General features: G+C 44.2%; 1 protein-coding gene across 1 annotated transcript; it reads right to left on the bottom strand.

Annotated features, from left to right (window-relative positions):
* Positions 1 to 37,560: 37,560 nt before the first annotated feature.
* LOC143261981 (uncharacterized) lies at positions 37,561 to 55,420 on the bottom strand. Its single transcript, XM_076528007.1, has 6 exons — positions 55,307 to 55,420; positions 49,706 to 49,749; positions 48,079 to 48,161; positions 44,118 to 44,180; positions 43,798 to 43,850; positions 37,561 to 43,696 (listed from the first exon to the last, which is right to left on the bottom strand). Exons 1-5 carry the CDS (start codon positions 55,418 to 55,420, stop codon positions 43,828 to 43,830), a joined length of 327 nt encoding a protein of 108 aa, XP_076384122.1. The 3' UTR covers positions 37,561 to 43,696; positions 43,798 to 43,827.
* Positions 55,421 to 72,089: the final 16,669 nt, after the last annotated feature.

Genomic DNA, 72,089 nt, shown 5'->3' with positions numbered 1-72,089 from the left:
GGTCGGCCTTTTTGATTGGGCGCGCGACCTTCACGCCGGTCCCTGCCAGCGCGTCAGCCATCTTAGAGGCCAGGGCAGTGGCCTTGGCTGCTCCATCAGCTCCGGGGACCTCTAAAATTATTGCCCCCGTCACCGCTCTCCTGGGCTTCAGCGAGGCGATGCCAAGTTCTGCCAGGTCTATTTTGGACCTGGCAGTGGCCATCGCCTCGGCGTAACTCATCGCCCCGCCGGCCGGTACCGTTAGAGTAACGGCAGCCGTGCGGGGCGGACGTGGCGGCAGGGGAGCCCTTTTGGGAGCAGCCGGTGCCACCCGCTTCGCCGCCCTCTCGGTCAAAGCAGCCTTGGCAGCTGCCGCAGGTTTATCTGCGGCAGCCGCCCTTTTGGCCTTCCGGCCAACTACCTTTGACCACACCTCAGTTGGAGGTGTGGTGGAGGGCGGCGCAACAGTGGGGGCGGGCTGCATTTGTGTCGCCTTAGCGACCACAGTCTCTCCCCCACTGCCACCCTTTTTCTTTCCCCCCCTCCTGTCCATCGGCAGGGGTGGGGCGGGCGGCACGGGTGCCGCCGACCGCGGGCCTCGCACCCGCGGGACCAGCTCCCTTCTGAACGATGCCAATTTGGCGTCGATAAGGGAGCCGATCTGTGCCAGCAAGTCGGCTGGCACAGCCGCGGGTGGGGGCGAGGACCCTCCTCGCCCAGGGGACTGGGGCCCCCGAGCGCTGATAACCGGCAGCAACCCCTTGCCCCCATCAGGGGGCAGCGGCGGAGCCATCCCGGCAACAGCCGGCCCCGCCTCCACCGCTTGACGGAGTCGGGCGACCTCCGCCCGCAACTCCGCCAATTGCTCTCGCAATTGAGCGTTCTCGGCCTCCAACAGCCGGGTGGCGCTGGGAGCCGACCGAACTGCCAGCTCCGCAACGCCCACCCGGCTGCTCAGGGCCGCCGTCCGGAGGGACCGCACCGCACTGGCCTTCAGCCCCGTCGCGGCATTGGATATCCTGGCCACATCGCCCAGGCACTCCATTACCGCGGCCGCAACGTCCCGCGTCGGGCGGCCCCGGAAATCCGCAGCGACCTCGACCTCGTCCGGAAGCGGGTCGCTCGAACTCGCGGGCCTCGGTCCCGGGGCAACCGGGTCGAAAATGCCCGCTATGAGGCTTCTTTCAGCCTCAGCCTGTTTGCGTTTGGCCTCTTGGAGGCCAACGTATTGCCCGGTCGTCGGTGGCCGGCCCCGTTTCCTCGTGGAGGTGCCCGGGACGCTCTGCGACGAGTGGTGGGAGGAGACGGAGAAGTCCGACTCCTCCCCCCCGTCGCAGTCGCCAAGGCCCTCCGCAGGCCTCTTTGCGCCGCGTGTTGTAGAATGCCTCCGCGACACCGGCTCTGTACATCTTTTGAGGCGCACGATAGGCCCGCGCACCTCCACCTCACGCTCGTTTCCCCCCTCCCCGGTTGTATTTGAAAAAGAATCCATATCTGATCCCACGAGTGTGGTCGGAAAGGAGGTCACCCCGGGTAGAGCCGCCATACCCGGGGAAGGCTAATACGCCCGGGGGGTCGCCAGGTACCCCGGGGTTGTCCGCTAAAGATTGGTGCACCCACCAACCATAGCTGGCGATTACTCCAGCTACGCCCTCTTCACCGCGCAACACTGCTTGGGGCTAGGGATTTTTTAGAGAGGTTGTCATCCTCGCGGTCCGGCCGGTTAAGGCAAGACCCCCGTTCCTGTAAAACATGACCACAGGTTTACGGTATGTGTCCGACTTTAGTTGGCCCCTCACCTCAAGCCACTCCGGCTAGGTAGAACCTGCCAGGGAATAAAATCCCCGCCGGCACAGCCTTGAGGATCATTAGGGCACGAAGCCCCCCCACCACGACAAGGTAGCGGACACGGGGGGGAGGCCTGATCCATCTGCCAATATGTTGCTATCAATCATCTTCTCTGTCCCCGGATTTTCTTTCCTCCTTCTATCGTATTTTTCGATAACTTCCTCTGAGAACAAGATTTCTTGTTCTTCCTGCAGTGCCCTTATATGTTTACCACCTAAATCTGCTACCTGCAATTCGATTTTCTTGATCTCATCTCTTGTCGCATCTATTTTGCTTTTGTTCACACTTATTTCCGACTATATTCGCTACGCGATATATCCATCACTTGTTTCTGCAATTCCATTTCAGCAATTACTTTTACCCTTGTCTCTAACTAAACATGCAAAGATAAATGCAAACTCAAAGTTTTAAGATATTTATTAACTGAAAACGAGTATGGTAAATTCTCTACAATTGTTCTTCAGCTTGTGAATAGAAACGTACAATTTTGGAAGAGGGGGGATGGATACGATTATTCGAACCTTGTGCCTCGTTTTCATAGTTGTTCACATAACCAGTTTTATTTACGAGGTAAAGGACAATTCAGGAGAATGTACTGTACTGTGCTGTACCTTTTTTATCGTATCAACTTGTTTCTTCAGTTTATCATCACTTCTTTCTATTTCCGACAATAATACTTCTATTGAACCATCAAGCTCTCCTTTATTTTCTTTGCTAATATTTCGATTTGCCGTTTACATAAGTTACATTCTGCTATCCTGCTTTCCGAAAAGTGATTGAAATTATAAACATATAAGTTTTCGTTGTAAAAAAAAGTTTCATTATTGTTTTAAAGGAATTACTTTCTCGCATTTTTGAATCTTCCACATTTTTAATCCTCTGCGCTAGAGATTCCAATTCGTTATCAATTTCTGTTTTTTCACGTTTTCTCGGTGAGATCAAACAGAAAAAGCTTAAAATGATATAAGAAATTCTATTTCATTTATTCGATTTAGCGGTGTATAACACATTTATATTATATTGTATATGGAAGAAATTTAACATTTCGGAAATTTCATTTAAATTTAATAAAACAAATATTAAGAAAATACAGTTTAGATGAAACTAATGGGTATAAATAAGCCTTTTCGTTTGATGCCAAAGTGCAAGGAAAAGTGCAAGGCGTAAATGTGTAGTGTGTATAAAAAATGATAAGGAAAAGGACACATGCAAAAAATGTAATATAGGATTATGTATTCATCCATATTTTGAAATGTATCACACGTTATTATATTATTAAATTTGGTTATTAAATATGTTAAAAAAAGCTTAAAATTAATGTTCACTTTAAGTAATATTGGTTTAATGTAATAGAATTCAGTATTTTGAATATTTTAATATACTTCCTCTGAAATGCATGTCCAACGAAATACTTCGCCGTACCCAGTGGACATCGCGAGTGAATTCATACCGTACCGTATGGCCGGTGCGTGCCAAAGTCTGCCGTAGCCAAAGGGTTACTGTATATTTACAACCCGGATAACATTCCGTTACCGATAATTTGGGCCTTGGAGAAGGACGCTATCGACCATATTACACATCTCTTCAAGAGATGCCTCGCCGTTAGATACTTTCCCCGGTCGTGGAAGGACGGAAGACTGGTCTTGATTCCCAAGAAATCAGGTCCTGATTACCGACCTGCCTGTGGCGACCATTGTGCACTTTATCAAACTTCGCCGAGGCATTCGAGTACTGCCTCAAAGAAAGCCTTATAGCCAAGATTTCTTTTGCGAGTAATCAATATGGCTTTTCTAGTGGTAAAAGCACTGTTGATTCGGTCAACAGGATGATGGACATTTGGCACTCTGCCAAGAGGAGAAACATGCACTGCGTCCTTGTGGTCTTGGACGTTAGAAATGTGTTTAACGCAATGAGATGGATCAACATACTGAGAACCATGTATCGAAGAAACATCCCTCCCCCTGTTCAAGCACTACATCGTGGAATGGAGAGGCAGCGTTATGGAGCAGATACCGGAGTATGCGGGAGTTCCTCAAGGCTCTGTTTTGAGTCCCTTACTTTGGAACTGCCAATACGCCGAGTTGTTGGATACCAGGCTTCCGCATGAATGTAGCCTTCTTGGTTTTGCTGACAACGCGGCTCTCATGATCTGCGCCAGTGACATTGAGATCGTTAAATGTAAGGCTCCTACTGCTTTGAGCTATATTAACCCATTGACAGTGTATCCCGTGACGGTCACGGGCAGAGCGTCATGTACCGTTCAGTATATCTCGTGCCACGCACGGGCAGGGTAAGGCGTTCAAACTGTTTAGTCTAAGACTATGGCTAGGTTCTTTGCTTTCTCTGTTTTCTAAGATTATTTTAACTGATGGAGACGTGATTTAGTTTTCAATTCAGTATGCCGTCGACTTAGAAACCGATCACACAATCCTTCACGCCATAGTTTGGTGCTTCATCAGTTCTAAAAATCGTTTTTGTGAATTATATAAAATTGTATTTTTGTTATCCAACATAGGTAGTACTAATTAATAGTAGTGACTCGCTAATCATAAATGCCAGTGATAGTGATAATCCAGTCTCAACCGATAACAGTTCAACTTGATCAGAGAATGCAAGACAAAACAACACAATTGACAATAATTTCGAATATAATTTTGCAAGAATTGACGGAAATAATATGCCTCCTCCACCACCAAGAATGCATTTATCCAGTTCTCCGTCCGTTCACGTAAGAAATGACAGCGGCGATATACTAAGCTATTTTGAATATTTCTTTTCTCCAGACTTACTGCATTTGATTGAAACCGAGACAAATAGATACGCACGTGACCACAAATGGCAACATGAGAATCACGCGTGGCACAACAAATGTCAAGATACTATCGTAAATGAAATTTACGTATTTCTTGTACTGCATATCTTGCAATCCTTAGTACAAAAGTCCATAGTAGAATGGTACTGATCGAAACGGCACAGCATTGACAAACCGTTCGTGCGAAATATTATGACATACGACAGATTTCGGTTGTTGAAAAGTTGTCTCCACTTTGTAGACAACAACATAAAGATACCACCAGATCATCCAAATCCGAAACTTCACAAAATTTGGCCTGTGTTCAACCGCATCAATCGCTCTTTTGTCAGCAATTGCACCAAACTAAGATCTTTCCGTAGACGAGAATTTATTATTATACAAAGGCAGATTGGAATGGAAGCAATACTTGCCATTGATCCGATCCAGATTCGGAAACAAAACCTTCATGATTTGCGAGGCAAACGCGGGATACATCTATTCTCAAATTATATATACTGGGAAAACTTATCGCAACCGACAAGCATCGTCCTGACTCTTGCAGAACCATTATTGGATAAAGTATACCGTATTATTACGGATAACCACTACGCATCACGCGAATTAGCCAGCATATTACTCACACGCAACACCGACATTTAAGGGGCCGTATGGCAAAATAGAAAACTCCAACAGTTATAAAAACTCAAATTGAAAAGGGGGGGGGTCAAAATAGCACTCCAGGACGGAAAGATCTGCATTCTAAAGTGGAAAGATAAGAAGGATGTTATAACATTATCAACAATTCGAACGCGGATATGACAACGGTACAGAAAAACAGTGAGACGGAAATAGTTCTGTGACGGCTACCTCCAGACCCGCTAGCAGATGGCCCCTCTTCCCGTAAGTAACCGATCCGCCCCAATTCGTATATATACAGACTTCGTCCTTCCTACCGACATCCCAACGTCTAAGGCAAGGGCTCGCTAGGATAGCCTTACTGATGAGTCCTCTAGCGGGCCCCGGACGAAACGTCATCCCCTCTCCTTTTCTCTCTAACAGCAGTCAGATCACAACCGCCAAAGTTCCGAAGGCTGTATCCGATTACAATTTAAAAATGGGAGGAGTAGACAAAGATGACCAGAATCTAAAATATTACTCCACAGCAAGAAGCAGATACTATTATAATATTTTTATACACCTTCTTGACCAAGCCATATGGAATGCATATATACTGCATAAAAAGGAAGGTAGAACCATGACTCATGTTCCGACCGAATCGCGGACCGCGGGTCAACGCACGTTCGACTTTCGATGTACGCCGTCTCGCCGTTTTTGTCGAATAAACGGCGAGGCGGCAAGACAATAACATGATCGACGTGCGTTGGCCCGACCGTCAAACGCTCGCCTCGGCCGAAATGTATACGCGGTGTTTTTGCCTTAGGAGGCAATGACCGGCCTTCGACACCTGACGATGCTTCTCCTTGAACATTGGCCAGGTGTCTATATATACTGCCGCAAATTTGATAACGGTTGGATTTTGGTAGACAACGTTATTGCATATAGACCAGTATTATTCTGCGCCCTTACGCCCATACGAAGCCGTGCTTCCATTTTATAGTCTAAGTGAAGCCGTGCTTCACTTTGCAACAAATTCGTAGCCGTGCTACACTTGATACGTCGAACGGAGCCGTGCTCCAAAAATTGTAAACCGAGGACTGCGGAGTCCAAACCAATAAATCGTTGTCGTCTCCTCACGACTTCGGGCGGTTATTTTTGTGCCGTGCGCAACAACTCATTTACAATTTCGACTTGAACTGATAGATAAACCAATAGCAAAATACCACGAGGAAGTACCAAGCCCGAGCAAAGGCGGTAGACCTTCCTCTACTCCCATACTACTCCGATTGACAGAAAGATATTTTATTGATATTGCTGCGAATCACTCCGACGTCGTCTTGTCTATCCCGTGTTTTAAAATCTATCAGACACGGACTAATTACTAGCAAGGTACATATAAAACACGTTTTTTTACATTTTTTATTACATGCCGAAGTATTTTCGAACATGAAAATACTAGACATTTTTTGGACCAGAATTCGTAATTTTATCGCACTGTGAAAGGGCTAAGAAGTGGTTTCACCGTAACCACCCAGAACTAGCAGAGGAGGAAATCGAGGTCCTCCACCTCACGTGCAAATCAACGCGTTACCTTGGCGTTTTCATCGAGGGGAACCAATGTTTCCGGGCACATATAAATTGCGTCAGTGAAAAGGCCATGAAATACGCGGGAATGCTTTGTAGGATTATGCCCAACAAAGAAGATGGCAGCTTCTGGGCCCGCACTCTGTACTACAAAGTGCTAGAATCCGTAGTCATGTATGCGTCTCCAATTTGGTCCTCGGCATCCAAAATGGACAGCAACAGGAAACATTTAACAGTTTGACTGCTGAGGAGCGCTATCGTGCTCTTCTTATGTTGTGCCAAAAATGCGAAGAGCACGATAGCGCTCCTGTTTTTTTTATGCCAAGAGTGCGGAGAGCGTAATAACGCTGCTCTAAATCACTAGAATTTGTGCGTCCAGTGAAGTGCGTTGCGTTTGCGGAGCATATGATTTTTAATTGTTGTAATAATATTAAATATTTCAAATCTACTTCCTTTTTTTCTGTCAAATAACGGTGAAAACAATGCCTAATATTTGGAGTGAAACTGACTCGGAATCGTGGACTGATGATCAAGTGCCAATTTGTAACAACGAAAGTGATAGCGGAAATGATATTATTATTCCTAAAAAGAGATTACAGGCTATTAGCGAGAGCAGCGATGATGAACTAAATGGAGACTGCACTTTTGGATTTGAATTCACGGTATTCGAATGAAAAGGACTTTTTACGGAGGATCCTGGCATCCTGATGTAAAACCAATTGAATATTTCTCCATATGCTTTTCGATTTCCCTACTCTCTACAATTGTTACTAAAACAAACCGGTACGCCCATCAGTTTTTGAGTTCCAACAAAACTTTGAATCGTAACACACGTGCAAAAAGGAGGAAACCTGTTATCATAGTGGAAATGAAAGCATTTATTGCTGTTTTATTAGAAACTAGACGTCCAACAATGATGTCTTATTGGAATACAGTCTCAAGGCAAATACCGTGGTTTGGAAAAATGTTTCCTAGAGATAGGTTTTTATTGATCATAAAGTTTTTCCATCTGGTTGACAATACCACTTTGGCACCACCAGGGCATCCAGATTACGATCCATGTGGAAAGTTTAGCTTTCTTGTGGATTATACCAATAAGATTTATCGTGAACAATATACACCGCACCAACAGTTGAGTGTAGATGAATCAGTGGTGAGTACTCATTGACAATCATGTATAAAACAATACCTTCCTAATAAACAAATACCACAAATAGGGGATCAAATTTTGGATGCTTTGTGATGCTGTTTCAAAGTATCGATTAGGATTTTTTTGTTATTGAGGCGCAAAGTCAACCCAAAGTAAGGAAGAAATAAAAAAAAGAATGAATTGAGATATGTTGTTGTCCAACAATTATTAACCCTTAACGGACCAATGCTGCCATATGAGCGGTATTGTACTTTACATACTGGATCCAATGCCGCGCATATGGCGGCAAGAACCGTTTTATTATTTTTATTGCTGTGCGTTAAATATTGTATTGTATTGCGTAATGCGTTAAATATTGTGCGATGTCATTTTTGTGAATTAGGTTTCTGCTTGTTATCTATGTTCCCTTATCTTTTACCGTTTTTACGTAAGTGTACTTTTGTGTTATTCGCATGCAAATTCAGTCTTGTTTTAATTTTTCAAGAGAGCGTGCCCGTTGCAGGAGTTACTTTACACAGTTGAGTTTAGTTTATTATTTAATATTTCTTAGAACCGTAAAATATGACCTGAACTCTGGAAGAATAATACACGATGATACCAATCATTTCAATGATATTAGCAGTAGTGACGACGAGTTTGAATTCAGTATTTCTACTGACAAAAATGAAAATCGGAGAAACATAACGTTTTCAGACTATAATGATAGTGACAATAGTAGCGATAGCGAAGTATTTCCTAGAAAGGGAAGAAGAATACCAAATATAATTTACAGTCAAGGTGAATAAGATGAATATGATACTATTGATGGGAATACAGAATGGAAAGATGTTACAGAAGTTGATGACATTCCACCTCGGATACCATTCAATACTTTTTCCTTTACCTACAATCCCAAAAGTCTAACAAAGTGGGGTATAAGAACATATGTAATTACTGACTCAAACACAGAGTACATTTCTACAATTCTCCCGTATTATGGCAGCGTAACATCAGACAATCTACCTAGATCAGATCTCCCGTAACTTCTCGAATTCCTTTGCATTTATTTAAGAATCTTTGTGATGACGTCGGTTGTGCAACAGGATACCATATGTATACACATCGTTATTACACCAGTATACCTTTGGCAAATGAATTATTGAAAATGTAATGCCACATAACTGGAACGTTATCAACAAATAGAAAATGTGTACCGCCTATAATAAAGAATCCTAAATTTTCAAAAGGAACCACAGTAGCCTGCAGAAAAAATAATACTTTACTTCTTTCATGGAAGGACAAGAGGATTGTATCACTTCTTAGTACTTAGTATGTGTCAGAAATTACGCGTGTCGATAGAATATCACAACATGGCGAATATGTTACAATCCAGAAGCCGCAAGTAGTGTTGAACTATACCAAAAATATGAGTGGTGATGATCGGGAAGATCACTATATACAAACTACTGTTGCTTAAGGAAATCCCTTAAAATGGTGGCGAAAACTCTTCTTCTGGGGCCTTGAAGTATGTGCTACTAATTCCTTCATTCTATTAGGGTGCCCCATAAGTTTCTTCCCTTTTTTGATGCGAAATGAATACACGATATTTTTTGTTTAAGATGGATTTATTATGATATATACGAACCGTTCTGTTCTATAACCTTCTTCCATCTCTCAGGAAGCCTCATTATGCCCTCTTTCCAAAATTGTTGAGGCATATTTGCAAAATATTGTTCAAGGTGCGTTTTTATTTCGCTTACGAATTTAAACCGTTTTTCATGGAGAGAATTTTATAACGAGAAGGACAAGTAATAATCGGGATGGAGCAATGTCTGGAGAGTACGGAGGAAGAGGTAGAACGTTCCAATCGAACTGCAATAATTTTTGTCTTACGAACAACGCTACACGCGGTTTTGCGTTGTCGCGATGAAAAACGACGCCACGTCGGTTCGCCAATTCTGGCCGTTTTTCTGTTATGGTGGCTTTCAATTCATCGAGTTGATTACAATATTTAGCCGAATTGATCGTTTCACCTTGAGAAAGGAGCTCGTGGTAGACTACGCTTTTCCAGTCCCACCAAACGCACGAAAGAACTTTCTTCGGATGAAGTCCTGACTTCGCAACAATTGAGGGACTATTTCCTTTTGACCAAGTTCGTTTTCGATGCACATTTTGGTATAAAATCCAAGTCTCGTCTCCAGTGACAAGTCTCTTTAGGAAAGGATTTCTTCCATGTCGTTGGAGAAGCAAATCGCACGTAGAGACGCGGTTCATAAGGCTGGTGTCAACACCTATCGACGGTGTGGAACTTCGAATCGATTCACATATCTCATCTTGATTAAATGCTTATGTGCCGTTGTCCTGGGTATGTTAGTGGCATCCGCTATCTCGCACACACTATATCGCGAATTTTCAGCGAGCATATCTTCGACAAGGTCCGCATCCGTCGTTGTTGGACGGCCGCTGCGGTCTTCGTCTTTCAAATCAAAATTGCCAGCTCTAAATCTCTCAAATCAATTGCGGATTGTCCTAGTAGTCGTAGAACCATCACTGTAAACGGTACAAATCTCGTTTGCAGTGTCCTTTGCCCTATCACTTTTTTTAAAGCAATAAAGCATAACATGCCGCAAATGCTTATTTTGGCTATCCAAATCGAACGGCGCAGAAAAAATTTGATAAGGAACTTTGTCACCAACGAAACATACTCTAAAAGAGCTCTGGGACGACTGCAACCGATACCCTAAACAGCCAAGAGATAAGCCTTCGTGTTTATATAAACACAGCCAGTCAAAGTCATTCGTAGCGCAGCGCGGAAGGAACTTATGGGACACCCTAATATATAAATCCGTCCACAAAGAAAAGAACAAAAAGGCCGTTTCGCATTACGAATTTATAAAAAAATTGGTTGATCAGTTACTAGATGAGTTTTATATGTTGGGAAAACCTCGAGGACGCGCTAATACTGAACAAGGTTTGCAGCGACTAGATGGAAAGCTCCACATCATTCGTAATGGGACTAAAAAAGACTGCATAGTATGCTCGGATCGAAAAGTTCCAGGGGGAAGACGAGAAACGAGATTTTATTGCGATACTTGCACCCGCAAGCCAGATACATATTGGAAAGTGTTTCGAAAAGTACCATACTCTCAAAGAATATAAAATTTAAATCATATTGTTAGCCTTTTACCCTGAATATATAACAATAAATTTTCATTAAAATATAAATATTTTCTTTTCTATACTTCATTTAAAAATGTTTATTATATAGTGTCCATAGTTTCTTTTCGTATGAAAAATACCTCGAACCTGGTGGGAAGTAAACTTGAAATACTTCCGGACCGTTAAGGGTTAAACTTACGGAATTATTTGAATAATGGATTTCATGTTTTCACTGATAACTTTTTTACAAGCATCCAACTAGCAAAAGTATTATTGCAAAAAATACATACATAACTAATACTATTAGAAAAAATAGAAAAATGTCCCAAATCGGGCTAAATTTGCAGATGTTGGTAATAAAATTTATGATATTTTGAAAGCAACGGAATTCTTATGTGTTCTTATCGAGAGAAAAAGTATCATAGAAATCCCGTCATATTGGTTTCAACGAACTGCGCCACAGATAACGTAGTCGTTACAAAGGAAGAAGGAACTTACGAGTCAAAAAAGACGAAACCTGCTGTTGTTCATAATTACAACAAGTTTATGGGTGGTGTAGACGAAATAGATACAATGCTTTATGCATACCTAGAGGAAAGAAGGACAATGAAGTATTGGAAAAAAGTTGTATTCCACATTATTGGAAGAATGGTCTTAAACGTCTACATAATATACTCCGAAAATTATAAGGATAAAAAGCTAACCAGGTTATAATTTGTTTCAAGAATTATTGATGCAATTGAAAAGGAATGGTTCGCAAACAAAAATAACGCATATAAACAACCTATATCATCTACACCAAGCGAAATATTTAGTTTTGAAAAGCTACCTGGACAAAATTTGCGGCGGTGCGTGGAATGCAGCAGTAAATATGGTAGAGAAGTTAAACGTTCAAACCTAATTTGCTCTATTTGTAAAAAGGGAATTCACCCGCTTTGTATAGCAAACCACCCGTGTAAAAGATCATAAGAAATTATTTATGTTAATTTGACTGAATTATAAGTGCTTATTACCAGTTTTATTCACAAAACTAATTAAAACAAATTTATGTAAATAAGTGGTATTTTTTAATTTTTGATGTTGCAAAGCAATAGAAGTGAGTTTATTGTATAGTGCCGCAGTTTTGGCATATGTCCGAAAAAATACGTCAGCGGCCAAACGGTTAAACGCAGTCCAGAAAGTTATACTTGCTAAAGTTAGTATGGCGAACCGGACCACCGCATTGGGTGCCCTGTGTGTATTATCGGGCTTTCTGTTCATTTATTCGAACGAAGCACGGAGCCCCCCTTCTTCTGTCACGTTCCACAGTTGAAGCACGTTGCACTCGATCAATCGACCATCTTATAATTCGCGCGCTCGCCTCGCGTTGATCAGTGTTTTTCGTGAATAATTCATTTAGTAACCACGGATTGCATTTTCGCAAAAGAGAAAGTTAGTTAGAATGACCTCAGCTACCCCCCATTTTCGGCTGTTAAAGTAATTGTAGAACACCCTGCATAATAGCTTCATTGCTTCAAAAGCAATACGCTGATGGTACTGTGAAAATTGCACACTTCGAGGAAATGTTACGCCGTTGGTCCTTTGATCAAAAATCCTTCGATCGGGAAAGCAAAGCCACGATGATCCTTCTAATTACGGACATATCGCAGATGCGCGCGCCGACTGGTTATGATAAGGTAGAATTGAAAGGCACAAAGAACGCGTGGCGATTTTAAAGATTAAAACTTGCAACTAGATGCTATGGATTAAAGAGTACACTCAGCCGGTGTCACGTAAAAAACCGGCCGCAGACATATGACGGCTCGATTTTCTCGAATTTTCTCAAAAAATAAAATATGTTCATTTTTTCCAAGGCAATATTCGTGCTATCCGTACTTACATACATACAACGTCTAAAAGCAGCAGGAAAAGTTTTTACTCTTGCGTTCTCGTGCAAGCGCGGAACATAACGAGTATCCGCATTTACCATAATTCATTCTTTATAAAAACGAATATAACAGAACATACGTCAAATACAGGTAATACATAGAACAATCATCAAATATGTGCAAAACGATCGATCAGCTGATTATCAACTGATAATACGCTTCTACAGCAAATAGTGGTTAACACACACATACACACACACGCACACACGCAAACAAACATATAACAGCCATAAACAGTATCAAGTATGTGCAAGAAGATCTAACATTCAGATCACCGAAGCAATAGTACGCTTCACCAACGAGACACACGCATACAACACGTAGAAGAATCCATCTCACCGTGATTGATTTTATTATACCTAAGAATATTATTAACAATTAATGTACACAACTTACTCACACGCATTTCCCATTTATATGTACACATGGCAACAGAATCGTAGTAGGCAGTTCTTAATCGATGCTAATGAAAAACAGGAATAAACACTGCTAATGAACAGGAATAATCCATGGTCATCGAGAATAAATACATACATGAAATTTTGCGCAAGATATACAAAAAATCGGTTAATCGTCAGAAATGTTATACCACTACGCGACACTGCACACGTAGGCAACAAATCGAAGAATAGATCTCGTCGCTACCGAAAAGCAATACGCGAACAATATTTATTCGCTGTTTGCACACGCCCCTATTTACACACAGGCACGGAGACAGAAGAAACAGGTCTCGATCAAAAATACTGATACATTTGATGAAACTGTTGCCATCGCAACACTCAAAAGTCTTGGAAAATTTGTAAAAGATCGATTAAGCATAAAAATCAATACGCCGCAACGCATTCACAGCTCAATACACACAATACACGGAAGCCTTAGTAAACCTACACAATACATCGAAGAATTGATCACACCGCGATCACCAAAAGTATTTGCTATTTACTCACACAAACACGAAAACACAAGAAACTATCTTTGATCGATAGAACCAATACAGAGGATTACATGCATGCTCCGCTTCTCACCAAAACCGCACCTACAAATACGCAGTATGTGAAATGTCATACGCTCCAATTATCCTGCCTTTCTAAAACCACGTACGTTTTATTGTACCTAAGAATAGTATTAGCGATTAACGTACCCTCCTTACCCACATTCACTTGCAATTTATACATACATACGCAACAGAAACGCAAGAGACACAACTTGACCAAGAGTACTAATACACGGAAATATATCACGGTTTTCAAGAATACACAACATCCTACGCAAGATATATAAAAAGTCGACGAATCATCAGAAACATTGCACCGCTACGGGAACACTGCTTTAACGGTTGCAAGTTCTATTTTTGAATCTCTCTATTGCAATTTCCCTAACGTTCGGAACCTGACCAACACGTGGCGGCAGTTACTACCATCGAGATTAAACACACACGTGGAATGTAATAATTAAACGTAACTTTACTAAAAAAAAGGAAAACAATATCATATATATTAATATATAATATTGTTGCGAATTACTGCATTTCTCTCGCGTCGCGGCATTTTATTTGCAATAAAGTACATAAACTATAATACAACTCAATTCAATTATGTTAGAGATCTTTGAATTAGAAATGTTGGTCGCTCGACGGTCCGATCTCGACTCCTCGATTGTCCGTTGATAACACACCTCCGTGGCAACCCCTATCTTCTATTATTTATTAAGGAGTTGTTCACAACAAGGTAGTTTCACATTACAGCGACTCGATTTGGACAAGTCGCCGTAACATTGCCCTCCCCGCCGAATGAGCGGCCGTCCCGGCCGCGGAAAATTTCCCTTCTATTGACCAACGACAATCGAACCGTTAATCCTTCCAGATTCAGTCCTACAACCTCGAACTATCGTTCCATCGGACAACTGACAGGTAACCTCCACCGCAAGTACTTCTGTCTGCAAAGTAGGTAAACAAGGAAAGAATGTAATTAGTTACCCAGGTGGCCTTTTCCAGACAGTTTACGTCCTGACATTTGTCCTCCGTCACAAGGGAAAACCACCAAAAAACCTTGAGCAGAACGTCAGTACTTCAACGACGCGTACAGCTCTAAACTCTGTCGCTCACCCTTCCTCTTAATTCTTCGTTTTGAGGCTTGAGCGTTTCTTTCTTGAAGAAGTTTTGAGAACTTCTCACTTGTAGACTTCTCGGGAGTTCCCTGCTCTGATCAATCACCAAAACTCTTTCCCGGATGCACCTCCAATCACCACAGGATACTACCTGCAGTAATATTGGATCCGGTGCATCTCTTTTTGTGGACCAGTCAGGAAAGGGTGTACCCCCTCCTGAGAACACGTCCTCACCCTCCAATGAGAGGACGTAATCTTCCAGAGGATACAACTTCCTTCCCCCATCGAACCGTTTCTTCCACAAACGGAAAGAACTCAGCCTGTCAGTACACAGATCACTCACCCGTCTTCTGCGAAGAAACGTCTTCTTCTTGGGTGAGAGACAGTCAAAGGCTTCTGTGTACAGCGTCGTAGCGAACCAAGCGGCTAACGTGTACGATCTTTGGTTTCGACTTCGGAGAACGAGTTACACGATAAATAATGTCGTCCAGGCGGTCCTGTACCACATAAGGACCTTCCCACGCGGACTGCAACTTGGGGCATTTTCCTTTCGTCCTTCGTGGTTGGAACAGCCATACTTTCTCGCCTGTAGTAAACGTAATTGAATTCGCGTAAACATCATACCAAGATTTCATTTTGTCTCCGCTAATTCTCAGTCTCTGACGAATAAATTCATGAATTTTAGCCAGTCTGATACGCGTTTGCTGAACAATCTCGTCCTCCTCATATCTTGAATCAGGCGGGAGTCCTCTCTGAAGATCCATTGGAAGTCGAAGCTCTCTACCAGTGAGAATCATCGATGGAGTGTTCTTCATTGTCTCGTGTCTGCTTGAGCGATAGGGCAGTAAAAGTAACGGTATCCAATGGTCCCAATCCCGTTGATGAACCGCTACAAACATTGACAAATACTGCAGCAGAGTCCGAATCAACCTTTGTCTTCTTAATAAAAAGTCTTCTTAATACCAAGCAGCACCATAAACCGCTTGAAGACCGTCGACTCAAAATTTCTCCTCTGATCTGAATGAAGTTCCAACGGTACGCCATGACGACTTACAACTTCTGTAAGGAGGGCCTTCGGAACAGTCGTCGCGCGCTGGTCCGACAACGGAACTACCTCCGGCCATTTCGTGAAATAATCCACAACGACCAGCGCATACTTGTTACCAGCCGCAGACTTCGGAAACGGTCCCACAATGTCGAGCGCTACCCTCTCAAACGGTGCCCCGACATTATAAATCTTGAGAGGTCCATGTCCCCTCTCCCTCGGACCTTTCCTTGCGACACAAGTATTACATCGACGCCAGTCTTCCACATCCTTGCGATTATCAGGCCAGTAAAATTTTCGACGTACCCTATCCAGAGTTTTGTTCACTCCGAAATGGCCACCCGCCGGTGTATCATGACAATCTGTCATCACCGAGCTTACCATTTCTCTTGGAACCATCAGTAACCACTTGTTACTTTTTCCATCAGGGGATTCCCACTTATGAAACAGTAGATCCTCGTACACTTCCAAGGAATCCCAGATTGATACGAGATATTTAATTCTCGTATTCCTGTCCGAAATCTCCTGCCAATCGGGCCTCCTACCCCCTATTTTTCTTGACAGGATGAAACCAATTTCTTCATCCTCCTCCTGTTTTCTCCTCCACTCTTCAAAATGAAATGTTTCGCAGAGTGTCCGCAGAACTACGTCTCCATTTTCATCCGCCTTCTCCTCCAGGTGCTTGCATCGCGCACAATCCTGCGATTCGCAAGGCCTGCGAGAAAGACCGTCCGCGTTCTGATGGAGTCTTCCTTCCCGGTGTTTCACCTCAAAGTCATATCCCTGAATCCGCTCGATCCAACGCGCTACCTGTCCTTCCCGATTCTTGAAAGACAGCAACCAACGTAAAGCAGCGTGATCGGTCCTCAGAAAGAATCTACGCCCATAAAGATAATTATGAAAATGTTCAATAGATTTCACTATCGCTAATAGTTTCTTCCGAGTAACGCAATAATTCTTCTCAGCTTTTCGTAGCGTCTTGGAGAAGTAGGCGATTACTCTCTCCTGACCTTGATTGAGACATCCGTGTCCAAAATGAATTCTGTATTAACCGACGGATAAGAATGAATGGGAGACTCCATCAATTTCCTTTTTAATTCCTCGAGCGAATGTTCCGCTTCTTCCGTCCACACGAAGATTTTCTCGTTCTCGGTCAAACGATGTAAGGGCTTCGCAATATCGGCGAAATTCTTAAAAAATTTCCGATAATAAGTGCAAAGACCCAGGAAACTCTTCAGCTCGGTCTTACTTTTCGGCACCGGCCAATTCTTTACTGCATCCAATTTTACAAGATCAGTTTGTACACCCATCTCGGATACTACGTGTCAAAAGATATTTCACTTCTTTGCAGAAGAAATTACACTTCTTCGGGCTTATCAGCAAGCAAGCTTTCCTTAGGCGAGCAAGTACCTTCCGCAGACGTTGTACTTCCTCTTCAAAACTTCTACCGAAAATTATGATGTCGTCGAGGTATACCAAACAAATTTTCCAGTTTAACTCTCTTAAAACGTTGTCCATTAGACGTTCAAAGGTAGCTGGTGCTTTACAAAGACCAAATGGCATGACTTTGAGCTGCCATAATTCAGTACCCACACAAAAGGCAGTCTTTTCCTTATGTACAGGATCCATGCATATCTGCCAATATCCACTTTGTAAGTCGATCGTCGAAAACCAACAGGAGCCGTCCAAAGCGTCCAGCGTATCTTCTATCCTTGGAAGGGGGTACGAATCTTTCTTGGTGACATTGTTCAGACGCCTGTAATCCACGCAAAATCTAGTGGACCCGTCCTTCTTCTTGACCAATACCACGGGTGAAGACCAGGGGCTTTGAGACTTTTCTATGACTCCTTGTCGTTCCATTTTCGACAATAATTCATCTACTTCTGTACGTCGATGAAGAGGTAATCGTCGGGGTGCCTGTTTTATTAAAAACATCTGCAAATTCCCTCAATAACTCGGCAAAAGTTTTCTTTTGCTCTGCGGACAGGTTTATAGAACATCTCTGATGAAGATCCTGAAAATGATCCGGTACTAATGTATTCCTGTTTTTCTTTATCTCCTTCGTAGCCGAATCTTCTCCATACTTCAGCAACGGCAATTGCATTCCTTTCAAATGAAGAACCTCGTTTGTAAAGTCCAGTTGACAGGCATGCTTTTTAAGAAATTCGATTCCCAAAATGCATTCTTCCATCATACTGACGAAGAAGAACTCTTCTTCGGTCTCAACTTCTTCAATGGAAACAGGAAGACGCTTTTTACCTAAAATTGGAAATCACTGACCGGAGACTGAAAAAATCTTCACTCCTGTCATGCTCGCCGAACCATTCTGCCTTGTAGCAAAAGTTTCCCGTTGAAGGTTAACCGATGAGCCCGTATCGAAGATGATTTTCCTCTTCTTCGCTCCAACGATGCCTTCGACGAAGAAAATCCCTCGCTGAATAGGTTCCAAACGCAGCACGACAGGGGGAAAAACGGAAGATGAAGTCGGACTATCCTCCATTATTCCGACTTCTTGAAGTTTCCCTGCGAAGTCTCCTTCCTTGTTTTCTTTAAACAATCCCGTTGAAGGTGGCCCTTCTTTCCACAGCTCCAGCAATGCGGCAACTCCCGTTGATGACCAATCACTCGTTCAGAATGCCGTTCAGCCGCATGTTCCAGCATTTCCTCGGAAGTAAAGGGTCGTTTTAAATTCCGTTCACACGTTTGTGTTTTTTGAGAGCTTAATTTATTGAGAGCTTTCATCTCTAGAGCTCCGGTCACCGTAGCTCTGAGAGATGTAAAACTTTCATATCTCAACATTCTCCTCATCTCTTCATTGGCCAACGCCGTCACAAACTGAGAGGCGGTCAAACGATTTCGAATATCAATTGGACATTCTGAGAAAGCGCTTTGCGCCAACCTCTCAATCTCCGTGGCCAATGCAGAAATTGACTCCCCTTGCCGCTGTTTATAATTTTGAAATAGAATGTAATTTAGCTTCGAAAAGTTTTTTCGACCAAAACGAAACTCGATTGCCGAAACAATTTCTTGGAAGTTGAAATACTTATCAGCGGGAAGAGAAGTCAGGACTTCTCGAGCCGGACCATCCAAAGAAGCAATTAAAGCCGCAGCTTTCTTTGCTTCGTCTCAGCCATTTATATTCGCGACCATATCAAATTGTATTCGATACTCATCCCATGACGTGGAACCGTCATAACGTGTCGGGTTCACAGAATATCCTAATCCACTTACGAAGCGCGTAGATTCTAGACACGGAGGCAACGATGGCACCGACTGTGAAGGAACTACAGGAGCACTCGGAGCAATAGGCCCACTCTCGATATGTACACTATTAACATTATTTACAACAGTGTCCGAACTATTTACACGCGCCTCCGAGTATTCTACTGACGAGAATGCCGCAGAATTTAAAATAGAATTTCGCAATGAATCCGATTGCACCTGGCATTGGTTCTCGATCCTTGCTATCCTCTCTTCCATGCGAGCCTCTCGTTCGAACGCAGCAGCCTGTTTCCGTTCCTCGCACTGAAGCCTGTCCGCATCCAGTCGCGCCTCGAACTGCCTCTGCTGCTCCTGCAGTTGCTCGCATAATTCTTGTCGGAGGTTTGCAAACAGGATCTCCAGTGCCGATGTGACATTTCCGATCGATTCTTCGATCCCGGCTGAGCCCCCAATATTGCGAATTACACCATTTCTCTCGCGTAGCGGCATTTTATTTACAATAAAGAACATTAACTATAACACAATTCGGTACAATAACAATTCAGATCTTTCAGAAGTGGGATATTGATCGTTCGACGGTACGATCTCGACTCCTCGATTTTTCGTTGATAACACACCTCCGTGGCAACCCCTCTCTTCTATTATTCTTTAAGGAGTTGTTCACAACAGGGCAGTTTCACATTACAGCGACTTGATTTGGACAAGTCGCCGTAACAATATCAATGCCATTTACTTTAATTAATGTACCATAAAGAGAAAGATATGATTTTAAAACGTTAAGCGCCATACCTGTTTTGTCTGTCTTTCAGTCTAATCCGCGAGATAAGATTCCGTCGAAATCGGTTTTCTGTCGAGGATTGGTTTTGGTTACGACAAAGCAGTATAATCATTTTAGAAATGTTTTTTAAACACGTTAAATTCCGCGTCAGTCACCGATGTCGCGGTCCGAATGAAAAATTTAGTGTCAATCACGCTCGAGATTTCTATGAATGCCGCAAAACATGTTTTCGCGGCTTACGCTGTCGAACAGTGCAACCACTCTCGCGGAAAACTTCCTCGTTCCACGAATGTATAACCGCGGCCAGGTCCTCCGTACCGAAAGGGATAAAGGAGAAATATCACTGCCCTGAAATGAGAAAAGATTCACAAGAATTCATTCGTTCACTTATCAGAACAAAAACCCGTCCACCCGTGATTATTACGGACACACCTCTGGAACCTTTTGACGAACTTGCTGTGTAACGACCTAAATTCCGTCTATTCCCTATATGAATCACATCCCCAAAATAACCTGTGCTCCGGATATTGATAAGATATGAAATTAATATAAAAAGGCCGAATAACCCTCCTAGCAGTTAGTCACGAGTAAGCGTTGTACCGAGCGTTTAGAGTGCGCATATTAAAATCAGTATTGTATTCATTGTGTAATAATAAAGTGGATGTTGGGCTACGGTTCAACAATATTTTTTTTTATATTTGTCGCGGATATTTTACGTGACATTTTGGCGATCCTGCCAGGGTAGTACTTATCGACCTTCGGGAAACTGACGACGCTTTTCTTAGAAAGAGATACTCAGGGTTACGTACTACACCAGAAGACAACAGTACTATCACGAGCGACCGAAGGAAGCGAGAAAACAGCGGATTCAATCAACCAATTACGGGGAATCACCGGTAACACACTGGCTTCGTTTCACAAGTATATAGAGAGAAGACCAAGCTTCTCAAGTCAAGACTCATCAGAGCAAAACTCGACGCACTCGTTAATAAACTCAAGTCCAACACAAAAAATGGAAAATCCTAATAGCACGTATTCAGGCTTACGAGCGATCCTAGACGCTATGCAAAAACAATGAACGACATGAAACTAGCATGAACGAACTAAAACGCATGATGTTAATGGTTAACGAGGAAAATAATCGGAGAGCCAAGGAGATAGAGAAGCTGGGGAAAACATTAGCTAAATTGAAAGCACCTAGCAACTGCATACACACTTCGGAGTATACTAGCAATATCGTTACCGACGACGAAAGTGAGGCAACGGCCGTTCGAATGAATCAGAACGCAAGAGTCAACGAAAGAAGACTAGCTGAAGAAACCTCAGATAATTCGGAAAATGACGAGCAGGAAGAACCCAATAATCATCGTCACCCAGCAAAGCTATCGATCCAGTTCATACCTGTTCTACGAGGCAGGGACGACATAGGGGTCGAAGAATTTATTAAGAAAGTTCGAAAAGCTCGCCTAAGATGCAAAGAACAACCAGAACTACTAGATCTAATATTAGCCCAAAAGATCACTGAGGATGCTGAAAGAAGCATACGCCACTTGGACATTGACAATTTCAATGATCTATATGCAGTCTTAAGACATTTCGTGAGCATACCGACCACCGCTGATTTAGCACGAGACAGATTAAGACAGGTACGACAAGGTCTAACAGAAAGCGTACATAGCTACACAATCCGATTCAGAAGAACGTTGAACGAACTAATATACGCCTTACAATACGAACATAAAGACGCCATAGAAAGAAGAGTCACCATCAATTTAGAAAACAGACGTTCAGTTAAGATCTACATACTTAACCTTAAAGACGACATCGAAACAAGAGTCTCCGTAAGCTCGCCCAAAGATTTGGTCGAAGCTCGATTTTTAGTAGACTCGGGCTCAGGAATAAATTTAGAGAGACACTAAGACCGAACCTTGCGAAAAACGCGTATTTTTTATGGGAAACGACAAACATGAAGTTAACGAACGAACTAATATTAAACTTTACGGAAAACAAAACACGTTTCATATAGTAGAGTCAGACTTTCCGATAATAGAGGACGGAATTTTCGGACTGCCATTGCTCGAAAATTATGATTATTCGCTCACAAACGACTCATTACATTTAAATAATAACAAGCTTATGTTGCAGAGAGAAAACACTTTACGGCCTGGAGAAACGAAAACTCATACCGTATACCTAGAATACCCGTATACCAATACGAATATGCTTCATCAATCCTTGTAAGCAAGATCATGTAATAACCAACGATATTTCAAATTCTCACGATTTCGAACAAATTTCGAATTTCAAGAAATTAATTAGGACACAACATATAGAAAAAGATTCGCGGAAACCTATCGAAAAGATATTATTACATTATCTTAATGTATTCAGCTTAGACACTAATTCCTTACCTTGCACAAACTTAACACAACACACTATAACAGTAAAAGAAGACAAAGTCGTCAACACAAAATCATACCGATCACCTGAATGCCATAAAGCGGAAATCAATAAACAAATGACCGATATGTTGAACAAGAAAATAATTGAAGAAAGTGACTCGCCTTATAACTCACCGGTTTGGGTAGTCCCAAAAAAATCCGACGCATCAGGAAAGCAAAAGTGGAGAATTGTAATAGATTTCAGACAACTGAACGATTTGACAGACCAAGAAGCTTATCCCTTACCTGAGATAGACGACATCCTTTCACAACTAGGAAACTCCAAATATTTTTCAGCCCTAGACTTATCCTTTGGATTTCACCAAATTCCCATGGATCTTAAATCCAAGAAGTACATAGCATTTTCCACTCCTCAAGGACATTTTCAATTTAACCGTATGCCTTTCGGGCTCAAAAATGCACCCGCAGCGTTCCAACGCATGATGGATACTGTGCTACGAGGATTAGTTAATAATCACTGTTTTGTCTACCTAGACGACATAATTATCTTCAGGAAATCAATAGAGCAACATAACAAAAATCTAGCCATAGTACTGCAAAGACTTCGAGAACTAGGATTGAAAATACAACCGGATAAATGCGAATTTTTAATACCCGAATTGGAATACTTAGGGCACGTTGTCACATCAGAAGGAGTTAAACCCAATAGCAAAAAGATAGAAGCAGTAAAAAACTTTAGAATACCCAGAAACAGCACAGATGTAAAATCATTTTTAGGACTTTCAGGATACTACCGTAAATTTATACGAAACTTTTCAAAAATAGCGAAAGCTTTAACAGAACTTACTAAGAAAGATATTGCATTCGACTGGACAGACAAAACTCAGAACAGTTTCGATTCTTTAAAACAAGCTCTATGCTCAGCACCAGTATTAAAATACCCCGACTTCTCAAAACAATTCGCGTTAACCACAGACGCAAGCAACGAAGGATTAGGAGCTATACTATCACAAGAAGGTCACCCATGTTGTTACATCTCTAAAACTCTTAACCCGCCAGAAAAAAATTACTCAACCACAGAGAAAGAGCTTTTAGCCATTGTTTGGGCAGTTAAACGTTTGAGGCAATACCTACTGGACAGGAAATTTTTAATACGTGCCGATCACCAAGCTTTAAAATGGCTGAATAATTGCAGAGACCCCTCATCACGACTTATTAGATGGAGACTTAGGCTAGAAGAATATGAATATGAAATAGAGTACACCAAAGGAAAAGACAATACGGCAGCCGATGCTTTATCTAGAGTTCACGCGATAACCAGTAACGAAGAATTTAAAGGCACAGTCCACATCAGTCATGAGATAAAATTTAACGAATGGGAAAAAGACAACAATAATTTACCTAAGAGACTTAAAATCAGACCAAATCGTTACTCATTTTTTTCAAATAACTATAGATTTGCTAGGTAACTTCGATAAGGCTAAATGGATAATCAAATTAGGACAAATAGATCAAAAATATGACAAGATAGGTGTTATTGCAGAACAATTTAATTTAATGGAAAGAAACGCAATCAAAAGAATTTTTATGTACTTTAACGATCAAGTGAAAGAGATTGTTTACGTGGAAGACTCAATTTGCGAATTTTCGGACTCAGAAATAGAAGAAATCCTTAAAGAAAACCACGACTTGATAGGACACCCCGGAATACAAAAAACGTATGATAGGATAAGATACAAGTACAAAATTCCTAAACTTTCAGAACTAATTGAGAACAGAATCAAAGAATGTGACATTTGCCAAAAGGAAAAGTAACGCGTATTAGAGGAAAAGAAGAACTCATAATTTCTGACGCACCCGAAAATCCCTGTTAGTGCACAGCACTAATGTTCTTTATGACACGAACGTGCCTAGCCGGCTGTTTTTGAGCTTAGGATTTTTAATAACACCTGGTATGCATTTTTCCGAGAGTACGCATGCTCCATTGCTTGATTTTTGGGACTTTGCTTCTCTCGGCCTCGATGACCAGGATGTGTCATAAAAAAGGAACAGTTCCGAAGGGTCAGCCTGACATTGTTTTATGACGGTGATGGCTGGAGGAATTTTCCTACCATTGCCGCTCCCACCTCCCATACACCAGCACCCTCCCAGAAAGACGCGTTAAGAGCGCAAGGGAAGGGTGTCTGCTTTAAAACAGACTCACTGATTGGCTATTGCCAAAAATCAAGGAAAAACAATCAACGAGTATTAGAAATGCGTTGGAGGGGTAGCAGTCTATCACGAAGGAAAATATTCTCTAATGGAACGGAGTTGTAACCGAATTCGTAGAACTAAGACCTCCTGACTAAGGGTGTAGTGTAGTCGCGGGCTGAATACAAAACTTCAAGCAAAATCCGGTTCTTTATTTTTATATACAGTCCACATATATAGCGTGATAATTCGTCGTTATTACTGACGACGCTGTGACGCCCCAACAATCCCAATGATAAAATTTCCATGGACATCCTAGGCCCTTTATTTAAAACGAAAAAAGGAAACCAATATATCCTTTGAATACATGACGAACTGACGAAATATCTGTTGCTTGTCCCTTTAAAAAACCAACAAACGGAAACCATATGGAACCATATTCTCCACCCAAAAGAAAATTCTTACGGACCAAGGTCAAAACTTTATTAGTAACCTTATGCAAAAATATGAAACACATAAAGACCACTAGTTTTCACCCTCAAAGTAACGGTTCACTTGAAAGAACCCACGGGGTCGTTAAAGACATGCTTTGCAGAGTCCAGAAAGAAAGAGGCGAAGAATGGGACGACATATTAAATTTTTATTGTTTAGCCTGTAACACGACAGTACACGAATCTACGGGATTCACGCCCTTCGAATTAACATTCGGTCATATTGCGAACCTACCCTCTTCAATCTCTTTAAATTCACAACGTACTTACGCAGACGAAATGCAGTTCAGGAAACGCGAATGGTACTCGAACATAGAAAAGGCAAAAGAAACATTGCGAAAAAGTAAAGTACGTCATAAAAGAGATCAAGAACGACGAATAATCCGGTCACAAACCGGACAATGTTATTAATTCATAACGACCACAAACGAGACAAACTCGACAGTGAATGGTTAGGCCCATATATATATATATATATATATATAATATACACTCAGTACACACACCCTATTATGAAATTCTCGTCAGCGGACAGATAAAGAAAATACACGGTAGCAAGCTAAAACGTTATTTTCCAGGAAGATTGTCATCTTCACCTACACATGGTACACCGCGCACAGTTAAACAATTGTACCCCTAAAAGAAAACTCAATTTTTCATGAGAAAGACGAAAAAGCCTACTTATATTCCAGTAAAATAGACATATTCATAGGATTAGATATGGAAAACATATTGAATAAAACCGGAGAATTATACAGAAGTGTAGATGTCATAAAAAACCTATGTAAAGACGATTGCAAATTAAAAGAAGAACTAAAAATCATAGACACGATGAATGCTAACATAGACAAATTATTTGACGACAATAACAAATTAAAAACCATAATTTCTAACCAAACCGGCCTGATAAAGAAAATATTAGAATCCAGTAACCTGAAACAACTTAACTCTTTAGATGAAGAAACACAACGCCTAGATTCAAGAATAACCAAAGACGAATATTTAACGAAATTCGTGCTAAAATTAGAAGGAGCAATATACGATCTACACTTCGCACCAGATGAACTACTAAATGTAATCACGTTAGCAAAACAAGGAATAATTAGTACACAAATTATTGACCCAGACACATTTTTGAAGACATACAAAACCGTCGCTAAGGACTCTTTGTTGAATAAAGCCATTTCACCTAAGAAAGAAAATTTCAGATCATATTGGATATATCAGATTTAAAAGTTTTCAGAATCAAGAACAAAATGATATTTAATACCAGACAAAGAATGGGATATAACACACCTATACCCCATACCCACGAAGAAGTACAACGTTTATATGATACCCGCGATAGAACACCAAATTTACTTTGTTGACGGAAGCAAATACATCAATGTTGTCAACGACTACACTAACCAATATTGTAAAAGAAAAGCAGGTATTACCATGTGCAAGCAAATTCAGCCAATTCACGATAGATTTGCGCGATACAATTGTGTCTCAGAATTGATCAATTTTGATGAAAACATAGTATCATGTATGATAACGATCCTTAAGATCGAAGGCGTAATCTTTATACCGCTTAGAACTTCAAATCAATTCATAGCAATCCCTGCTTTACCCTTAAAAATAAACACAATCTGCGGAACATAACAAACTATGCTTTCATCTGTTATGTTGTAAATTTAAAACTAGCAAAATAGATAACCGATTCAACAATACGCAAGCCGCTCCATCAGCTCCAATCAATATACGCATAAAGAACCCAACGAGAAGCATCATCCCACAAACTACCGAACAAGAAGAAGAAACAGTGCTCTTCCAACCAAGAAAAATCAAATTCCACAGATCCATCCTCAAGTAACTTGGAGGACAAAGTTTAGTCTAACAACGGGGGAGTGTAACGACCTAAATTCCGCCCATTCCCTATGTGAATCACACCCCAAAAATAACCTGTGCTCCGGATATTGATAAGATATGAAATTAATATAAAAAGGCCAAATAACCCTCCTAGCAGTTAGTCATAAGTAAGCGTTGTACCGGGCGTTTAGAATACGCATATTAAAATCAGTATTGTACTCATTGTGTAATAATAAAGTGGATGTTGGGCTACGGCTCAACAATATTTTTTTTTTTATATTTGTCGCGAATATTTTACGTGACATTGTCATGGACACATTTGGACTACTTCCAAAACCATCAATGGCAATCGCTACATTTTAACCGTTTGAGTGCCACGTGTCTTTGCTGTTTTCCCGTCCAAAAGTGCCAAGCGGCGCGAAAGCGATTATCTTATTTCCTCTCCAAGAATGCCAAGAAGCGCGAAAGCGATTGTCTTATTTCCTCTCCAAGAATGCCAAGGAGCGCTATTGCGCTGTTTTCAGATATATACAGTAGCTGTAATTGTTTCAATTCATTGATGTTCTGCCATCTTTCTGAACGTAAGTACAGATTTATCAGCGTCTAGGTTACGTCATATAATATAACAATATAATTTAAATATTTTATTGCATATATAAAAGGTATGTACAGTAAAATTTTCACTATTTTTTTTGTATTCTACAGTATAATTTTTTTATATTTTTATTTGATGCCCTTCAGCAATTAAATGCCTTCTAAACGTAAGACGAGCAATATAATAGAGGATTCGAATTACGATAGCGATGATAGTGAAGTTATTATTTTTAAAAGAAGGATTAATGTTATCGACGATTCTGTTTCTGACAATAATATTTCTAATACTGGAGACATTTCAAAATATATCATGGTTACGGAAAATGAATACATTGACCAAGGCAATTCATTTCAATTCATTGAAATGTCGGGACCGCGATGCCGTTTATCTAATAGAGCCAAACCGATTGAATATTTAAATCTTTTTTTCACAAATTCTCTTTGGTATCCTGTCACTATCCTGGAACTGAAGGCATTTGTAGCCGTACTATTGGAAATGGGGATAACAAATAGACCAACAATATATTCATATTGGACTGAAAGTTCTAGAGCAATTCCTTGGTTTAAGAAGATGTTCTCAAGGAACAGATTTCAAAACATTTTAAGATGTTTTCATATCGTTGATAATAAAAAATGTTTTCCACCGGGGCACAAAAAATATGATCCATGTGCCAAATTCAATCCGATTGTTGAGCACGCCAATCGGATCTTTCAAACATATTACACTCCACACAAAATGTTATCTATCGATGAGTCTTTAGTGGGAACACTGTGTCACTCCAGTATTACACAATATTTACCCAACAAGAAGCATCATAAATGGGGTATTAAGTTTTGGATGTTATGTGATGCAATATCAAAATATTGTGTAGCATTTTATTGTTATAAAGGTGCACAATCAAAGAATTCGCAAAATGGGCTTGGTTATGACGTTGTAACAAAATTATTGCAAGATGCTGATTGTTTAGATAAAGGATATCACGTATATGTTGACAATTATTTTACAAGCACTGCGTTAGCCAAATTTTTACATTCAAAAAATACTTATATAACGGGAACAATCAGGAGAAATAGGAAAGATATCCCCAAGGAAGCTAAGGAATTAAAAGTTGGAGAAACGAAATATTTTCGCAATGCCGAGGTACTTCTATGTGCACATCGTGAAAAAAAGAGTTCAAAGAACCCCGTTTTGTTAATTTCTACAGAGGCATTGGCAGCGAATGTAACATTAATTCAAAATCGCTATGGAAGAGAAAGACAAAAAACAAAACCACAGATTATCAATTCATATAATAATTATATGGGTGGTGTAGACGAATCGGACAAAATGTTATATACCTATCTGGACGAACGTCGTACAGTGAAATATTGGAAAAAAGTGACCTTTAATATATTTACAAGAATGGTATTAAATTCGTATTTGTTGTACAAGGAAACTGTGGGAAGAGAAGCAATGTCACGACTTCAATATATATCGAATATTATTTCGGAAATAGAACATGAATGGTTAGGAACAAGGGAAAATGAATTAAATATAAGGGGGAAAAAGGTATACAGACTAGAAAAACTACCAGGACGCAACTTGAGGCGTTGCGTAGTTTGCAGTACAAAAAACAGTACTATAAAAAGGTCTAGACTAATTTGTGTAGAATGTAAAAAAGGTTTGCATGCATTATGCTTTGACAAGCATATTTATACATTTTAATTATATATTATATATTATATAGTATAACTGAAATTAAAATTCGTTCTTTTAGTAGTATCATTCATTACTTTTACCTAAAATGGAGTGGTAACCGTAAAGTCGCGCATCGACAAAAACCGAGCGTGTCGCGGTTATCGGTTTCGCAGCCTAGAGCGCTGGCACTGTTCGAGAGACAGATGAGAAGCGCAAAATCGCTCCGTGGCACTCAAACGGTTAACTATGCGAGACAATTTAAAAAAATATTGGTTAGCAGTTGCTTTATCAGATATTAAAGCCATGATAGTAGCTGTCGCGTCCGCGAGTCATTTCATTGCAATACATGGGACACCAAAATCCATTTCGATAGATGAAAGCACTAGTTTCTTGGGAAACTAATGTTACATGTTGCCGAGATGGATCGTTAAAAAGGAGTCATATATTGTATTAACAGAATATCCAAAACAATACATCGAGTCATATGAAGAATGAGACCTCTACTTACCATTTGCCATGATTTCATATAAATACCTCCGTTCACGAAGCTACGAATTTCACACCCCACGAATTAATCTTCGGGAAAACCACGAAACAGCCAGTAGTGTGTTCCCCTCAGAAAAAAATATGCCGACTTGCGGATCTTATTTGATTACGTTACAAGCTATATTACGATGAGTGAGCTAATCCGACATAACTTAGGGTGGAGTAATACGTCCATGTGTAACAAGAACCTGAAACAAGTAAATTCGATCCACGTCACATCGGGCCATACGAGATAGTAAATGTCGGATATAAATAATGCAATTTTAAAAACAGATGCGACCGGACACCTAATCGCGAAACATCAGGATAAATTAAAACAGTCCTTCGTCTTCGATAGTTCGTGCGACACAAATTAAAAATTGGAATCACTTTCAGGATGAAGTAAATCCCGCTGATTATCCAGAGGAGCACGAGGAACTCTTAATATGCCAATGTATAAGGAAAATCCAACTCGTGTTTGAAGCTGAAGAGTACAAATTGTGTGAAAAATGTTGGTCTCGGGGGTGGCAGCAGAAGAAAGAGAATTATTTCCTGAAGGCTGCTGGCATACCACCGCAGGAAACCACATAAGTGAGGCAGCTTATCATTGTGAAGGATATGGTTCTGTAATCCTGGAAACATCAAACGCTAGTCGATGCCAAGAATGCATCGAAGAATATATATTTCGAAATGTAACTGGAGACATTACAGCAATTAAAAAATGGCAAGGCCATTGAGGTGGTCACACAGTGGTAGCATCATGACCGTTAACAGCAACACACGCACAAATATAAAAAGAAAAATACATATAATCCATAAATCATCGTAATAAATAGTTCGAGCCAATTGAACGTAGTTTAAACAACCAACATTTATTACCAGAATGTTCACTGAGGCATCTACGCAAACGGAGATCTGCTAAGATTATTTAATTGAACATAATTTAACATAACATATTTAACATAACCATGACAGGAAAATGTATTTTTCTAAAATTTTCAAATCGGGATAAAGAAAAACATGCATGGGAAGAGCTACCCAGACCAGGGTCGAAAAGACCAAAAACCAAGCAATCCAAACCGAACCAGAGGAAATAGTGTCGAGAAAAACGGTTGGATCGTACACCTTTTAAAACGCAATTACTTTATCAAAACTGAACTACATGACTTAAATTTTTTTTAGACGATGACTAAAAAGCTTTCTTTTAATTTTGCTATTACTTGGAATGAAAAGAAGAAATTAAAAACCCTCGATTTTTAACTTTTTTATCTGAGCCTATAACGAAAATTTAGAAAATACCCTCTTGTAGATTTCGGTAACTTATATGCGTGCTGAAAATTTGATCGACATCGGTTAACCCAGAGTCGAGCTACAGGCGTTGTAATATTTTAAAAACTGCAGATCTCATACAGTTCTTGGTGAAAATCGTGATAAAACTGCGATTTCTGCGATCTTTAATTTGTTGTAACTCGTAATTGTTATTACGACATCTACCAAAGACATTTATTAAATTTTTGTTATGCTTATGTCGAGGTTAAATTTATTTTTCGAGTAAATTACTTTCAATCGAATATACGGCAAGACCGGTTGCTTCAGGTGATTTGACAATTGTCAACTAAAATTCGAGAAGTAACTGAAATTGTAAAGAAAGCTTTCATTCGCATGTATGTCCCAAATAAAAACATTTCCATTGATGAATCACTAATGGCATCTAGAAGTCGTTTACATTACATACAATTTATTCGAACAAAACGTGCGAGATTCGGTGTCAAGTTTTATAAACTCTGTGATTCACAATCGCGATACATACATAATTTCAATATATTCACAGGAAAAGATAAAACTGATACAGGATCTGCTACCAGAAATGTTGTAATCAATTTGTTAAAAGAGAGTCAATTATTGCACAAGGGGTATTGCTTATTCCTTGATAACTGGTACAGTTCACCAACATTGTATCGAGAATTATTTAACATGAAAACAAATGTATGTGGAATAGCGAGAATAAATAGGAAAGGGATGCCATCAGAATTAAAATCACACCTACTACAAAAGGGGGAAGCTGTTATACTTAGTACAAAAGAGATAGCGGCGATAAAGTGGAAGGACAAAAAAGATGTCGTTATGCTAACTACTATGCATGATTTAAATTTTGCTGAAACAGGGAAGCGAAGTCGATATACTGCAGAAAAGAGTTTGAAACCAACCGCAGTAGCAGATTACAATAAATATATGGGTGGAGTTGATATTGGTGACCAGATGTTAAGCAAATTTCATACTATTAGACGATGTAAAAAAACCCTATAAAAAAATATTTTTTTATTTTATTGACATGATGTTGCTCAACAGTTATATAATTTTTAAAAATAATAAGAAAGATCGAGCGTTTCATGTGTTTAAACAGTTATTATCTGAAGAAATTATTGATAAACATTTACCCACAAAACATAAATGTAAATAAGACACCTGTCAATGATTCCATTATGTGATTTACTGGCAGGCATTTTCCTGTACGGATACCTGCAACTCCAGCAAAGGGGAATAGGAATTCAAAACGATGCGATCTATGCTTAAGTAAGTCAATTCGGCGGGAGACAGTCTTTAAATGCCATGTTTGTGATAAAGCATTATGTATTGACCACTTTAAAGAATTTCACGAACGTTAATTTATTAATATACTCATTTAACTTAAATAAATTTATTTTATTATAAAAATATTTGTTTTTCCTTTTGTATAAAAAAATTTAAAATGCGATATAACATTGTATATCATCGTTTAAAAACTACATTCTTAATAAAGCCGATGAATAATTTCGATGCGCGTTACTGCACATACGATCGACCGCGCGTGGTGATAAGATTCACTCGTCAGTTGAACGTCGCTGATGTTTCGATGCGAAAGCTTAAGTAGAGCGATGATGCAAATGGGTTAATTAATCACTGATAATCCGAAACACTTGTGCATATTACGAAAATGACTGAGACGCATTCGCGGATGATCGTATACACGACGCGTTCGCGGATAATCGTTTATTCGACGCGTTCGTTCGGAAGTCGATGTTTCACTGCCTAAAAATCCAGGCCTCGACCGTGGACCCTTACTGTTCGTCGTTCGGTCATCCGAGGAAATGACACATCCGATACCATTTTCTTCGAAGCGCAGGGTACCGCCATATGAAATAAACAAGATATGCCGAGAAGTAAACTGCGGCCGACCCGCTGTCACCGATGGTACCCTTTTTTTTTTTTTGTTATCGTGGGGGAAATCTGCTGGCCAGACACCCCCGTCCCGCCTGGGGGGGGCGGGACGGGGGTAGTGCGAGGTTTGACCCGCTAAAACCCCCACGGCGGCCTAGGGCGCTGGCGATTACTGGGGGAGCCACGGGAACTCTTAACGAACACAACCGCGGCTCCCCCTCGCCTAGCCGACCACCAGGGTGGAATGGCGATGGCCGGCCGCGTCCCGGGGGAAGATTTATCCTCCCCCATGAATAATCTTGGTTCGGCGGTGCGGGGGACCGCTCCCCGCACCGCCTCGTCACGACGACCGCTTTTCAATGAGGGTGCCCAGGGCTCCCCGCCCTGGGCACGGCGGCCATCGGGGGCGACGATGTTCGTCGCCCCACTCCCGGTGTAGGGAGGACATCTTCGGTTGGCGGGCGGCGGGCAATTAAACCAGCATAAACTGGTACACCCGCCGCCAGCCTATTCTCAGCTGCTCGGGGGGGGGGGGCTCTAGGCGTGGGCGCACACGCCGCACCCCCCGCTCACGGCGACCCCACTCGGCAGCCACCTTCTGCAACATTACCTGTTCGCAGAAGGCGATGGCTGCCGCCCATTTTCTCGGGCTCTCCAGCATGGCCCCAACTAAACTGGAGAGAGCGAGGCCGCGACCAACTTCCCTTCTTAGGACTCGGCGCAACACTGAAAAGGCGGGGCATACCTCCAGTGTAAGCTGCGCCGAGTCCTCCTCCGCGCCACAGTGGTGGCACACCGTCGTCGCTTCCCGACCGATGCGACACAGGTAGACACCGAAGCAGCCATGCCCGGTGAATACCTGCGTCGCACGGTAGGAGAGCCTGCCAAACCGTCTCTCCCGCCACGAGGTGAAGTGCGGCAGGAGAGCCCCAGGGACGCGCTCGCCGGCATGGGAACAAAGCTCCGCATGCCATCTGGCGAGCGCAAGTCGCCGGGCCTGTAGCTCGAAGCACTGGACCGCCTCCTGCTCCGGCGGGTCCCCCCGAGCCCGGCCAGCGATGCATATGCGCCTATAAATATAGGCGCGCATCGCCGCCTGCAGCTCGAAGGGAATTTCTCCCGCCAGAGCAAGCGCCGCCACGGTAGACGTGGTGCGGTAGCCTCTTATGAGGCGAAGGGCCATTTGCCTCTGAATCCGGCGCAACAACAATGTGTTGCGCCGGTTTGCCCTCACGGACGGCGCCCAAATCGGGGCGCCGTATAATGCCATGGACCGCACCACGCCTAGGTATAGGCGACGCACCATATCGCCCGGTCCCCCGATATTGGGCAACAGGCGGCCTAACGCGGCCGCCGCCCTCTCAACTCGGGGGACGAGACGGCCGAAATGTGCTCCGAACCTCCAGTGGCTGTCGAGGATCAGTCCGAGATACTTGATCTCGGACTTCACCTCGACGCAGGCTTCTCCAACCCAGATCCACGATCTGGCCCGTGGCCGAGACCAAGGCCGTCCAAACCAGACGGCCTCGGCCTTCTCCGGGGCCACCTTCAGCCCCAGATCGTAGATCCTCGCGACGACGGCTGCCACCGCAGCCTCCGCTCGTCGGATGGTCCTCTCGAAGGTGTTCCCGACGGCGACCACTAATGTGTCGTCTGCATAGCAGACGAGAGTGGCACCGTCGGGCAGGGGGGCCTTCAGGACTGCGTTATATCCCAGGTCCCACAGGAGTGGTCCTAACACGGACCCCTGCGGGACCCCGCAGTCCACTTCCCTCCGTATCGTCCCATACCGGCCCGGGTATTCCACCCACCTGCCCCGCAGGTAGGCCCCGATCACCCGCCTCAGATAGGGAGGCACCTGGTGTTCAACCAGGGCCTCCCTAATGGCGGACCAGGGCAGGGTGTTAAATGCATTGACGATGTCGATCGACACCGCCACGCACACCCCGCCCCGTGCCACGGCATTGTCCGAGAGGGACTTTAGACGGTCAATTGCATCGACCGTCGATCGTCCCTCCCGGAAGCCGAACTGGCAGTCCGCCAGATCGGGGCCAACGCGGGACAGGTGCCTGGCGAGGCGGGCAGCAATGATCTTTTCAAAGATCTTGCCCACCTCGTCCAGGAGGCAAATGGGCCGGTACGCGGAGGGAGAATCCGCAGGCCTCCCATCCTTCCTTAAGAGGACCATCCGACTTCTCCTCCAGAGGTCCGGGAACACCCTGGACCTCAGAAGCCCGGAGTAGAGGCTTCTCAGCCGCTCGCCCAGGACGCTCATGGCAAGCAACCAGACCCGGCCGGGGACACTGTCCGTCCCCGGGGCAGTATTCTTGCCCCGGAGCCATTAGACTACCCCGGCCGGAACATCTGCGGTTGTAACGTGTTTGACTACGAGGATGGATTCGAATCTTTTAACGATTCCACCGAACGTTATTTTTCTTCCATTTATAATGCGCACCCTTCGAGTAGCAGTTCGAACTTTGAAGCCAGTACTTTTCGAGACAACGGACGGTCGAATTTGCTTGTGCCGGTATTCCCCCTAGCGGCTAATATCCATAGTAGGAAACAGTTTGACTCGAAACGTCGAGATTCGAACCGCGAGTCTAACGTCACAGAGCTCTTGATATAGAAGTATCTGTATACTGTGCGCGGAATTATCGACGATGCGAAGTTTTAGTCGATCGAGATTGCACGGTCGTACCAACGTATCGACTGGCTAGAAACGGCGTCATTGTCGTCAATATTAACCTGTTTGTCGAGTAAGGTATCGTTGGTTATTCCTGTTGACGCACAACTGCCGCGAATTCCAGTGAACGACGTATCGCATCGAAGCAGAGAAATAATAACGACGTATTTCAAAGCCGATACTTTGGAGCTGCCGCCGCAAGAAGTCTCCCGATCGTACGGTATGTAAATTTATCGGTACGACGGCTAAGAAAGTAGAAAAACCATCGGCGATGAAACGGACTCTTATCGGTCGAAGGCTAAGGTAGCTAAAATTCTAGTCCGACGAAACGCTGACTCATTTGAACGTTAATCGATTCGCTGCAGTTTCATATCGTAGCGAGTATCAGGCTTCAATGTCGCGTTAATCGCATTATTACTCGTTGCGTACACATACACGTGCGCGCATACCGCTATAGGCTAACGCCCTATACTTTCAATCCCGTTTCCTTTTTTCCGTAACAGTCACAGCCTCGAGCAGGCGATTTTCTCGCGCGCCTCCATCTCTTCGATCTATTTTTCTCCCTCTCGGTTACCGCGCACGCTTTTTATGTCTTTATCTCGAACCAACGTCCACCACTCTCTCCTCGTCTGTCGCTCGTCCGGTTTGAAGTTCCTTGATCGACGATAACGCGTCTACGAGCTAGATTCCGCGTTTGACCTTCGATCCGATAACGCCGGGATAACGTTGGTACGAGAATGCATTTATCGGCGCAGCGATTCGAACGAGTAGGTTGAAAATTCGCTCGAGCAATCGCGAAAAGGGTCGATCCTGTGCCACCTAACCTTAAAACCGCTTTCCACGGAGACGCCGAATGTCTCTAGGAAATAACCGATGGCGGGAAATAGCCAGTAATTGGTGCGAATATATAAAACTATTACGAAATTTGATGTGTACTCGGATCGAATCCGACCAAACGGATCCGGTGTGTAACGAAAATTTGTCGCGATCGCGGGTCGTCGTCAACAGCTCCCTCTTTTGTCCGTTGTTCGAGCACTTTGTCACCATCGCCCATCACCTGACCCAACGGGCGACGGTTGATTCGTAAGAATCTGAAATGCTCGCAATCTTCGCGACGTACGCGTATCGTTAGATTCAACGGAACGAGAATAAGATGGTCGAGGTGTCGAGGGCGGTGGTTGTTTAACCGGGAAACGATCGTCGGGAAGATTTTCGTGACTCAACAGGTTCGCGGGTTGGAAGGTGGAAGGCAACACCTCTGGCGTTGCAGCAAACGCCGTTTCCGACAACGCCGTTGATGCCGGAAGCAGCAGCGGCAATGCGGAGGGGACGATCGACGATGCTCTGGCCAGAGAAAGGGAAATCGCTCTGGCCTACAATTGCGGCAAAGCTGTAAGTATATGCAATATATATGTACAATAAAAAATGTATATTTATAATATATACTTTTAATTCTACTTCTACGTTACAGTCGCAGTGGAAGACTATTCTGGGTAAATTAGCTCGGGGGACCACAAAGCCCTCGATAGTCGATTTGGTGGCTGCCAATGTAGGTAAATGTAAAATACTTTCGGTGTATAATAATAAATTGTAATAATAATATATGCTTTTACGTTACAGAGAGAAGTGAAAAAATTACTGAAGGCGGACATATATGGCCCCCGAAAAAGGAGGCTTCGAAAAAAAGTTGGAGGAGGACGAGGGAGAGGAAGGAGAGGAGGTAGTGGAGGGAGAGGTGGAGTTAAAAATACAAAATACGTTTTAAATTTTTATTAATTTCATCATCTCTGACATCACCCCTAGCGAAAGCTGGAAATGGCCAGAGGCGGCACAATACTTCGTGTCATCCCCAAAGGCCTTCCAGCTCTTCGCTGACTTCTGCTGGGAGACCCGTGCGCACTATGAATAACGAAGAAAACAAAGAGAGTGAGAAGCCAATCATAGAACAAACATGTTGTGCATGGCGTGTATACAAAAGACTTCCTTACTACAGGCCTAAACGCTGGGTCGAGAACGAAAGAGCAATAGCAATGGTACTCAAAGGTCTTCCAAACTGCACTCCCGAGAAAATAATCCAACAAATTATTTTGCAAGGAATAAATCCCACAGCCTGCTGTCTCATTAAATACTCAAACGCCTACCCCCGGCATGTGTTAAATGAGCAGGACCTCATCTCTCCAAAGATTATTCAAAACCATATGGAGTCACCCCTAAATGTTTCAACTTCATGGAAATATCAAGGAAAAAAGTGGATGTCGTTCCCGGTATGGCATACATTGGGGACTCACGCCTGCATCATGCTCCTCAGGTCGAACTCTTTTGTCGTCCTGGTCTATCTGCCACCGGACAACCCCATCATCCTTCTCATCACGTATCATACTGCAGAATGAACTGTAGAATGCATTGCGTCGTGTTAGCTGTGGGATGCGATCAATAAGAAGATTGCGTTATACATTACGATGTTTATTCGTTTTGACAAAAGGGAAACCGATGTTGGAAAATGTTCACACCAAGCCTTTATCAAACAAACACATTTAAATCTTCGAATAATAAATTTGCCTAATAATTACCTACAATACGCTCAGATAACATCCGCCGCTCGGCAAGCTTCTTCCCAACGCCCACCTCAGCTCTACCTACTAATTCCAATATTCTCAACAATTCCGCAGATTTAAATGATCTCTCTAACTTGGTTTCCGTCGTTCAAGAACTCAAACAATTATCTAATATTCAGCTCGTGTAATTCACCATCACTCATTTCAACAAGTTATTTCGCACATCCAACTCCAACGCGGAAAATCTCCAAGACTATCTTCAAGTTCTCTCCACACCAGACTAATTAAATTCTTCAAAAAAATAATTTGGAACGCCAACTCCGTCCTACATATACACGTAGTCCTAATCTCTGAAACTTGGCTTGACCAGTTCACCACCTTTACCATTCCTGGTTATATTTTTTCACATGCTCTGCTACCCGCAGCCAACACTTACAGTCAAATTGCAGCACTCCCAAGTCAACACTCACCGGAGCTTCTACCTCGCTTCAGCTTACCAGAACACTCCACTACTGCAGTATCGATTTCGCTCACAGCACCACCGCCACTCACCGCACGATGTCCACAAACTGCAGCAGTTATAACCCATACACACAGATCTTGTATACTCTCTCTGCTTAACAGAACACTCAACATTGAAGATCTCCACATCACCAACTGCAAAAACCACTGCAGGAGCTACAAGTTCGACAAAGTACAACAAACATAACAACGAACTCCTTTTACCGTCCCTCCACCACCCCTCCCTTCCCAACCCACAGCACCCACGACATTTCAATGCATCCGACAAAGACAGACATTCACCGGAGAAACAATATAATATATCTATCATCCGATTCGTCCAATCGACGAGAATACAGACATCCAAAAACGGAAATTAGTTTATTTAACGAAATCGGGCGTAGGCATTAACACCATTGTTAATAAGAGTAAAGCGAAATTTGTCATCCTGTTTAAAAGAAACATAGTTTAATTCTATCTTACCTCCTTATATATTTTATAATTTCACACTGGTATGTGCAGTTGTTGATATGAAAACAAATCTAATTAAGAAATTGTTATTATAAATAATAATTAGTATATTATAATCGATCAAGTTCGAAAATAATGGCGTCATATAATGTTAAGTTAAATCATTTATAAATAGTAACTACGAAAATTACTAGAGCATCGACGCAGGAGCGTCGGACATTTTCTACACACTTCGTTTCCTCACGTCGTTGTAAGCGATTCGCGTAATATTATAATACATATTTCTAACCTGAATTCGTGAAACGTGGTTTGCATAATTATTCTAATTTACATGTTTGTATTGATGAAGAATCACACAATAGTCATTCTCATTTCTACATTTTAAATATAACGATTGATCACGTATTTTCTATTGGGGCATCGATTCATTGTAGGTAAAACGAATAAAAATCATATACGTTGTCGTGCACGTGTAGCTTCACTTAGCGTCTTCGATACCATTTTGTATTTCGCTTCGATTATTCTAAAACCCAGAGTGCCCGAGTAGAGAATACAGGAGTCAAATTTATAATTTGATTCAACGATTATTTTTATAAATTCGGAACTCGCAATGTCGAAAAGTGTTAAACAAGTTAAAGCGATTGGAAACAACAAATTTCATTTGGAAATTATCTTTACCAATATCGATTCGATACTGAAAAGGAAATCAACACCCATAAACCAAGCGCAAATAAAAACAGTTCTTAGGATTAGCCAGATACTATAGACGACTCATTCCGAAATTTTCAGCAATAGCAAAGCCACTCACTGATTTACTGAAAAAGGATAATAAATATATATGGTCGGAACACCCGGGACGATCATTTCATACACTTAAAGAAGCACTTATTTCAAAACCCATATTGCAATACCCAAATTTCAATGAACCTTTTAATTTAAAAACCGACGCAACAAGATTTGCCATTGCAAGAATACTTAGTCAAGGAACTGTTGGAAAGTTGTCTATTGTGTGTGTGTGTGTGTGTGTGTGTGTGTGTGCATGCACCTCTCGCGTATTAAATTTTGCAGAACAAAAATACTCTACCATAGAGAAAGAATACTTAACTATTGTGTATTGTATTTCATATTTTCGACCGTATTTGTATGGACAAAAAAAAATTTAGAATCATCACAGATCATAAACCTTTAATATGGCTACACTCGATTAAAGATCCTATATCCAGACTGTGGAAATGGAAGTTGAAATTAGCGGAATATGAGTACGAGATAGAATATAAAAAGGGCAAAGCCAACGTTAATGCAGATGCTCTATCGAGAAAACCACCAAAAATGTGCTTATCTATACAACCGACGATTGTAGAAAATAAAAAGGAAACTATACCATCGACAACAGCAGAAGACTCTTGAATCCGAGACGTAGTTAGGAAAAAAGAAGACGACGATATCGACCTAGAGACAACGAACGATGGATATTCAAGATACAAACCGTTATTAGGAAAATGGTAAGCATCTTCTGTCTCGTCAGAGATCTCGCCGATATTCGATCCAGTACGAAAAAGGACAAGGATGGAAGAAACGTCCTTGCTTCAAAGAGAAGATAATCTACGTATCCCAACTCCCGAAGCTCAAGAAGCACCGTCACAACCTGAAATCCCTGTCGAACTATTATCGTCGAACGATATAATAAATTCTAGTCCTAAAAATTATGATGAAATGTTAAATAGAAAACAACGACAAAATTCAAATTTGCAAATTGAAGAAGTTTATGAACCATTAGATTTAATTTATCTTATGAAAGATAGAATCTAAAATAGGACAATTTTGTAACCAATATAGTGGTCCACACAAAGTTATAGAAATCTTGCCGAATAGAAATACTAATTGGAGGTAATCTACGTATACTACACACTAACAAATTGAAAATTGCACATGTAAGATCTAAATTTAATTAACAAATAACGGTACAATTAACAATAATGCCACAAATGTGTTACGTATCAACGAATGTTCATTAGACTTTTAAAATTCCAGTACCAAGACAAGGTAAATTCTCAGAAATTTCTTGGAATTCAACGAACCAATGGATGATGTCATTCTACCAAATCACGAAGAAACTCGCTGAAGCCTACCACAATCAAAGTAGTTATCTGTATCCGATGAGACAACTCGACAACTTCCGTGATGGTAGCAGATAGTTGCTGAGTGTCATGGAAACATCAGAACCACATTTCGAAACGTACGAGTAGAAAAGAGCATCCTATATAGCAACGATAAAAATAGCATCTATAGAATACGATAGAATACAGAAGTAAAATTCGTCCCAGGTGTTCATTCGCATTAAATTGATTAATTATATCAAAAAAAAATTTATTATTTCTGATTATAGAGAAATAAGATTTTTGAATATTCTAACTACTTAAATTACTGTCCTAAATAAAATATAATGTTTTTAATAATCTATGAGGTTCACAAAATTCGAAAATATCAAACTTACTTAAAAAATATTGTCATTTCGAAACTAGTATCGAACGCATTTCCGAAACTTGATCAAGCCCAGATTATGCAAATAACTTCATTTCACATAAAGACAACGTTAGCGAGAAGGATCTTTTGAAATTGGAATGTTACGACCTAAAATATTGCGAAAAATGTATTGCATTGTTATATAAACAATAAACATTTACAATGTCTGTCTTTTTTTAAAAAAAAAAAATACATTTACGAGACCTCTCTCAAATAGGAATGAAAAATTTCTTTCCTGACCGAGTCTTTTCTGTACTTCAACTTAAACCAACACAGAGTATCACAATCAGTAGTAGTGCCAAATTGCTGATTCGAAATACACAGCTTTTATACGTGATAGCATTTCACAAGAGTAACTGTGATAAATACTGTCCAATATAAATCATAGACCTGTTTGAACCAATAACACTACTATGAAAAACCTCAGAAATAAGTTTATTAATTGCATTAACTCTGCAATACTATAAATGCTTGAGTTGGCTTGAAAAGATTCGATGCACCTACTTTTTAACTTTGCAGCTTACTTAATAGACAACACCAAGGTTTTGTCCTCGCAAAGGTTGCTACAACTAGACAATCTGCATAATCATTGCTGTCGTGTGGAAAAGGGGGTGATTACATGTGGCAGAGTGCCGCCGCCGCGGTCGGGCGGCGAAGCAAAACCCTCCTAATAACCTATAGACACAGTTGGAGTAGGTAGCACGGCCTATCCAACTCAAAATAAACTTGAACACTCCTTACACGGATACGGAGTTAAGAATGGGTCTTCCGTACCCAGCCTAATGAACGATCAGCGAAGGCGGCGATTTACCTACGTTCGGATCCCTCGTAGGTGTTGCGTCGGGGGGTAGGTAGCCATCGTTGTGCATGCCCTGACGGGCGAGGAAGCATATCCGCGCCACTTTCGTGGTGGCCGGATTCACAATAAATGTCCCTATATAGGACTGCAAAGACTTCGATCCGCAGAGAGAGGCTCTGCGGGACATCACCCCTAGCGGAAGCTGGAAATGGCCTGAGGCGGCACAACACTTCGTGTCGTCGGAAAAGGTCTTCCAGGTATTCGCATCCTTCTGCCGGGAAAAATCCCCATTCCAACACCCATCCCGATTTCCTAGGTCTTTGTTTAGTGGACGCGAGGCGTCGCGTCACGAGTTCGCCTCCCCGTGGTTCCCCGTGGGCGCCAGCAAATGGAAGGAAACTGAAATTCGCTGACGGCTAAAGAACTCGTCCATTGTAAACGTCTCAATGGCACGTGCGGATTTTTCCTCGGCCCTTTCCCTTGAACGTGGGGCTGCTGGAAGTAGATGGAAACTTAGTTGTGTATGCCCGAACGGGCGAGGAAACATATCCGCGTCACCTTCATGGTGGCCGGATTCACACTAAATGTCCCTATATAGCCCCCCCCCCCCCCGTGGTTCGTACCTTGTCGTGGTGGGGGGGCTTGCGAGCCTCGATGATCCTCAAGGCTGTGCCGGTGGGGAACTTGATTCCCTGGCAGGTCTAACCTAGCCGGAGTGGCTTGAGGTGAGAGGCCAGACTAAAATTGAACCTCATACCGTAAGCCCGTGGTCATGTTTCACGGGCCCGGGGGTCTTGCCTTAACCGGCCGGACCGCGAGGATGGCAACCTCTCTAAAAAATCCCTAACCCTAAGCTATGGTGCGCGGTGATGGGGTACACCCTGATCGATGGCATCGGGGTGTGGCTGGAGGGTGCACCAGTCACTAGCGACCAACTACTGGATACCTGGCGACCTCCAGTAGTATATAGCCCTGCCCAGGTATGGCGGCTCTGCCTGGGTCGACATAGTTTCCGACCCTACTCGTGGGAACCACTATGGATCTAAAAAACAAAATCAAACACAAAACTATGGAGCGGAAACGTTCACAAAGCGAGAGTAGGGAGTCTACAATGGTAGAGGAAGAAGATATGCAAGCACTTACCAGAACTAGTTCCGTTTCATCGGTGCAGTCTTATGGAAGTGACTTCAGGGAACCTGGAACATCGAAGGTGCCGAAGAAAAGAAAGAAAAGCAAAGATAAAACGCATGAACTTGATAAAGATGATGAACCAAGGACAGCTTTACAGATGGTGAGAGAAGAAAGAGAGAAATTAGAGAATTTTCTATTTGATGATTCCAACAAAATTGTAAAACCCTCGATACGGTTTATACTAGAAAAATGGCTAGTCCTTGAATCAGCATTGCAAAAAGAAATAATTGAAAACGAAAAGTTGAGAGCTATACAACAAGTTAAAGAAATACCTGAGAGAACATCATATGCTCTGATTGTGGCGGCAGCTGGAAAGGCGCTGGCTCCGGGGGTACCTGGGAAAGGAAAAGAAAAGAAAATAGTTAGAAAAGAGAAATATCAAGTTCTGTTAATTAAACCTGAAAAAGAAGAGGATAAAAGAAATAATGAACAGATAAAGTCTGACTTAATGCAGAAACTAAACCATGTAAGAACTAAACTAAAAGTTAAAAATGTGAGACAGATGAGGAACCGAGGTGTTGTTATGGAGGTTAAAGATATTGAGGATGTTAATTTAATAAAGGCAAGCAATCTAGAAACAGCTGGACTAAAAATCGAAAGTCCCAAAAAGATTAATCCGTCTATTGTAATTTATGATGTAGAGAAGGACTATAAATCTGAAGAACTGAAGGAAGATTTTATATGCAAAAATTTTAGAAATATATCCACAAAAGAAACTCAAGAATTACATAATGAGGTAAGTTTTGTACATAGCTTCAAAGTAAAAGACAACAAAGTTAATTGGATCGTTCAAATACCTGGAAAATACCTTGAAAACCTAGGTGATAATGGCAGAATATTCATGTTTTGGCGTACGTATAAGATCAAAGAATACATAAATGTAACTAGATGTTACAAATGTCATGGCTGTGGTCATATAGCCAAGGTCTGTGGAGTACCTGATCAACTCTGTGAAACTTGCGGATCAAAGGATCATATGAAAAATGAATGTCCAGGAAAAGAAAAACCGAAATGTATAAATTGTATAAGGATAAAAAGAGACGTGACGTTAACCACAGCGTTCGAAGCAGGGATTGCCCGGAATATATAAGAAATGTGGAACTTTATCGTAGCCGATTAAAATGTCAATAAAAATAGGACAGATAAATTCACAAAGATCGATTGCTGCTGCTGCCAACCTGGAGATGATAATAAAAGAACAAAATTTAGATATTCTTTGTCTTCAAGAGCCCTATAGTTTTAAAGGCAAGGTGAGAGGTTATAACTCTATAGGAATGAGAATTATTCAACCCTCAGTTGAGAATCTCCCTGGGTGGCAGCAGTAGTGAACGGAGATAGAATACACACACACACACACAAATCCTGCAGGACATAGTATATCAGGATGAACATGTAATGTGCTTCGAAGTAACCACCCAATACTTTGATGTATATATAATCAATGTCTATTGTCAACCATCTCTGCCAATAGAACCTTTCCTAAAAAAGATGGAAAAAATTATACACAACCTTGACAGCCCTTCTAATATAGTAATTACAATGGACGCAAATGCTAAATCTCAATTGTGGCACTCTCAAATTACAGATGACCGAGGAGGGCTAATCGAGGAGTTCATAGTTTCAAATAACCTGTATATTCTAAATGAACCAAATAACCCTGCAACTTTTTCTTCCACAAGAGGAGACACAAATATAGATTTAACTCTAGTCAATAACAATATGATAAATGCAACAACTTGAGATTACCACTAGTGACCATAATTTAATTACGTTTACTATAGCAAAAATAGCCTTCCGAAGAAGAATCTGGACGAGAGAAAAGGGCTTTTGTTTGAAGAGGGCAAATTGGGATAAGTTTGAAGAACATATAAATCTAGAATTCACGGATGAAACACTTCAAGAATTAAGTCTAACTGAACCTAATAAAACTGTTCGAAGTTTTAATAGAATTTTAAATAAGTGCTGCACTCAGTCCATTCCCAGGCAGGGAAAATGTCAGAGAGCTGTTCCATGGTGGAATAGAGACCTAAGTAACTTAAGGTCTAAACTCAATGCAGCAAAAAAGCAATTATCAAGAGCTCGTAGACTTTGTTTAATTGAAATTTTGGACGATTATGAAGAAACGTGGCCGCCATAAGAAAAAGTAAAAAAGAAACGTGGCATAACTTTGTTAAAGTAGAAGCAAACAAGGACCCGTGGAGTATTGTATATAAAATAATTAGAGAAAAAATTCAAATACCAACACCTTTAAGTGCAATTTTACTACCCTCTGGCAGTAGGGCGAAGACTTATGTGGCAACTATTGATGCAATTTTAAATAAATGTGTTCCTAGCTCTGACGACACGAATGAATCTTTGGAAATACAGAATATTAAGAAAAAGATACAAAAATACGAAAACAGTAATATGGAACAAGACATTACTGTAGAAGAAATAAGACTAGCTATTAAGAAAACAAAACGGAAGAAAGCTCCTGGCTTGGACAACTTTAATATTGAAATTATTAATCAGCTTTAGCGAATTAATAAAAGTATAATTCTAAATTTATTTAATAATTGCCTAAGAAGAGGAATCTTTCCACAAGAGTGGAAAATTGCTGAAATTAAAATAATTCTGAAAGATCAAACAAAAGATAGAAAATTAATTAATTCATATAGGCCCATTGCTCTGCTCCCAGTTATGGGGAAAATATTTGAACGTATAGTAATTAATAGAATCAACATTATTTATCAAGAGAAAGGTATGGAAAATTGCAAACAGTATGGTTACAGGAAGGGTAAATCCACAGATGACGCATTTATTCGCTTAAGATTTGAATTAAATATAACTGAAAAGAAATACGCTGTGATCTTGTTTGCTGATATTGAAGGAGCTTTTGATAATTTATGGTGGCCGGCCATATATAACAGACTTATTGAGGCAGGAATTAGCTCATGCTTACTAAAAATTGTACAGAATTATTTTGCAAAAAGAAAGATGAGAATGATTTCTACCTTTATAAAAATTGACCGCAAAATGAAAAAAGGGTGCCCGCAGGGTTCTGTGCTGGGACCTGCTGCATGGAATTGGAGCATGGATGCCTTGTTGGACAGTGTAGAATCGGAAATGCGGGATGGTGATATTGAGATATCAGCATATGCCGATGATCTGATATTTATTATAAGGGGAAATAGTAGAAAAGAAATAGAAGAAAATGCAGTTAAAGTGGCCCAAATTTTGGAAGAATGGTGCAAAACGCATAAATTAAAAATTTCATCAAACAAATCGTCGGCTATGCTGATGAAGGGAAAATTGAGTAAAGGTCGTATGCCAAATATCAGAATTCATGACACCAAGATTAAGTATGTAGACCAAATAAAGTACCTCGGCATGATCATAGGTAGAAGCTGTACATTTATAGAACGCTCCAAATATATTAGGCAAAAAATACTAAAATTCATTATGATGATTAGAAGAATAATCAACCAGAAATGGGGAATAAAAGATCACATTGTTAGAACGCTATATAATGCTGTGGCTCTTCCGATTTTAAAGTATGGATCAGTGTTGTGGTACGATAAACTAAATAACGCTTATGTAAAAAGAAATCTTATGGCGACTCAGAGAGCTCTACTTCTTTTACTTACAAGAGCCTGCAGAACCACTTCTACAGCGGCAATGCAGGTGATTGCTGAAACTTTACCACTAGATTTAGAAATAGTTAAGCAAGGCCTGATTACCAGAGTTAAAAGAAACAAAACTACTATTTGGAAGAGTTACTCATACAGAGAGAAAGGATTGGAGCAAGAAAGTAATGGAGACAATGAGCCATGTTTAGACTGGATGGAAGAAGAAACAGTTAAGATACATCAGATGACTATAGGGGAATGGCAAAACAGATGGGATAACGACCCCCATGGAAGAGATACTTATAATTTTATTAGAGACGTTGAATTTACCATAAAGAACAAATGGTTTAGACCTTCAAAATACTGTGTTTATTTAATTACCGGATATGGACCCATTTTTAGTACATTATACAAGAGAGGATTATCTGACCATAATATCGGTCCAGCGTGTAAAGAGAGTGAGGAAACAGTTGACCATATAATTTATCAGTGTGAAGCATACGAAAGCTATAGATATACAGAAATAACAATAAATATGACAAAAGAACAATTAATATCTACAAAAGAATTATTTTGGAAATTTACAGAATACGCGAAACAAATATTTGAATTAAGAAATACTTACCTCTTACCAGAAGAAAGTAGAAGGTCCGCCTCCTCGGGGCAGGGACGGGCAACGGCAAATCTTTGACTTGCCGGCAAAGAGACCTGAAAAAAAAATAAAACAATAAAAATTACAAAAAAATAAGAAAAATTAACAAAATTCATGACACAACTATTCAGGAAAGAAAATAACTAAATGTCTGGAAAAATTTTAGGAACTAATGAGATAAAACCCAAATATTTATTCATGAAACAAAAATAGAAAAAGAAGAGACACTAAATGGCCATGAGCAATAGCTCGAGCTATAACATGAATAGCAGTGAAATGAAAAACAAAAAAAATGTCCCTATATAGGGGTCTCCAAAGTCCAACCCCGCCTCCACGCGGCGGAGACCGGGCAACGCAAGTCTGTATTTGCGGCAAAAAGGGCTATGGCACCCGCCCTGCCAAGTCCCATCCTTCCCTATCACAGATTCCTCCCCATCACGGTTTTGTGGAGCTGAACGGCCGCGGTGCTTGCGTGAGGTGCTTGACACCCGCTACCGTAGCTGGCGAAGCTCTGCTACGCCAACAGCAATCTGCTCATCCACCCTAGACGGGCACCAACCATGGGCAGCCGCCTAGTACCCAACCAACGAGCAAAGAATAGCTGTCACTCGCCAACCTAGCACGCTGCACTATCATTGCTGTCGTGTGGCAAAGGGGGTGATTACAAGTGGCAGAGTGCCGTCGCTGCGGAGCACAGTGGCGGGCGCCCACCGCTGCGGTTGTGCGGCGAAGCAAAACCCTCCAAATAACCTATAAACACAGTTGGAGTAGGTAGCACGGCCTACCCAACTCAAAATAAACTTGAACACTCCTTACACGGACACGGAATTAAGACTGGGTCTTCCGTACCCGGCCTAATGAACGATGAGAGAAGGCGGCGATTTACCCACGTTCGAACCCCTCGTAGGTGTTCCGTCGGGGGGTAGGTAACCATTGTTGTGTATGCCCCATGGGCGAGGAAACATATCCGCGCCACTTTCGTGGTGGCCGGATTCACAATAAATGTCCCTATATAGGGGCGGTGGCGGTCTGTTGGCCACCCAGGGTTGAGAGGCAACCCCCGAACTAGTCCTCGCGAAGGTTGTTGTTGCTGCCGAGTCGATAGGTGCGTCGACGATGAAGGCATTTGAGACCGTCAGTGCGTTGTACATGTAGTACTTCGCATAATGGCGAGGCCTCTGATTAAGCATACGGGCTGTGGCGTGTTCTTGTACAGCATTGTATATGCTGTATTACTTCCTACCGGGGAGCAGTTGTCACTTGTGGCTTCAGCCAGCTAACTGGAATGCCGCCTTTTCGTTGTCTGAGCACGCCACAAAGTAACATGCCGCTGGATTTAGAAATCGGGATGCAACCAACCACCTGGGCAACCCAGGCCGCAAGGGGCAAACGTGCCCTAGCCACACTTGAGCCTCCACGAAGAAGGTACCGCTGGATAGCTCGTGTTCTTAAAAACGCAGCGAACTGAACGAAGTGTGGTGGAGAGGAAGAGGCAGCCTCTCCGACGTGTTTGCCTCCCGCGTGTTTGCCGTGCGTGGCGACCCTTGTCGTCGAAAAAGAGGATCCTGGGATCTGCGGGTGAGACGTCCCCAACACGTACCTTTGGCCTCTGCTTCGGCTAGCGGCTGGACGAGAAAAGCAGCCCTGGTCCAGTCAATCGGCTTGGAACGACCATACGCTTCGGCGAGTGGGTTCTGCTGGGCGAGGACGCGGGCTGGGTTGAGTAATCGGACCTGTCAGCAGACTATATCCGGTGCGTAGCCCTAACCCAGCCTGCTGGCGGGTTCCAAAATGTGAGGGTCGGTGGTGGCCGGGGAGCGCACCGGAGGAAAAAGATACTCATAAATATGGGATCTGAAAAATTAAAAAACAAAGTCAAAATCACAAAAAAAGAGCATTCGAAGTCGGCGCGTCCAGCTCCTACTCGGAGTGAAGCCGTCGCCACAGACGCGGAGACTGCAACAGCAGCGGTCAGTCCTCCCGCGTCTGCGAAAAAGACAAGGTCCGGGTTGGTGATCAACATCGCCAATCCTCGTGTGACCTTGGAGAGATGCGTGACACCCACGCGAGCGGTCTCGGTGAAAACCGAGGCCACGATAGAAGGTACGCCGGACACCGGTAACGTGGGGATATCGCCCAAGTCAGGGGACTCCCCCAGCCGCAAGGCTGGAAAGGGGAAACCTAAGAATATTGAACGAGTCAAAGACACGCCACTCGTGAAGGTGCAACCGGCACCCGAGCGTGTTGAAGACTCCGAAGGTGACGGTTGGAAAACCGTCACCAAAAAGTCGAAGCGTGCCAAGCCAGTTGCACCTACTGGCAAAGCTGCAGCAAACCAGGCCAGGAAATCGAAGGGGACGGTTTCCGGGCACAAGGTACGGCCTCTCGATCTCGTGAGAGACGAAGCCTTCAGGCGAGTATCCGAGATACGGACCTTTTGCTTCCGACCCGCGTCGAAAGTCAACGAGGAGTCCGGGTCGAAGATACTAGCCGAGGTTGAGGCACTCAACGGGTTATTCCAGGAGCTGATCCAACGGAACAGCTTCGTCGAAGGGCAACTCGCCGCGGTCAGGGCGAACCTAAAAGCGCGTCCTGCCGTAATGAGTGCGATGCGACCTGGGCCGTCCAAGGGAACTCTCCCGAAGACGGTCTGCAATGCCGCGCAGTTGACCTACGCCCAAGTGGCTAAGGTCAACAGTACAGCTACTCCGGAAGCGAGAAGACCACCGACACAGCACGTGGTGCGTATCTTCCCGCCGAAGGACAAAGGACAGAACAGCGAGACTACCAAAAGTGCTGTTCTGTCGATCGTGAAACCTGCGAAGGAGGCGATCCGTGTCAGATCGGTTCGACGCATCCACTCCGGTGGCATCGTCGTCGAAACCGATCGCAAGGAGGACCTAAAAGCCTTCGTAGGGAATAAGAAGCTGGCGAGTGCGGGACTGTCCGTCTCCTTGCCCAGCAAACGGGACCCCGAGGTCCTGATTTATGACATTCCGAAAGGGATGGGCAAGGAGGAAATTGCCTCCAGTCTTCGGAGGCAAAACCTCTCTGAGGCGTCCCAGAAGGATGTGCCTTCGGGTGTTCGGGTCAGTCGCATGGCTGGCAAGACCCCGGAGACAGCCAACTGGGTAGTGGCCGTCAGTCCGCAGATTCGTCGGCGGCTGGCGCAGAGAGGGGACCGGGTGTACCTCGGGTGGAGTTCCTGTCGTGTGCGGGACTTCATACAGGTCACCCGATGCTATAAGTGCCAGCGCTTCGGGCACACGGCGAAGCGCTGCAAATTCAAAGAGGATGTCTGCGGACATTGTGCCGAAAAAGGACACGGTTATGCGCTCTGTAACAGGAAGAGCAAGCCTCCGGTTTGCTCCAACTGTAAAGACAGAGCGCGACCATTTGAACATAAGTCGCGAGACCCGGCCTGCGCCTCCTATCAGGAAGCGCTGGTTTTGGAGATGTCTCGCATTAGACATGAATAATTTGAATCTCGAATGGATAGTACAAACGACCGGCGACGCTCGAGAGTCATACGGGTCATGCAGCATAACATGCAGCGGGCCCGAAACGTGACCGACGAAGTCCGGACTGAGATGCATAGGCGAGGGGTAGATGTGTTGCTTGCACAAGAGCCATATAGCTGGCGGGGTACTGTGCCCGGGCTAGGCTTGAGAACGAGGCTGATCACGGCAGGCGATCCGGTGATGGCTGCAATAGCGGTCAGAAACCCGGATCTAACCGTGGTCAAAGTCTCTAACTTGTGCGACACGCATTTGTCCTGTGTCAGCATCTCGGGTTCGTTTGGGAGCTTCTTCCTGATCAGCCAGTACTTTCAATGCTCCGATGACGTTGAATCAGGTCTGGCGCGGTTGGAGAGAGCTCTTTCCGCACTTAAGCATAACCGAGTCATTATCTCTGCCGACGTTAACGCAAAATCAGCCCAGTGGGGCAGCGCGGAGACGGACGTGAGAGGCCGTAAACTCGAAGAGTTTATCGTGAGCCATGGCTTGGTTGTCTTGAACGAGGCTGGAAACGCTCCGACGTTTTCCAGCCCTAGTGGACAGTCATACATCGACGTCACACTATCGACACCTGATATTTGCGACAAGGTGCGAGGTTGGAAGGTCCGCGAGGACCTGACGACCAGCGACCACCGAGTCATAGAGTTTTCTTTGAGTTTTTGCGCCGAGGACGGTGCTGCCGAAATTAGTAGCAACAGCAGCACCAACCGGAACGGATTATTACCAAGGTTCCGACTCCAAAGCGCAAAATGGCCCGAGTTCGACAAGGCGCTGCAGGAAAGTAAGAGGAGTATATCCCCCAATCCATTGAACAATAAGGGGGAAGTCGAACATCTAGCACAGGAGATCGAAAGAATGATCGTCCAAGCGTGCGACTCCTCGATGCCAACCAAGCAGTGGCATTCAAAATCCGTCCCATGGTGGACGGCCGACCTGACGAGGCAAAAGAGGCGAGTCTATAAACTTAGACGAGCCTCGCAGAACGCAGCATGTTCAGAGGAGCAGAGGGCGGCCAAGAGGACCGAGTATCTCAAACAGAGAAAGGCCTACAAAGCCACCATCAAAGCTGCTCGGTCGCACAGCTGGCGTGCATTCGTGACCGAGCAGGGAAACAAGGAACCCTGGGGCCTCATTTATAAGATCACGAGGCAGAAGATGACAGCCAGCACAGTCATCTCAAATATAAATCTTAACACTGCCCAGGGTTACACCACAGACTGGGACTCCACCGCTTCCGCGCTGCTGGAGGGGTTAATTCCGGACGATAGCCCCGCGAATGACTCCCCGGATCATGCGCGAGTCAGGAGGGAAGCTGCCATCGAGCCGGAGAGTGAGGACGCCAGTCCCTTCACCCTCTCGGAGCTCAGATCGGCGGTCAACCGACTGAAGAGCGGCAAGTGTCCAGGCCTAGATCGGATCGAGCCGGAGATTCTAAAACGTTCGTTTAATACGATCTCACGCGAGCTCCTCCGACTCTACAACGGATGCCTGGCACACGGAGTCTTTCCCGTGGAATGGAAAGTCGGGTCCATCATTACCATCCTTAAAGGACCCGAGAAACCTGAAACGGAGATAAAGTCCTACAGACCAATATGCTTGCTTTCGGTCGTAGGCAAAGTCTTGGAGAAGCTAATCGCTACGCGATTAGCTAGTTCGTTTTTGCACCCCGACTACGCCTCCGATCGGCAATACGGATTCAGGCCGCATCGATCCACGACTGATGCCGTGGTAAAGATGAGGGAGCTTGCGTCCGGTCGAGAGGAAAAGTACGTCGTGGGTCTGCTCTTCGACATTGCTGCGGCCTTTGATAATGTCTGGTGGCCAAGCATACTCAACGCGTTGAGGAAGCGAGGCTACCCAAAAAACCTATTTAGATTGGTGGTCGACTACTTCGACGGCCGCGTGGTGACTATGGTGTCTGATCGCGGTGCAGTGCGGAAGAAAGTCACTAAGGGCTGCCCACAGGGATCAATTCTTGGTCCGAGCTGTTGGAACTTAGTCTTCGACGAGGTTCTACAGCTCTTATCGAACGCCGGGCTCGCTTGCGAGCCTATCGCCTATGCAGACGACCTTCTTGTCTTGATCTTCGCGAACAGCAGGAAGGGTCTAGAAAGCAATGGCCAATTGGTTGTGGACACCATTTCTCGCTGGTGCGACCAGCAGAAATTGTCGCTGTCTGCGACCAAGACCGAGATGTTATTCTTGAAAGGTTCTCTCGACAGAGAGAGGCCACCTGTGATAAAAGTAGGAGGTCGGAATATTGCCGTCAAGGACTCTGTGCGTTACCTTGGCGTGCATTTTGACTCTAGACTGGGTATCCATTCCCATGTCGAGTATTTGAATGCTAAGTCCTTGCGAACGTTTAATGCGCTAGCAAGGATTGCTAAGTCGAACTGGGGATTGGGATATCGGACGATGCGTACTTTGTACCGCGGCTTGTTTGTCCCAATCGTCACGTATGCTGCCGCGGGCTGGGCAGACCGCCTTACCTCTGGGACGAGTAAAGTGCTCACCAGGGCGCAGAGGCATGTTCTGCTTGGCTGCGTCAAAGCCTACAGGACAGTCTCCACTGATGCGATCCCCGTGATCGCCGGGGAGATACCTGTGGACTTGGCGATAGCGGAGTTCAGCTGCGTGTACAAAGCCAGGAAGAAACTCGGGTTCCAACATGGAACCTATCAAGTGAGTCAGGCCGAACTGGCTGACGAAGTCGTCACCGAAGCCCAAGTTCGCAGAAGGCTGAGGGAGGCGACTTTAGAGATGTGGCAGCAGAGATGGTCGTCCTCGACGAAGGGTAGGGAAACCTTCCAATACTTCGGCGAGGTATCAGACCGACTCTCAGCGAGCTGGATCAGAGTCGACCATGATGTAGCGCAGATCTTGAGCGGACACGGAGACTTCCGTACGAAGCTCAAGACGTTCGCCCTGGTCGACGACGAGTTGTGCGAATGTGGGGAGGAGGAAACTCCAAACCACGTCCTCTACGACTGTCAGCGTTACGTAGAGGACAGGGAACTCCTACGCCAGGCGGCGATTCGAGAAGGCTTCCAGTGGCCGATCGACAAAGCCAGCCTGGTGTCTGAGCAGCTTTTCAAGGAGTTCCCGAAATTCGCACGATCTGTGAGAACGACAAAGAGAAGGACATGAGAACGAAACTGCCTACGGAGCGTGGACTCGTCCTGCTCCGTCCATGTACGGCATGTTGGGCGAACCCTTCGGAGTTCGTCCCCTCGGGCCAGGCTGAAGCCCCTCTTGCGGAGATAAAAGACTTTAACACTACTCCGTAAGAGTGCCTGGATTGGGTTGGACTCGAGGTGGTAGTGGGAGTAGCACGTTGTCTTCCCCTGATACGATAACGAACGAAGGTAGAGCCAGAACACCAGGCAAAAGTCGCAAGAACGGCCGGTATGGTCCACCAAGGACTTAGGTACGGCCCGTCTCTTAGAGACGCAGTTTGACGATTACACTAACTGTCCCTATATAGGGGCGGGAGTTGCTATGTATCCCTTTCCTGGTCGTAGTTAAAGGGCCAAACGGTTGTTTGCTCGGCCAGACGAAGGGTGTATGGCTAGTAAGCAGCGACCTCTCCGTGGATCCCGCTATGAGTACCCCGAAGAAAGATCTGTGTTCCTCCTTGCTTCGGGAGAAACTAATGCTGCCACTGCGAAGGACTGGGGCCTCACTGTGTGTCTACGCTTGAGGGTCGGCGACCTCACCTCCCAGAGCCAAGAGTGTTTGTAGGGCCTAGGCCAGGTGATAACGGGCCTGAGGGAGCCCATGGGCAGGGTGGAGCCCATAAAAGAAAAACAAAGAAAGGGAAATAACGCCCAAAATAAAAAAGGGGAGTAGTGCCCCGACTGGGTAATAACACCCAGAAGAAAACAAAGGGTTCGAAAGGTCGGAAGAGCCCAAGGGAGCGAAAGACAAAAACAAAAAGGAGCGGAAGACAATAGAAAAAGAGCAAGTAACGGGAAGGGTCTGACAAGGAACCCTGAACAGGAACAAGAAAAATCGCCAGCCGAAAGCCATACATCCACATATGACCAATGCTATTCAAACGGACACGAAAACGGAAAACGAACGGGAAAGGACGAAGGCGGGAAGAAATTTTGAAAAACTCAATAATGCCAGACAAAAATTATAAAGCTCGGGCCTCGGACACAGCGACTCCCATCCCTGGGGTCCCTGTGGCGGAATTAACCGCTAGGATTAGGAGGGACATCGGTAACGACCTAGGCAACTCAACAGGATTAGATTCGGGCAAACGATTGGACGGAATCGGTCTTCGTGCCGTCCGCGTCCACCTCGTAAGGTGCGACGCTACGAATATAGGGAATACTAGAAAAACCAACCCTCGCGACCCCCCAACTGGGGTTGGGACGCGAAACCGCGGCCCCGCGATTGCGAATGCAGCCACGGGAGTTAGAATCCTACAGCTGAACATGCGACGTTCAGCTGTAGTAACGGGCGAAGTCAGGGAACTTATAGCGCAAAAGGGGCTGGAAGTCCTGCTCCTGCAGGAACTACACGTCAGCAAGCAAGGCGCAGGATATAGGGTAAACGGATTAGGGACCGGAGTGAGAGTGGCGGCGGTGAAAACCCACTCCCCGTGGGCCGCTGTCGCCATCCCCAACCCTCACTTTGAGGTCACATTTATCTCGCAGCTCAGTAACCCGCACTCCGCATGTGCGGAAGTGCTGGCCCCCGGCTTCTCCTTCTACGCGGTGTCTTATTATTTCCAACACCAAGACGAGATAGAGAAGCACCTCAAGCACTTGGAGACGGTACTCCTGGCATTGAGAGGGAAGAGAATAATAATTTCTGTCGACGCGAACGCGCAATCCTCGCTGTGGAGCCCGCATAGCACAGACGAGGGGGGAGCGCAGTTAGAAAGATTAGTCTCCGCGATTAGATTAACTGTAGCTAACGACGCTAGTCAACCGCCCACCTTCTGGACACCAACAGGATCGTCATACATCGACGTTACCTTGGCATCCCCCTCCATGGCCCCATATATCAGACAATGGAGAATAAGAAGCGAATGGGCGACTAGCGATCATAACGCCATCGACATCCGGCTGCGGGCACCTAGGGCCGCGACGGGAAATCAGGGAGCAGCGAACTCTCGGTTCGACACTCGTCGAGCGGATTGGGAGCGATTCTCGGAGGCCCTGTCCGATCACTCACGGTCGAGGCTCGAAGTCCTGAGTTTGGGGTCGGCGGAAGATGTAGGTAGAATGGCAGAGACGCTCACAGCCGTCATCACTGACGCCTGCACCGCGTCGATGCCAAGAAAAAGGAAATTTAGGAAGTCCAACCCGTGGTGAACAATAGAGCTAACTAAGCTCAAAAAGGCCGTGTACAGGCAGAGGCTTGCCTTCCAGAAGACGATAAACGAACCCTCCCGCCTCCAAAAACTACAGGAGTACCGTACTTCGTTGCGGAACTAGAGCAGCGAGGTGAAGAGGGCGAAACGGGAAAGCTGGCAAAATTTTGTGACGTCGAACGGGAACACGGAGCCCTGGGGCATCGTGTACAAGCTCCAGGCAAATAAACCCAGTGTAGAGAAAGTAATCAGCACACTCCGCGGAACGACCACAGCATTCGCGCGACCCTACGCTAACAGCTAACGCCGTCATCGAAATCAATCTGCGAAAGCTGCTGCAGACAGCCCGGACTCCCTGGACATCGCCAAGGACTCTCGACATACCGACCTCCATCCTCGACGTCACCAGGATCCCCAGAGTCGACCCGAGACGACTCCTCTACATCGTCCTCGCACAGCAAATTAACGGCGTTCCGATCAGAATAACCTACTCCGGTGAGTGCTAAGTGTAAATCGCCTGCAAGCGCCTCGTGGTTTTCCCGGTTAGACGCGGACGTGCCGAGCCGCGTGAACAAAAGGATTGCTACTGACGTCTAAACTCCGTGGAATTCGACGCGTTTTATATATTCGCGGTTTTCGACCCCGGGACGTAACAAATTTGGTGGCAGCGGTGCGATCCGAGCAATCACCACGATAGCTACTCCCGCAGGAAATACGCACTCCCAGGTGCCCGTCACCTCCGTGAAATCTCGGGAACAGTTATGTGAATATGAGGCTCAATTAAAAGCAGAGGAAGCTAGGTTACGTAGTCAAATCACTAAATTCGAAGAGAAAAAATTGAAGCTTACTATCGATTTCGACAACGCGAGAGAGAAATTTGATAAAGATCGCGAACTCCTTCAAAGACAAAACGCCGCGCTAATACAAGAAGTCGAGGCATTGAAAATCCGTCACGGCCCCCCACGCAACAGTACCGTACCCGAGGCACCGGATTTCACCACCGATGATGATGTAGACATGCGTCGCCCCTTTTGCCCTGCTAGAGCCACGCGAAACGAAATGAATACGGAAATGACAAACATCACTATGCACGCCGCGTGCAACACAGTCCCGAAATTCGACGGTACAAATCTCCCCGTTTGGAGATTTACGCGAGCTTGCCGTCGGGCCCGCGATTTAGTACCCGGCCGTTCGGAGCAAACACTAGCTAAATTAATCGTAAATAAGTTACAGGGACGAGTGTATACCGCCGTCGAAGATATGAGCATTCTAACGGTCGCGGACATTTGCAATCGGCTGAAAGACGTGTTCGGGCCTTCCGACACTATCGATCATTATCGCGGAAAAATGGCTAACATCAAAATGAGGCCAAACGAGCACATCCTAGATTTTATCGGTCGTACTAAAGACCTTCGTTCGGCAATAATCGATTGCAATCACGCGCATCCAGATATTGCCGACATTGACGAATTGACAAAGAGGAGTTTTCTCCGAGGCGTAATCCCTACGTTAAAGTACATGATTCGACATTTAGAGTCATATTCGCTCCAGAAATTGTTCGATACTGCGACTGTATGCTACAAAGAAGCGGAAATAGATAGAAAAGCTTACAACCCGCGAAAAGTTCGATTCGAATCGGAATTCCAATCACGCAATCAGTCGCACCAACGATACGAGTCCCCGAGATCGCTATACCGTGCCGTCACGTACGCGCCGGCCAACAGACACGCGCCGACCAACAGTTATGAACTCAGGCGCGACTTCCCCACGCGTGCCGCGCAGCAATCTCGAGATAATTATAGCCCGGCCCCTCGCCGTATCGTACCGACCAGACCGACGTACAGTGCCTCGCGCGTAGACAAACGATGTACCTATTGTAAAAATTTGGGACATGATATCCACGAATGCCGGAAAAGAGAGTTCAATAACCGAGCGCGCGAACAAATGTCGGGAAACGGATGAGACCTCCCGACCCAATCGAACGGCCGTCGGGAGGACCCGCAAAGATCGAGAAACATCCGCGCGATCGCACAGCAACCAGATCAGGGGGATCTGGAGCACAACGAGTCTCTCGAATCCCCATGTTTTGATCGAGCCTCCGGAAACTGTTAGAATAACGAGAGTAATGATAGAGAGAGAGAGAGAGAGAGAGAGAGAGAGACCGGGGCAGAGCCCAACATTATAAAAGCGACTCTGCTTAAGCCGGATGTAATTGTAGATACGCTCAACACGTTAAAAATCACGGGAATCACGGAGGGCGCGGTTTCAACCATAGGATCCACAGTCCTAACGATCGCGGCAGTAGAAATCGAAATCCACGTAGTCAGCGACGCTTTTCCCATCCCCGCGGACGGAATCATAGGCTCGGCGTTTCTCTCACAGGGCGCCGAGATCTCATATAAACACCGTAAGTTATCTTGGCACGAGAACAAATTTCCGTTCGTCACCAAGGACCGCATTAAGATAGGGCCACAAGAATCCGCTTGCATTACGATAAGCGCCACTTGCCCGAAATCCGATTATCTCAGCCGCCGCGAGATAGCACCGGGAGTATTAATACCCCATTGTTTTGCGTGTACATCCGACGGGAAGATCTGTATCAATTGCGTGAACACCACGGACAAAGCAATCGACCTCCCCATGCCGATCATGGAGCTGGAGGAGGTGGAAGAGATAACAGATACCCTGCCAGAACCTAGCATACCAATTCCAACTATTATTCCCACGCCGAAAGAAGGCCGCGATTCCAATTCAAAATCTACTAAATCTATTTTCAACCTCTCGCATCTCTCTGCCTCCCGCTGCGAGGAGATAATAGGCATAATCAGCACCAACCATCTCAGTAGCGAGGAGAGACAGAGCGTCGAAAGTATCTTACGAGAGTATCGCGATATCTTCCATCTCCCCGGGGAACACCTCGGGCAAACCAACGAAGTCAGACACAAAATCATTACCACAGATCCGATACCCGTGCATGTCAAGCAGTATCATTACCCACCGACCCATAAGGAAGAAATCGACAGGCAGATGAAAGAGCTTCTCGAGCAGAAGATAGTAGAGCCATCTAAATTCCCGTATAATAGCCCCTTATGGATCGTCCCCAAGAAGGCCGACGCTAACGGTAATAAACGTTGGCGTATGGTAATCGATTTCCGTGCGTTAAATGAGAAGTTGGTCCCAGACGCATATCCCCTTCCGAGCATTCTGGAAATACTCGACCAGCTCGGTAGCGCCAAGTACTTTAGCTTGTTCGATTTAGCCAATGGGTTTCACCAAATCGGTATGGACCTGGAAGACGTACAGAAAACCGCGTTCTCGACACCATTCGGATATTATGAAATTTAAACGCATGCCTTTCGGTCTCCGCAACGCTCCTGCGACCTTTCAGCACCTCATGGACAGCGTTCTCTCAGGTCTACAGGGAACAGAATTGTTCGTTTACCTAGACGATATTGTTACTTATTCCCGCAGACTTTCGGAACATAGGGCGAAATTCGATAAGTTAGCTCGACGACTGCGCAATGCAAACTTAAAGCTACAACCCTCGAAATGTGGTTTCTTACACAAGGAAGTGGCATATCTGGGACACATCATCGGCGAAGATGGTGTGAAACCATGTCCCTTAAAGGTTCAAGCTGTAAAGGAATTCCCGCGGCCCCAGAATATTCGGAACCTGCGCGAATTCTTAGGACTGTCGGGCTACTATCGGCGATTTATCCCTAAATTTTCACACATAACGAAACCACTGACAATCCTGCTGAAGAAGGATAAACCGTTCGTGTGGAATCAGGAACAAGAGAACGCCTTCTGCGTTCTTCGTGAGTTACTAACTACCGAGCCCTTGCTACAATATCCCGATTTTACGAAGGAATTCAATGTAACTACAGACGCCTCACGCTACGCGATAGGCGGGGTGTTAGGTCAGGGCCCACCAAGCAAGGACCGCCCGATAGCTTACGCTTCCAGATTGTTGCACGGTGCAGAGTTGAATTACTCGACTATCGAGAAAGAATGCTTAGCGATAATCTATTGTACACAATACTTCCGACCATATATCTACGGCGACAAGTTTAACCTCATCACAGACCACCAGCCCCTGGTCTGGATGAACTCCGTTAAAGATCCGACATCGCGATTGCTCCGCTGGCGCCTTAAATTAGCCGAATTTGACTACAATATCATCTACAAAACCGGGAAAACCAATCTAAACGCAGACGCCCTGTCGCGCAATCCTGTACCAGATCCCCTTACCTCGATCAAACCAACCTCGTCTAAACAAGTCGGGGCCATTCGCCATAAAAACAGTCGACAGACACCAGACGCGTCGTCGTCAAATCCCACAGAGGTAACACGACTGTAGTCCCGACATTCCCCTACGTCATCTGGGCCTTGTCACCCTACAAGCTCGACAGTTCCCACGCAATTGACCCTCGATTCCCCCTTATTTCCCCCTTCGATTACCCTCCCCTTCCCCCCGCGAACGAAAATCTCGATTCCTCTTCATCCTCAGATGACCAGATTGTCGACAATTACAACACGCAGTACGCGAATAACAGACGGACTATGACACATACTCGGGACAAATTGTCTATGAGGAACGACAACCTAGCAGTATTCATAACAGCGGACGGCCAACCAATAGACGAAGGAGCAATCGACGTTTTTACCATAGGCAAATTCCAACGCATCTCCGGTCTCACGTTATTTCGGGCTCGAGTACTAACCCACGGGACTAAAAATTTAATCCTACTTCCTATAAAAGACACGCCATTCCACACAACCAATTCTGAAGGGGTGGTAGAAGCCCTGAGGTCACTTCTAGATGTTGTAACGGAACTCCAGTTAGATTCTGTAAGCCTGTCGAAGACTTCCCTGGACGACGTAAACTGGACATTTATTTACAAAACCTTGATCGACTTATTTTCCACAACAGACACGCAGATCTTCGCGTGCGGACATAACGTAAAAATTCCGCCCGCGAGCGAACGATTAGAGATTATCGCAGAGAACCACTGCTCCGCTTTCGCGGGACACAAACGGGTGACTAAGACGTACAGACGTATCAGGGAAAAGTACTTCTGGCCCGCATTGAAACGCGAGGTTCAGGAATTTGTCAATGCCTGCAATAACTGCCAAATGAAAAAACTAACGCGTGTAAAAACTCGACAACCAATGACGATCACAGACACTCCCGGGAAAGCCTTCGAGAAGGTTTCTATGGACATTGTCGGCCCACTTCCTACATCTTCAAATAACTTTTCCTACATCCTCACTATCCAAGACCTCCTCATAAAATACTCCCTGGCGATCCTCCTCGCGAACACTAACGCAATAGAGATAGCCGACGCATTCACGAAACATTTCATCTGCCGGTTCGGCGCACCCAAAGGGATTTTGACCGACCAGGGGACGAACCTTTTGAGCTCTCTGATGAGGAACGTCGCTAAGCGCTTTAAGATAGCACAATTCAAGACCACCGCGTTCAGGCCACAGAGCAACGGTTCAATCGAGCGATCACATCACGTACTCACAGAATATTTAAAACAATACGTGAAGAATAACGACTGGGACGAATGGCTCCCATTCGCGACATTCTCATATAATACTAGTATGCACGAAGGTACCCTATTTACACCCCACGAACTCGTGTTCGGCACGGTAGCTCGTACACCATCCGCAAACAGCGCGGCCCACGACTCGACCGACGAATCGTACGCGCGCTATTTAGAAAGGCTGCAGGCAAAATTATCAGGTACTCAGAAACTATCAAAATTATCAGAAAGCGAGAGAGAACCTGCCCACGGCAAAGGCAAGATCAAAAAGGTTTTACGATAAACGAATGAATGTCCGAACCTTCTCTGTCGGGGATAAGGTCTTCCTATTGAAGGAACCTCGCAAGGGGAAATTCGACGGCGAGTATACCGGGCCGTACACCATATTAGAATGTTTAAGCAACCAGAATGTACGAATTAGTTTTAAGGCCGGTTCCCGCGTGGTACATTCCGATAAATTGAAATACGCGCCCAAACCACCCGCACATGTAAGCAGCGTCGGCTGCACCCTCATTAAAACCCCCTCCAACGATGCCCCCACCCAACCGCGCCGATATAAGACGGTGCAGGAACTGATCCAAACACAGTCGCCATCCAGCAGCGGCATGAAGAACTACGTGGCCACTCTGGCGGTCTTCGCCATCTTCCAAACTTCCACCGCGCTCATCGGGTACGACTGCAGCGGCACTACACTGAACGTTACTATGTTTTCCACTGTCGATAAACCCAAATGCGAAGGTACCGACTCTAAACCACACGTCAAAAGTGCTGAGGTACAACTTCTGCAACTAGTAGATTTCGACGAAACCAGAACAATACAATGCAAGGTTGAAGTCAACCGCACCATATACCATTATGGTATGCACTCTCACACTTCCGTTGTTAACAACGGGAGACAACAGTATATATTGAACACGCCACAAGACGTATGCAAAACGATGCAGGACTCAGGCACTCTCATGCAAGTTCTAAGAAAAGTGATCTCACTCATACATATAGCACCGGCAGAGGTCGCCGCCACTCTGGTAAAGGAACCAGGATTCATGGCCATCCAATCAGGGAAAGCTATCCATGTAATAAAATGTATTCCCGTACAGTGCTCGCTCCGGAAAACCACAGATTGCTTCGATGAATTACCAGTACAGCATCGAAACCAATCCTTCTTCCTAACCTCAAGAACGAGGATCTTGGTAAAAACAGGAACAAAAAGAGAGTGTAACGAGCTAATCTCACCAGCGATCAAAATCCACGGGACATGGTTCAGAATGACGCCGCGACCAGTGGAAGGCGTACACCTCCACCGCCACTCCAACCCATAACAGAAGCAGATTGGAAATATACAAATCCCGCTAACCTAGCAAATGGCGGAATTTATACGCAGGAAAATATCCACAAGTTAAATGACCATATAATGTTCCCGGTGGAGAGAGCAACGGTCGCGCTTTTGCACCTGACTCAATAAAACTATACAACCTCTTGGACGAAACAACACTAGAACGAATCGCTGAATCAACGGGGAAGAAAATATGGAACGGTTTTATGGAATTCGGTTTTGTCATGGCAGGACTCATGGGCATTTATCTGGTGATCCGTTGCATCAAGGCCGCAATCAACACCGTCTTGAACGGCATCGCGCTCCACGCCGCATACGGTTGCAGTCTGCAACTTCAGGCAGCCACCTGGAGCACACTCACGCACTTCTGCCTTTATTTGAAAGTGAAGAACAATAATAGTGGACCGATTGAAGTGAACACCCAAGTGAGCCCCTTAGAGTGCATCGATATAGACAAGCCCACCCTAAGCGAACCTCTCACCACCAGTAAAGACTCTTTCGAGATACACGTTAAGCCAACCAGCAAATTCGTTACGTATAAGAAATCAAAGAAATTGAACCTCTTCTCGAACGACGAGGATGAAAAATGATTGCATCATTTTTCTTTTCCGACGGAGGGAGGTGTTACGTCTCCCGACGTATTGCGTAGTGTGTAAGTTGACAATAAGAATACATGTACGAAATAGCCGGTAAGCATAAGTTAGTCCCGTTAGATAATACGCCTATACTATATTAAGCAATTATAAACTATACCCGTTCGCACGCATAACACTTTGTATAATATACCTTAGGCCAGACCGAATCAACATAACATTGGCGCCAACCTGCCGCCGCTCTTCTCATACAACCCTTTATCCTCACCTGCCCTTTTAAGATCTCCTATCGCTACATAGATCTCCACTCTCACTTTTGCTCTCGCCTACCCTTCCACGTCTATTCTCCTAACGAAGGAACCCTTTCTACGGGTGTGTGTTGGACGCTCGCCCCGTAAGCGCCGCACTAGTAGAGAGTTGTATCATTGCCCTATTTGCATATTGCATTAGCTTCACGCTTGTACTTAACGTCCATGCAGAAACGCGCCGGTCGATCCTATCAGTTGAGGAAGCTGCGCAGATCTCACGCGGAACGACCACAGCATTCGCGAGACCCTACGCTAACAGCTAACGCCGTCATCGAAATCAATCTGCGAAAGCTGCTGCAGACAGCCCGAACTCCCTGGACATCGCCAAGGACTCTCGACATACCTCCAGGGTATGCTTGCGATGCTACCATTGGACATTGCCATTGGCACACAATCAATGATATTATTTAAACCATTGGCAGACAACCAATGATATTATTTGAACCATTGGCAGACAACCAATGATATTATTTGAACCATTGGCAGACAACCAATGATATTATTTGAACCATTGGCAGACAACCAATGATATTATTTGAACCATTGGCAGACAACCAATGGCTCCGAGACCGACACTGGGCCTAACTTCGAGCTGCGAAGGGTCGCAGTTTCATTCAACGTTCAAGTCTTGCAGACGTAGGATTACATGTAAGTACATACAATTTCTGTTACATAACCATGGTAACGAAGCCTCTCGCATTCCTAAGTAATTGTAGCGAAGCAAATGAATCATTCCAAGAATGTAAAAAATCTTATATAATAAACAGATATATAAACTATGTATATATAATATTATTTAAGAATACTAAATGCAAATTAGAAATGTGCGTAAACGTTTGTAGAAATTTGTTCTAGTAATTGTAGCAATTTATTTTAACACACATTTCTAATTTGCATTCAGTATTCTTAAATAATACTATATATACATAGTTTATATATCTGTTTACTATATAAGATTTTTTACATTCTTAGAATGATTCATTTGCTTCGCTACAATTACTTAGTAATGCGAGAGGCTTCGTTACCATGGTTACGTAACAGAAATATTTGCGGCTGGTTACTTGTTGCCACGAGATATCTCGTGAGCCGTCCGCAATGTGTTAATAATATTATTTTTTTTTTTAGAACCATGCATAAAATTACTATGGAATTTAAGAAAATTAAAATCCCGAATAACACGGCCACAGTAGCGGAGGCAGTCTCCGCAACGGCTGAAACAAGCGCAGCAGCGGAGGCAACCTCCGCAACAGCTGCAACCAACGATGCAGCGGAGACGAGCTCCGCAACAACAGCAACCGCGGCAGCGGGGAACAACGCAGAATCGCTGGACTCAATTCTGGCGCGGCAGCGAGAAATCGCTGTCGCGTACGAGTCTGGAAGAGCTGTAAGTATATGCAATATATGTGTAAAAAACAGAATGTATATTTATAATATATATACTTATAATTCTGCTGTTATGTTACAGTCACAATGGAGGAACATACTTGGCCAACTGGCCAGAGGGGTGGCCAGGCCAAACCTGGCAAACCTTGTAGCGGCGAATGTAAGTAAATGAAAAATACTTTTATATATAATATAATATAATATAGTAATATGTATAATATCTAATAATAATAATAATACATGCTTATATGTTGCAGAGAGAGCTGAAGAAGCTTTTGAAGAAGACGATGTATGGCCCCCAGAAGAGGGGGGAAAAAAGGAAAGGGAGAGGAGGAAGAGGAGGCAGAGGAGGCAGAGGAGGCAGAGGAGGGGGGTAGGGGATAACTCGAAATATATACTCAATTTTTATTAAAATCGTTTTCATCATTTGTGTTCATTTTATTTACCAATTGCCCCATCGCCATCACTTTTTTCCTGATGTCCTATAATTATTCATCCTTACGTTTTTATATAAACGTAGTATATAAAGTACATGTCATTAAATTATTATTATTATAAAAAAATCCATTATTATTTTAATATATATTATTACTCACCTACCCGATTACTCGACGAGCGTTCTTGCTGCAACTGCTACGAGTATGGGTCTGCCCCGCACGCCACATTCCCCTGGTCTAGTAACCTAGCGCGCGGCAGAACGGGCTCATGAAGCAGGAATCAGTTTCATGAAACTCAGTTTGTGAAACAGTTTTGACGACATGGCAACATTGCGGCGAGGAATGAAATGTGGCAACCATGTTTAGTCGTCTTTTGATTCAAAATATTTTGGATGGAAGTGTAAAACTATGTAATTTGTCGAACTGTATTATCGACTGTAAGTAACTATAGTTACCGGCAAGCTCGCTGTGGTGCATCTTTTGCTTGGAAGAGAACTGTGACGCTAGTAGTGAAGAATGTCGGAAGCTCGAGATGGTGTTTCCGATACACAATTCACATCAAGTAATCGTGTGTCTTAATTAACTAAGTAATCTACTGAAAATACACTCCACTGCCTTTGTATATGCCTTATCTCGGGGTCTTCGGATGCGAATTTTCGATTCGAGCTCTATATCTCTCGATATTTACGAAAAACTGTTAGCGGCGGCCATCTTGTGTCGTCTTTTTCGTGAATTGTCACCACTCTGGCCGAATATTGCAAATATCTCCGCAATAACTGCAAAACGGATATTTCTACATCCGAAGAACCCCAGTTTAGTCTTTTGGGAATCTAAATTTTCCACTTACGAACTGCACATTTCGATATTAAAGCGTCAGGTTTACTTGATAGAAACCTCTAAAACTAATATACGTATATGGCTTTTCTTCTATGTGTGGGTCGTCATAGTGTGCGAAATCCCGGCCCCTTAAGCCGGATGTAATTGTAGATACGCTCAACACGTTAAAAATCACGGGAATCACGGAGGGCGCGGTTTCAACCATAGGATCCACAGTCCTAACGATCGCGGCAGTAGAAATCGAAATCCACGTAGTCAGCGACGCTTTTCCCATCCCCGCGGACGGAATCATAGGCTCGGCGTTTCTCTCACAGGGCGCCGAGATCTCATATAAACACCGTAAGTTATCTTGGCACGAGAACAAATTTCCGTTCGTCACCAAGGACCGCATTAAGATAGGGCCACAAGAATCCGCTTGCATTACGATAAGCGCCACTTGCCCGAAATCCGATTATCTCAGCCGCCGCGAGATAGCACCGGGAGTATTAATACCCCATTGTTTTGCGTGTACATCCGACGGGAAGATCTGTATCAATTGCGTGAACACCACGGACAAAGCAATCGACCTCCCCATGCCGATCATGGAGCTGGAGGAGGTGGAAGAGATAACAGATACCCTGCCAGAACCTAGCATACCAATTCCAACTATTATTCCCACGCCGAAAGAAGGCCGCGATTCCAATTCAAAATCTACTAAATCTATTTTCAACCTCTCGCATCTCTCTTCCTCCCGCTGCGAGGAGATAATAGGCATAATCAGCACCAACCATCTCAGTAGCGAGGAGAGACAGAGCGTCGAAAGTATCTTACGAGAGTATCGCGATATCTTCCATCTCCCCGGGGAACACCTCGGGCAAACCAACGAAGTCAGACACAAAATCATTACCACAGATCCGATACCCGTGCATGTCAAGCAGTATCATTACCCACCGACCCATAAGGAAGAAATCGACAGGCAGATGAAAGAGCTTCTCGAGCAGAAGATAGTAGAGCCATCTAAATTCCCGTATAATAGCCCCTTATGGATCGTCCCCAAGAAGGCCGACGCTAACGGTAATAAACGTTGGCGTATGGTAATCGATTTCCGTGCGTTAAATGAGAAGTTGGTCCCAGACGCATATCCCCTTCCGAGCATTCTGGAAATACTCGACCAGCTCGGTAGCGCCAAGTACTTTAGCTTGTTCGATTTAGCCAATGGGTTTCACCAAATCGGTATGGACCTGGAAGACGTACAGAAAACCGCGTTCTCGACACCATTCGGATATTATGAAATTTAAACGCATGCCTTTCGGTCTCCGCAACGCTCCTGCGACCTTTCAGCACCTCATGGACAGCGTTCTCTCAGGTCTACAGGGAACAGAATTGTTCGTTTACCTAGACGATATTGTTACTTATTCCCGCAGACTTTCGGAACATAGGGCGAAATTCGATAAGTTAGCTCGACGACTGCGCAATGCAAACTTAAAGCTACAACCCTCGAAATGTGGTTTCTTACACAAGGAAGTGGCATATCTGGGACACATCATCGGCGAAGATGGTGTGAAACCATGTCCCTTAAAGGTTCAAGCTGTAAAGGAATTCCCGCGGCCCCAGAATATTCGGAACCTGCGCGAATTCTTAGGACTGTCGGGCTACTATCGGCGATTTATCCCTAAATTTTCACACATAACGAAACCACTGACAATCCTGCTGAAGAAGGATAAACCGTTCGTGTGGAATCAGGAACAAGAGAACGCCTTCTGCGTTCTTCGTGAGTTACTAACTACCGAGCCCTTGCTACAATATCCCGATTTTACGAAGGAATTCAATGTAACTACAGACGCCTCACGCTACGCGATAGGCGGGGTGTTAGGTCAGGGCCCACCAAGCAAGGACCGCCCGATAGCTTACGCTTCCAGATTGTTGCACGGTGCAGAGTTGAATTACTCGACTATCGAGAAAGAATGCTTAGCGATAATCTATTGTACACAATACTTCCGACCATATATCTACGGCGACAAGTTTAACCTCATCACAGACCACCAGCCCCTGGTCTGGATGAACTCCGTTAAAGATCCGACATCGCGATTGCTCCGCTGGCGCCTTAAATTAGCCGAATTTGACTACAATATCATCTACAAAACCGGGAAAACCAATCTAAACGCAGACGCCCTGTCGCGCAATCCTGTACCAGATCCCCTTACCTCGATCAAACCAACCTCGTCTAAACAAGTCGGGGCCATTCGCCATAAAAACAGTCGACAGACACCAGACGCGTCGTCGTCAAATCCCACAGAGGTAACACGACTGCAGTCCCGACATTCCCCTACGTCATCTGGGCCTTGTCACCCTACAAGCTCGACAGTTCCCACGCAATTGACCCTCGATTCCCCCTTATTTCCCCCTTCGATTACCCTCCCCTTCCCCCCGCGAACGAAAATCTCGATTCCTCTTCATCCTCAGATGACCAGATTGTCGACAATTACAACACGCAGTACGCGAATAACAGACGGACTATGACACATACTCGGGACAAATTGTCTATGAGGAACGACAACCTAGCAGTATTCATAACAGCGGACGGCCAACCAATAGACGAAGGAGCAATCGACGTTTTTACCATAGGCAAATTCCAACGCATCTCCGGTCTCACGTTATTTCGGGCTCGAGTACTAACCCACGGGACTAAAAATTTAATCCTACTTCCTATAAAAGACACGCCATTCCACACAACCAATTCTGAAGGGGTGGTAGAAGCCCTGAGGTCACTTCTAGATGTTGTAACGGAACTCCAGTTAGATTCTGTAAGCCTGTCGAAGACTTCCCTGGACGACGTAAACTGGACATTTATTTACAAAACCTTGATCGACTTATTTTCCACAACAGACACGCAGATCTTCGCGTGCGGACATAACGTAAAAATTCCGCCCGCGAGCGAACGATTAGAGATTATCGCAGAGAACCACTGCTCCGCTTTCGCGGGACACAAACGGGTGACTAAGACGTACAGACGTATCAGGGAAAAGTACTTCTGGCCCGCATTGAAACGCGAGGTTCAGGAATTTGTCAATGCCTGCAATAACTGCCAAATGAAAAAACTAACGCGTGTAAAAACTCGACAACCAATGACGATCACAGACACTCCCGGGAAAGCCTTCGAGAAGGTTTCTATGGACATTGTCGGCCCACTTCCTACATCTTCAAATAACTTTTCCTACATCCTCACTATCCAAGACCTCCTCATAAAATACTCCCTGGCGATCCTCCTCGCGAACACTAACGCAATAGAGATAGCCGACGCATTCACGAAACATTTCATCTGCCGGTTCGGCGCACCCAAAGGGATTTTGACCGACCAGGGGACGAACCTTTTGAGCTCTCTGATGAGGAACGTCGCTAAGCGCTTTAAGATAGCACAATTCAAGACCACCGCGTTCAGGCCACAGAGCAACGGTTCAATCGAGCGATCACATCACGTACTCACAGAATATTTAAAACAATACGTGAAGAATAACGACTGGGACGAATGGCTCCCATTCGCGACATTCTCATATAATACTAGTATGCACGAAGGTACCCTATTTACACCCCACGAACTCGTGTTCGGCACGGTAGCTCGTACACCATCCGCAAACAGCGCGGCCCACGACTCGACCGACGAATCGTACGCGCGCTATTTAGAAAGGCTGCAGGCAAAATTATCAGGTACTCAGAAACTATCAAAATTATCAGAAAGCGAGAGAGAACCTGCCCACGGCAAAGGCAAGATCAAAAAGGTTTTACGATAAACGAATGAATGTCCGAACCTTCTCTGTCGGGGATAAGGTCTTCCTATTGAAGGAACCTCGCAAGGGGAAATTCGACGGCGAGTATACCGGGCCGTACACCATATTAGAATGTTTAAGCAACCAGAATGTACGAATTAGTTTTAAGGCCGGTTCCCGCGTGGTACATTCCGATAAATTGAAACACGCGCCCAAACCACCCGCACATGTAAGCAGCGTCGGCTGCACCCTCATTAAAACCCCCTCCAACGATGCCCCCACCCAACCGCGCCGATATAAGACGGTGCAGGAACTGATCCAAACACAGTCGCCATCCAGCAGCGGCATGAAGAACTACGTGGCCACTCTGGCGGTCTTCGCCATCTTCCAAACTTCCACCGCGCTCATCGGGTACGACTGCAGCGGCACTACACTGAACGTTACTATGTTTTCCACTGTCGATAAACCCAAATGCGAAGGTACCGACTCTAAACCACACGTCAAAAGTGCTGAGGTACAACTTCTGCAACTAGTAGATTTCGACGAAACCAGAACAATACAATGCAAGGTTGAAGTCAACCGCACCATATACCATTATGGTATGCACTCTCACACTTCCGTTGTTAACAACGGGAGACAACAGTATATATTGAACACGCCACAAGACGTATGCAAAACGATGCAGGACTCAGGCACTCTCATGCAAGTTCTAAGAAAAGTGATCTCACTCATACATATAGCACCGGCAGAGGTCGCCGCCACTCTGGTAAAGGAACCAGGATTCATGGCCATCCAATCAGGGAAAGCTATCCATGTAATAAAATGTATTCCCGTACAGTGCTCGCTCCGGAAAACCACAGATTGCTTCGATGAATTACCAGTACAGCATCGAAACCAATCCTTCTTCCTAACCTCAAGAACGAGGATCTTGGTAAAAACAGGAACAAAAAGAGA

This window comes from Megalopta genalis, unplaced genomic scaffold (genome assembly GCF_051020955.1).
Source record: "Megalopta genalis isolate 19385.01 unplaced genomic scaffold, iyMegGena1_principal scaffold0077, whole genome shotgun sequence".
Classification (NCBI taxonomy): Eukaryota; Metazoa; Arthropoda; class Insecta; order Hymenoptera; family Halictidae; genus Megalopta; species Megalopta genalis.
This window is presented reverse-complemented; position numbering and strand designations above follow the sequence as displayed.

Bases quoted from the DNA above. Each gene is read 5' to 3' on its own strand.
- LOC143261981 (XM_076528007.1), bottom strand. From the start codon at position 55,420: ATGGGCTCCACCCTGCCCATGGGCTCCCTCAGGCCCGTTATCACCTGG. The intron at 44,181-48,078 runs GTAAGTATTTCT...TTCCTTTCCCAG, and splicing joins CTACTTTCTTCTGGTAAGAG to GTACCCCCGGAGCCAGCGCC. The intron at 43,851-44,117 runs GTATTTCTTTAA...TCGATGTTCCAG, and splicing joins AGCATATGATGTTCTCTCAG to GTTCCCTGAAGTCACTTCCA.